Source organism: Coffea arabica, chromosome 8e, assembly GCF_036785885.1.
Source record: "Coffea arabica cultivar ET-39 chromosome 8e, Coffea Arabica ET-39 HiFi, whole genome shotgun sequence".
In the NCBI taxonomy this organism is placed as follows: Eukaryota; Viridiplantae; Streptophyta; class Magnoliopsida; order Gentianales; family Rubiaceae; genus Coffea; species Coffea arabica.
In genome coordinates this window covers 46,972,458-47,029,666 of record NC_092324.1, presented here as the reverse complement: position 1 = coordinate 47,029,666, position 57,209 = coordinate 46,972,458, and the positions used below count along the sequence as shown (strand labels likewise).

General features: G+C 37.2%; 8 protein-coding genes across 9 annotated transcripts; 4 read left to right on the top strand and 4 right to left on the bottom strand.

Annotated features, from left to right (window-relative positions):
• The first annotated feature begins 1,741 nt into the window (after positions 1–1,741).
• Positions 1,742–7,154, top strand: LOC113704937 (vacuolar-processing enzyme-like). Its single transcript, XM_072061961.1, has 9 exons — positions 1,742–2,021; positions 3,333–3,497; positions 3,592–3,748; positions 4,541–4,626; positions 4,741–4,940; positions 5,277–5,325; positions 5,438–5,647; positions 6,132–6,338; positions 6,594–7,154. The coding sequence occupies exons 1-9, from the start codon at positions 1,812–1,814 to the stop codon at positions 6,774–6,776; spliced, it is 1,467 nt and encodes a 488-aa protein (XP_071918062.1). The 5' UTR covers positions 1,742–1,811; the 3' UTR covers positions 6,777–7,154.
• Positions 7,155–9,631: 2,477 nt separating this feature from the next.
• On the top strand, positions 9,632–16,207 carry LOC113703028 (uncharacterized). The gene is made up of 8 exons (XM_072060658.1): positions 9,632–9,791; positions 9,947–10,055; positions 10,153–10,357; positions 10,468–10,591; positions 11,320–11,716; positions 13,773–14,169; positions 15,748–15,825; positions 15,937–16,207. Exons 5-8 carry the CDS (start codon positions 11,364–11,366, stop codon positions 15,985–15,987), a joined length of 879 nt encoding a protein of 292 aa, XP_071916759.1. The 5' UTR covers positions 9,632–9,791; positions 9,947–10,055; positions 10,153–10,357; positions 10,468–10,591; positions 11,320–11,363; the 3' UTR covers positions 15,988–16,207.
• Positions 16,208–18,979: 2,772 nt separating this feature from the next.
• LOC140012827 (probable serine/threonine-protein kinase At1g01540) lies at positions 18,980–19,568 on the bottom strand. The gene is made up of 2 exons (XM_072061148.1): positions 19,364–19,568; positions 18,980–19,176 (listed from the first exon to the last, which is right to left on the bottom strand). The coding sequence occupies exons 1-2, from the start codon at positions 19,566–19,568 to the stop codon at positions 18,980–18,982; spliced, it is 402 nt and encodes a 133-aa protein (XP_071917249.1).
• Positions 19,569–19,591: 23 nt separating this feature from the next.
• LOC113704953 (uncharacterized) lies at positions 19,592–21,135 on the bottom strand. Its single transcript, XM_072061147.1, has 3 exons — positions 21,125–21,135; positions 20,289–21,024; positions 19,592–20,173 (listed from the first exon to the last, which is right to left on the bottom strand). The coding sequence occupies exons 1-3, from the start codon at positions 21,133–21,135 to the stop codon at positions 19,592–19,594; spliced, it is 1,329 nt and encodes a 442-aa protein (XP_071917248.1).
• A 388-nt stretch (positions 21,136–21,523) lies between these two features.
• Positions 21,524–25,993, bottom strand: LOC113704276 (uncharacterized). Of its 2 annotated transcripts, XM_027226068.2 has the most exons (4): positions 24,720–25,992; positions 24,351–24,494; positions 22,233–24,230; positions 21,524–22,141 (listed from the first exon to the last, which is right to left on the bottom strand). In XM_027226068.2, the coding sequence occupies exons 1-4, from the start codon at positions 25,651–25,653 to the stop codon at positions 21,777–21,779; spliced, it is 3,441 nt and encodes a 1,146-aa protein (XP_027081869.2). In that variant the 5' UTR covers positions 25,654–25,992; the 3' UTR covers positions 21,524–21,776. The 2 variants fall into 2 exon arrangements, with proteins under 2 accessions (XP_027081869.2, XP_071918301.1); XM_072062200.1 differs by having other exon boundaries at positions 22,233–24,494; positions 24,720–25,993.
• Positions 25,994–29,073: 3,080 nt separating this feature from the next.
• LOC140012825 (uncharacterized) lies at positions 29,074–29,700 on the top strand. The gene has a single exon (XM_072061146.1). The coding sequence runs from the start codon at positions 29,074–29,076 to the stop codon at positions 29,698–29,700; it is 627 nt and encodes a 208-aa protein (XP_071917247.1).
• Positions 29,701–30,518: 818 nt separating this feature from the next.
• On the top strand, positions 30,519–34,685 carry LOC140012824 (uncharacterized). The gene is made up of 5 exons (XM_072061145.1): positions 30,519–30,673; positions 30,800–31,829; positions 31,970–32,797; positions 32,970–34,137; positions 34,213–34,685. Exons 1-5 carry the CDS (start codon positions 30,519–30,521, stop codon positions 34,683–34,685), a joined length of 3,654 nt encoding a protein of 1,217 aa, XP_071917246.1.
• Positions 34,686–34,843: 158 nt separating this feature from the next.
• Positions 34,844–35,739, bottom strand: LOC113704935 (probable LRR receptor-like serine/threonine-protein kinase At3g47570). The gene is made up of 2 exons (XM_027226801.2): positions 35,544–35,739; positions 34,844–35,456 (listed from the first exon to the last, which is right to left on the bottom strand). Exons 1-2 carry the CDS (start codon positions 35,737–35,739, stop codon positions 35,098–35,100), a joined length of 555 nt encoding a protein of 184 aa, XP_027082602.1. The 3' UTR covers positions 34,844–35,097.
• Positions 35,740–57,209: the final 21,470 nt, after the last annotated feature.

Below are 57,209 nucleotides of genomic sequence, written 5' to 3'. Positions count from 1 at the left end.
TTTTGAAATATTTAATATATTGCATGAATGAGATGTTTTTTGAATTATTTTTATTTGTATATTACTGTAACATTGTATTTGAAAAACTTGTTTTTCAAAAAAATGGTCAATCCAAACGGACTTATAATATATTGTATTTGAAATATTGTATGGATTATGTATTTTTAAATTTATTTTGTTTATGTGCAAATGTAACATAGGAGTTGAAAAACTTATTTTTAAAAAATAGTCAAATCCAAACAGAGATATAAAGATGAGGAGATAAAATAACGAGAAATTTGAAGAAAAAAAATTAATAGCCAAGACTAGTCTAATAAGTTTGCGGCCTTTATTACATCCATTCTGATTTAGAAAAAAGATTCGGGTAGTTAAACGAGGTTGGCGATTTAGAAAAAAGATTCCGGTAGTTGAACGAGGTTATCAAATGAGTAGATCGCCCAGCAGCCAGTATACAGTAGGGACAGTGTACTTTCCCAGAAGCAGCAGCCCCTCTATCATTTTCTCAAATCAGAAGATTAGCTGCATCCTAATTCCATCCATTTTTCTTGGTACACTTTTCTTTGACTTTTGACTGATTGGTATATGTGTAAATTCCCCATTTGCCCATTCTTCAGGAATGATTCGTACTTCTGCAGGAAGGAAGGAAAGGGTCACGCCGCAATTGTCCCTCCCCAGACCCCAGGGGACAACGACGGCTTAGAAAAGTGCCCACAACCTGTCATGTTGGTTTGGTTTTTCAGCTCAGCAAGTAACCAATCTATCACCGCCCTGCAGGGTCCACTGAGGCTGCCCCGAATTTTAAGCAACTACTCCAGTATTTAGAATTTACCGACCGACGGACTAGAAGCTTCCACGTAAGTATCTATCAAGAATCCGGAGAATCTCCGATCAGATTGCAGGTCAGACCTGGACTCCGAGCAGTAGGGAAAATATGTTCCCATTCATGGGCAAATCCCAATTTAGCTCCTCAAACTCAGAGCTATTCTAATTGTGGCTCCGCATCTTCTTTCATGATAATTGGACCATGATCTTATATTATCGTAACTAATTGTAATTAAATGGGATTTTTTAACTAGTGTTTAATAAACACTTATTCATATATCTAAGGTCCCGTTTAGCAAGTGAGTTTTTAGGTGTTTGTCTAAAATTTTATTGTAACTTACTTACTGTAGAAGTTTTTAAAATGTATTTTTTTTTAAAAATATTTTAAAATATATAGTTTAAAAATTTTGAAAAGTTTTTTGAGATTACTGTAACTAAAGTTTTTAAAAAACTTGTAATAGACAAATTTAGCAAAAAATTTGTCTGCCAAACAAGGCCTAAATCATACACTGATCTAATCACGTGTTAATGCACACGTTAACAAATATTACTCCACTTTGCGTTTATAAGTTTTTTGTCTTTAACTTTACATTTCTAAAGTGTTCAACACATGAATTGAAAAATGTATAAGATTCACAATTAGAACATAAAAAGCATGTGCAAGTAAATATCTTTGTCGTTTCTAAAGTAATAAGGGCCATTAAAATTCCTATTTCTAAAGTAGTCTAAGAAACACTTACCTTTAAAAAGGAAAAATCATTTTTAATTGTTCTCTTGAGCAAAAAATTATTATAAAAATGTTGAAGGGTATGGATAAAGACAACTAATTTTTGGTAAAAGCAGAGTGATAATTGACATCTTTGGAAGGGGCAAATTGAAATTAAGATTATGTCTATAAATATGGAGGGTATGCCATATGGCAATCCCAACTTCGAATTTTCTATACCTAACTTCACCTCTCTTTCCATAACCAGAGACAGCAATCCAAAATGATGCGGTACGCTACCGCTGCCTTGCTCCTCCTTGCACTTTCGATCATCGCCGTTGCTGAGGCTCGTGATAACTTCCTAAAGTTACCGTCGGAAATTGCCGATTTTTTCCATCCCAAGGAGAGGAGCGACGCCGGTGGCGACTCAGTGGGGACCAGATGGGCTGTTCTGATTGCCGGATCCAACGGTTACTGGAATTACCGCCACCAGGTGATCAAATCTGTACTTTTGACGAATTGTTTTATTTTGCTGAATTTTTCTCCATTAAGTTTATTTGTCGTAAGATTGTTTTTTTTTTTGAAGTATACTCCTGATGATCGAGCTGCAGAGCAACGTTTTTTTCCCCTTAACAAAAAAACAAGAACGGATTTTTTTAAAGGATTATTTGGATTAAGAATTTGGGTTCCAGATAAATTGGAAGGCTTCATAGTTTCATGATTTTAGCTACAGCTGAGAATGGTTAAGGATAATTAAATCCTTGTGACATTGTCAGCTGAGACAAAAAGTTTTCATCTTTCATCTGATTAGGAACTGAATTACGTGGTATATAATATTAACTTGATTACTGTTAAAGGCTTTTAAGGAGTGAAGCTGCCTTTCTTAAGTGTGGGAATTTTTTTCTTTTTGGTTGCTCAGCTCAGTCTTGATGTCCTGTATCTAAGCCTTATTGAGTTATGTTCCATAGAAGGGGGACAAATGATTTTGGGCTATATAACCGAGGTTTTCAGCACAGGGTAATACTGGCAGTGTAGGATATAGTATCCACGTTTTAGAATCTAAGACAAGGAAAGCTCCAGTTTTGGCTGTTGAAGAGTAATTATTGTTTGGATATCTGAAAAAGTAAAGGCTTCTGTTAAACTTTCTGTCTAAATCTTTACCACTGTTAGTTCGTTTTTTGGGCCAACAGACAATATTGGGGCTGCATACCTGTTTTCTACAACGTTAAGAATCTCTAATTGCTTATGCGCGCTACATGTTTGTTTTTGGCTGGAAGAACTAATTGATTTGAGATGCTGTGATTTTGTCTTATTGTGTTAGTGAATCTGGAAGAGGAAATTCCTATTTCTACTCTAAACATGCATGGCTAAGGTGGCTAGGTTTCTTTTTCAAACATGGGATTCCACTCTTGGAGACTCGAGGCTTTTGTGATTTTTACCGCCATGGAATTGTTTAATTACTTCTTTCAGCTAATAAATTAGAATTTTTTGTTCTGGATCTGTGAAGAACTTTGGTACTATAGTTGTTATGGTTGACAATTTGTTGAAAAAGGAAGATTGTTAATTTCTGTTTAGGACACTCGCATACCATGACACTGAAATATGTACAATTGTGTTTATTGATACTATGGTCTTTAATGTAGTCTATCTGTTCATGAAGTGCAATGTTGGTGTTCATAAGTACAACTCTTGCTTAATAATTCCTGCTGTAATGTTGTCTTGACCACATCTTTATAGAGGATACGAGTTATTTTCTTGTTTTTCTTAGTTAGCATTTTAACGATTTGATGGTTCTTTGATCTAGGCTGATGTTTGTCATGCCTATCAAATCCTGAAGAGGGGAGGTCTTAAGGATGAAAATATTGTTGTCTTCATGTACGATGATATTGCTTACAATGAAGAGAACCCTAGGCCTGGAGTTATCATTAACAGCCCTCATGGTGATGATGTCTATCAAGGAGTACCAAAGGTTTCTTCTTCTTCTTCTTCTTCTTCCTGAAGAATGAATTTCTTGTAGAATTCTAATATTTTCTATTGAGACTTGATGCACCCATGTGTGGCAGGACTATACTGGAGATGATGTTCATGCCAAAAACTTTTTAGCTGCTATCCTGGGGGACAAAACTGCAATTACTGGGGGTAGTGGCAAGGTTGTGGACAGTGGTCCAAATGATCATATATTTATCTACTATACAGATCATGGTGGTCCTGGGGTTCTTGGTAATTACCTTTAAGATCTCTTCTTATTGGCAGTTAACTCATCCCTTAAATCATTTTGTGATGATGTTCTTTTCGACTGTCTAAATTCCCAAAAATGGGTCACATTCTAGTTTTGCTAATCAGAAAGCTGCATCTGCCACTTATGCTCTCCTTACTAGAGATTGGTCCTTAAGCACCATTCTATGATGGTACTTGACCTATTATAGGAAGGGGAAAAAAAAAAGAAAAAGAAACCCCGGCAGATAGGAAGCCTCTCCATTTCAAAATAAGAGACGTACCTATGATTTTTGGTTGTAGCTTGGGAAAATTGTATTCCTTTAATACATCGTTCCTTTTGCATAAACCTTTTCTTCTATCCCAAATTTTGCGTACCTGGGGAAATTTGTGGGATGGTCAAAAACTAATTTTTATATTTCATGTCCTATAATACAGTTCTAATTTATAATTTTAGGCTTTGAAATGATAGATTTGCAATACTTTTCCTTTGTGTTGGCTGGTCTACTTGTTTGTTTCCTTTATTATGTTGGAATTTGAATCCTATGTACGGTCAAAGCATATGTCCATCATCTGAAAGAAAAATAGTGAAATCTACATTATCTACATAAAGTTGAAGTTTAAACTCCAAAAAAATTTTGGTTGATTATATTTTTGTCACTTAATGCTGTGTCGTTGATCAATAACTTGGACTGTAGGATTTTTTTTTAATTGATAACATTGTGGTCATTTAAAATCATGCCATGGATCAATAACTTGGACTTTAGGATATTTACTTTTATTTTGGCATGCAATCAGGGACGCCGTCGGGTCCTTATCTCTATGCAGACGATCTGAATGAAGTCTTGAAAAAGAAGCATGCTTCTGGCACATATAAAAGTCTGGTATATATTCTTTCCTTTTTACATTTCCTTGTGAATTATCCCATGCTCAGAGAGAGTGCATAGATGGTTACTGAAGTCTAAAAAAATGTGTTGGATACTGTTATCAATATCTAGGTTTTCTACCTAGAAGCTTGCGAGTCAGGAAGTATATTTGAGGGACTTCTTCCTGAAGATCTAAATATATATGCTACCACAGCATCAAATGCTGAGGAAAGTAGCTGGGGGACCTATTGCCCTGGAGAGTATCCTAGCCCTCCCCCAGAATATGAGACCTGCTTGGGTGACTTGTATAGCGTTGCTTGGATGGAAGACAGGTATGTTTGACTGGTATTGAAATATCCTAGCCACTTGTGCATATTATTAACTGTGATGTCAGATATTAATCTGGAGATATACTTGTTTTAAATGCTAATCTTTTAAAGGTTTCATGTTGGTGTGATCATGATACTGTCTTTTACATATCACTAGTATGATGAAGAAAAGTGCCAATGAGCCGCAATTGAATACAATATATGGACTTGAATTGGAGGTGTAACATTTGAATATAGTTATTGGGTATTTTTTACTCTCTAACAAACAAAGTGGTCTACATGATTTCTGTTTTCTTTGTTTGTTTTTGGTGCTCATCATAATAGTTTTTCCTTCTACAGCGAGATACACAATTTGCACACTGAAACTCTGAAGCAGCAATATCACCTGGTAAGGGCTTGTTCCTCATTTTAAATTACATTGAAAGGAACATTTTATGTTTCATTACTCAAAACAATTAGCAAGTACCATCTTGTGATTTCAAAATGCTTGAAATTGGCAGGTTAAAAAGAGAACCTCAAGCAGTAATTCAGCTTATGGCTCCCATGTTATGCAATATGGTGACCTAAAGCTGAGTTTCGAGGATCTTTTCCTCTACATGGGTACCAACCCTGCAAATGATAATTACACTTTTGTGGATGAAAATTCCCTACGGCCATCTTCAAAAGCTGTTAATCAACGTGACGCTGATCTGTTGCATTTCTGGGACAAGGTATTACAGCTTCCTTGTAGTGCATTGAGTTATTTTGATGCTTTTCTTGTGATGTCCAAGTTTTAGTTTATGAGTTATAACAGTGATGTGGAGCAGGACAAGGGTAAATCTGCCACTCAGCCCATGGTAGATTGAAAAGAAGTTAAGACATTTGGCTCCACTGCTATGCAGGAACGAAAAGTGTTTCTTGGAGATTTATTTGCTCCCTAGTTTGATAGAACTAAGTGCTGACTAGTATAAACATTGTTGGTTAGAACAGTGTATTAATTAAGAATGTGCTCATGTTGTATTATTGTAGGGTAAACAAGAGAACTAGCCAAAATTATACTAGTAATTTTTTGTTTCATGAGAACAGGCCAGAAATCCTCAACTGGGTGAATTAGAATGATCCCCTTTCGTAACGAGGGGGAGATAATAGTGCAAAAGCTTAAATTCCTTCCCAAGATGTGGCTGACTTTGCTGTCTACTTTTTTCATGCTTGTAGTTCCGCAAGGCTCCTGAAGGCTCTGCGAGGAAAGTTGAAGCTCAGAAGCAGGTTGTTGAAGCTATGTCACACAGAATGCATATTGACAATAGCGTGAAACTAATTGGAAAGCTTTTGTTTGGAATTGAGAAAGGTTCTGAGATACTGAACTCTGTCCGGCCAGCCGGCCATCCTCTTGCTGATGACTGGGACTGCCTAAAATCTTTGGTAAACTTTTATATCCATTTCTATCAAATAGATTCTGAAATCCCCAAGCAACACACATACTGAATAACACCAATTACAGTTATTGACATAATTTGCAGGGATCGTTGTTTTAGGTTTTTCTTTTCTGTATTTCCTTTAGCTAAGGGAACTGTATTGCTAAGTGTTTACAACTCCAGTTTTTGGCAAGGTTTTGCAACATATTTCACCCTGTAATAACCTTATCTTATACATTCAAGTGCTCTTGTTATCTTGCAGGTCAGAACATTTGAGACATATTGTGGTTCACTATCCCAATATGGAATGAAACACATGCGATCCATTGCGAATATCTGCAACGCTGGGATTAAAAAAGATCAGATGGCTGAGGCGGCAGCCCAAGCCTGTGTCAGCCTTCCATCCAATTCATGGAGCTCCCTCCACCGGGGATTCAGTGCATGATGATTGTTTCAGAAATTGATAACAAAATTACCTAGAATGTGACAGCATATTTTTGCTTGCACATATGATCAATTATGATTGTAAAATAGCCTACTTGCTTTTCATTGGATTTGCTTCCTTGTAAATAATCCTCAGAGAAGCATATCATATCTCTACCGAAAAGCCTAGGTGCTCTATATTTAGATAATGACAATTGTCATATGGCTGTATTTTTCTAGTCTTGCTGCATCATTGCGTTTGTGTGTGTGTGTTAGTTTATACTGCAGCAAAATGCTTATGTGACAGCATGAGAGGGGAATATGGGTAACCAATGTGCTCTGTCTCATGGAATTGGAAGCATAGCATAAATATATATATATATGATTATGTTTGTAATCATCTGTATAACTTTTTTCCCTTGAGTTTGGCTTTGCTCCTATATCTATTTTGTTCTGCGTAATGAAGTCCCTATTTTTTAAGCAGAAAGCAATCTGAAAATGTTTAATAATTCATTCACCATAAAACTTATTAATGTTTGTGACCAAAAAAAAAAAAAAAAAAAATAAAACGATACCTTACACTCTAAATTTGGCTCGAGCCTCACTAATAAATATTTTATATATGTTTGTGACAAAATTGCCCCTACTCACTCAAAAATCCACCGCTACTCTTCACTCTCCATCCTCCCCTGACCAATTCTGCACATCACCATCATTGCTCAAAATTATCCCCCACACAAAACTCTGGAATCTTCACCTTCCTCAAGTAGCACCCAAAAGAAAAAGATTTTCCATCTCATCTCTTCATCCGAACGAATAAAACACTCCAGAGACTTTTTTTTTTTTTTTTAAAATAAAAAAAACAGAAAGAGAGAGACAGAGACAGATAATAATATTTGCCAACTCCTAGATTTTTTCTTTTTTTTCTGGGGGGCAGATTTTTGGTCAAATTTCGATGCATGAGAATTTGTGATGATATGCTTCTTTCTTGTCTTTACTTTTGGTTTGAACGGTCGTAAAGGAGTGCGTGATGTAGCATAGTGATTGTGGGGAGATAGAAAACATTTTTCTTTTCAATGGATAAAAGGACACAATTGGAGCGAGCTTAGGTTCAAACTTAGAGCACAAGCAACAAATAACAATGGCCAAAATAACAAAGAATTAACGGTTTTTTCATGCGCTTTTGAGATCCATGCCCATCATTTCATACAGTAATGAGACAGACAGAGCATAATGAGGCTTCTTCATCAGCACTCCGTTGTCCAAAATACAGGGCATCTATTAACGCAACATCTCTATTGACTAACAATAATAATCAAAAAAGAATCAATCTTGTATGGATTGATAGTGTATATATATATATATTATTACAGTTGGATGTATAAAATTTAAAATTTAAATCTAAATTCAGATAATCAGTTATTATCCATTCAATGAAGACAGTGCATACATTATTGTTGTTACTGTGAATAAGATTAATCGAAAAAATTGATGCAACACGGAATAGTAAGTTTTGCTTTTATGCTTTGATGAATGTTTAATTTTGTTTACCTGATAAACATACTAAAAATAGATAGGCCGACGAAAAAATGTGTGTAAAGGATAAAAAAAAAAAAAAAACAACCTCCACCCTTCAACGCTACATGCTATATACTTATATTTATGAAGTACTTGCATCCACTGACTAATAGAATTTCTTCCGAGCATGTTTTACAAACACAAAATTCTGAACACATTTTGTTTTGTTTTGTTTTTAACTTATCTTTTTCCTCCAAATCTCGGTGCATTGACACAATGAGCTCAAACATCACACGTAAGAAATTCATGAGTAGATTCAAGAACATATGATGAGGCGAATTAGAATTAGTACATAAAGAGTATGACTAAAATAGCATCAGACATTTTGAAATTTTAGAAGTTTCTAACAAATTTCTAAAAAGTATGACTAAAACAAGTTTTTTGACATGCTTGTTCCGAACGTGGAAGAAAAACAAATGATTCACTAGTTAGAGAAAGTGCAAAATTGTTGTTTTAGAGTATGTAAAAATCCAATCAAAGGTATGATATATGGCTTTTTGTTTATATCATTAGATTTTCTTTAGATGCAGTTGAATATTGTAAATAACCTGCAGTTTTTTTTTTTTTTTTGAAATTTAGTGTCCTCATCCCATATAATTGATGCTTATAATATGATAAAGGTCCAATATTTGCATAATAATTGTTTTCTTTCCCTAAATTGATATATTGGCAAATATATATTTATGTAGGGGTTGATAAATTTTATATCTCTCTTCAAATGATTTTTCATTCTATATGCTCAAATCATATAATTTTATGTAATTACACTCAAATTACATAGCACGATGACAGAACAATAAATTGTCAGTGAAACCTTGCTCCCTCGCTAAAAAACCAACTATGGCGTAAATGTGGAAAAAAAAAAAGGAAAAATAGTTTTGTTAGATTTGGTTTGAAAATGAATTATGATTTTTTTGGGGTATTACCTGACTTTTTCGAGCATGATGATTCTCTTACAAAATTGGTAAAACCAAAAATTCATTTAGCGAAATAGATTGGGTCAAATAAATTGTGCAGAGTAATTGAGTGATGCAATTGAAATATCGAGGTAAAATAGGCTTAAAATTTGAGGGGGTAGAGTGAAAATGTTAAAAGTGTTAAGATTCCATCCGACGAATTAACGACGAAAACGGGGGAATTAACAAAGATGATGACGTGTGGAACGAGGAGACATTTGGGCCGTCCGATAATATCTACTACACAGGGGATTGAAGATGGGCGGGCCTGATGTAAAGAGCATGGAAATTGAAAAAAAAAAAAAAGGAGGGTATAAAACCAGGGGTTTGAAAGAAAGGGAGAGAGACTATTTCGTTCTGTTTTGTAGTTTTTATCTGAAGAAGAAGAAGGAAACAGCACTCTCTTCTCTCTTTCTCTGAATTTTCTGTTTTTCCTTTCTGCCATATTCTTTTAAAGAGAAATAGAAGCAGCGGAGCGTCTTGATTTTGCTGGAAACATCTGGGTAGGTGAAAATGTTGGATGGATTTTCTTGAACTGAGAAAGATCTGCCTGCCTGCTGCTCTGTTACAATTGTACTGAGAAATTGTGGTGAAAGGCCCAGCTTATCTGTAGTAATTGAGAAAATTGATCTTATGTTGCTTGTTTTTTGTTAAACAGATACATTATTCAAAGAGGAATTGGAGTTGTTTTCAGAAGAATTTGTTTGGACTGGGATTTGAGTTTCCTTAGAAATCTCATTTTTCTGTCTGATCCTGAAGCTTTGGAGGTTAGTGATGGTATTGGAAATTTGATTTTCGTGGATTTTCTTGTATGAATCTTTGGCGATTTAAGCTTGTCTTTTTTTGCTGAATTCTGTTCGACAGGGGAGATTGCAGGAATTTTCAAGTCGGAGGATCAGTTTCTGGGTTGGTGAAGATCGGATTTGGAATTCAGACAGAGGATTAAAGCTCTGATTTACTTGAAACAGTTCCTAATTCTGAGGACTAAAGACGATCAGAACCATTGTTGATTCTCGGTTGTTGATATGAGTTTTCAAAATGAAATCCAAGTGTATAAATACAAATTCAGGTACTAAAATTTGTTTCTTTCATTTGCCAAAAATCAGAGAATTCATCTACTACTGATGTTTGATTTTCAATAAACTGATGGAATTTTTTTATGGGGCTTTGTTTTTACAGATTTTGAGGCCGATTCGTGTGATGTGTCAAAACTAAGGTCTCTCTGACAGAGATTCCAAAGTGGTTGCCAAGATTTCATCCAGGAGCAACTTCTTTGATTACAGAATTTCAGCATAATTTTGAGGTAATGTGATTATTTGGATTCCCAAGCAATAGTTTCAGAAAATTTGCTGGTCTAAATTTCAGCAAGCAAAAGCCTGTCAGATGATTGGAATTGGTGATCAGAATATTTTCTTCTTCAACTTTTGCTCTTTCTCTATTCCAGTTTTTCAGATGGAAACCTTTTTTTTTTTTCTTTTGGGATTTTCCCCTGCCTTTTATCTCTACAATCCAATTGAATTACTCAGAGATTTGCTTCAATGAACGAACCCTGTTATGAAAGGTAAAAAAATCATCTTCATATGCTGTTTCTCTCAGAAAATTTTCAGTTTCTGTTTTTTCAAGAGAAGCATTTTATTTTCTAATTGCTCCCTTGACTGTATACGCAATTTTGGGCTCAGGAGGATGACCCTTTCTTTATCCTTTCCCCTTCTTTCTTCCTCCCTTGAATGGTGTTTGTTTTGAACATAAATGGCTAAACTTTTCCATTTCCTCCATTTTTGATTCTTGAATAATGTAATTTTCCTCCATATGAATTGATAAGATCTTCTCCTGGAAACCAACTCGTCTTCCAAATCCAGTGTTAGTACCACTTTAGAAACCCAGAATTTCCTAATTTTAGCAAACAAATCCTGAATGGTCAATAATTGATCACCAACTCTGATTTGGTGTTAATTTTGTGACTTTTTTTTTTTAACTCCAGTTAAATGCTGCAGTAAAGAATTTTAATTACAGTGGTGATTTGTCCGACAGGTGGAAGTAAAAAAAAAAAAGGGCCAGAAAAGGTAGAGATAAGGATGGAGAGGAATTCGAATCCTAACCACCACTATAATAGTAGCAATGAGACCAGGTCCCCTGCTACGACGTCGTCTGACTTCGGTTTACAGTGGGGGAGCCGTAAAAGGCTGCGTTGTATGAAATTCCAGGCCAAAGTCCGGGACAACGGCAATAACCGCGACTCCTCCGGGTTGCAGCCGGGCGGTCTGAGAGCTGTGGTCGGGGTTGATCGGCGGCTAGTAAGATCGGACCATAATAAGGATTTATCTCAGCCCAGTGATGCTAATAACAACAATGGGAATTCCAATAACGGCGGAAATGTCTATTTGAACCTCCGTCAGCGGCCGGCTTCTCCATCTCACCGAATTCTTAGGTACATTTTTTTTATTGTTTTGTTTTCTGTTTTGATAAAATTGGTTGTTATTTTTTTCTTCTGGTTTTTTTTGTGGGGTTTAAAAATCCAACTCAGTGTGGTTGAGTCACGTGAGCGGCGCATGGGATTGGAGAGTTTGTGGGATTTGGGTTGATGGAAGTGGTGGGGCTCCTTAATTTTTTGATTGATGATGGTTTAGTGGGTGGGGTATGGATTGATTGATGGGCAAAATAGAATTATTAAAAGATTTAAGACGGTTTCCCCAATTTTATAATCTAACCTATTATCAATCTTTTTTTTTCTTTTAATTTTTTTTCATATTTGAATATCCTACTTACGGCTTGCAAGAGGAGTTGTCCTACTTACATCACATAGATGCGTCATTTTTAATCATCGTTTTATCTCACATGTATTATATCACAAAAAATATTATAATATTATTTTAAATATAATTATTTTTTATTTTTTATATATAAACATTGTATTACAAAAAGTGATACAGTGTGTTTGTTTGGATTGGGCTTTATTTCCCCAAATTTATTTGCTTACATCATCATTACAATTTCCAATACACCTTTTTACCTTCCCAATTACCTTTTTATCTCACATACATCACATCAAAAAAAGTGTTACAGTAAAAATATCTCTAGTATTATTTTAGTTAATTTTTTTTTTCAAATAATCTCTAATTCAAATGGACCCAAAGTAAATTAATAGACTATTATTTTAGTTAATTTTTAGTTTTATATATATATATATATATCACATCTCAAAAAGTGATACAATAATATTATTTTAATTAATATTTTTTTTTTCAAATAATCTCCGATCCAGACGGACCCAAATGAAATAGTAATAGAATATTATCACATGGGTGGACGTCCAGCCCAAAATAGATCGTGTGGCTGATCATGGCATGGAAATTTCCATTTTTAAGATAATAGTTTTGGGACTTGGATCCTTTGTCACTTTTAAGTTGGATGGATAGGCATAATATGGCGTGCTAGCTATTTTGTCTGTCTCACGCTCAATGAATTCTTTGATCTCTAAAAAAATTTTGAAGTGATCTATTGTCACGCGCGTCTTGATCCTTGGTCGCTTTAAAGGTAACCATCAGATAGTTGCAGAATTGAACCCCTCCACGTATGGCAATTTTGTCATGATTAAATGGAATTATAATGTTTTGATTGAGAAGACGTGGATGGGGCGGGGCCTCCGCTGGGTGGGTGTAAACGTTATTAACCACAGATAATGAGGATTGCTGGTGTCATTATGGAAGGTCAAAACGGATCAACTGATAAAAAAACAAAACATATTAATTATTTTGATTTTCTTGATGGGCTGGGGAAGACGAAACTGAGAATCCATTTTTATGATCGGGTCAATTAACCCATTTCTTTCTTTCTATTTTGTGTGTTGTTGCAATCACAGGCAATTAAGGCAGTGGGCCCTACTCGCTGCCCTTTTCAACACGTCCATGTATGTGTATGTATAACAATAAGGGATATCATGTAAACTCCAATTCCCTATCAATTTCCAGCATCATTAGAAGATCCATCCAATAGAGAGGTGTTGGGACACGTAACCCTTCCCTTACATGTAATGGGAATATCGATCCTACGGCCAGAAACCAAAAACCCGTAAAAAGCTTCCCCTTCTCCCCCTAAAATATTCCCAGCGTATAACACGCACCCAACCCACATAATCTTTCTTTTTTGATCACTTTTTTTAAAGCTTTTATCCGGGCTCAAGAAATCAGCGCCCGTATACCCTTCGCCCATTTTCTACGCAATTCCCCAGCGTGATTCTTGTTTTCAATTTTCATAGCGTACAATTCAACGTAACCCCGAGATCTATCGTTTCGTGACTACCCCACAAAGGCTATTTTGGTAGTTTACTTTTCCCTTGTAGTAAAAGGGCCTAAATGTTATTGGTAGTGCATATTTTACAGCCCATGCTAGTCCTAGGAGGAATGATGTTAGAAATTTATGTTCAGTGTTTTCTGATTACAAATTGTTGTTTGTGTTTTTTTTTTTTGGTTCTTTTCTTTTCTTAGGAATTCCGATAGTTCACTGGCTATGAGGGGACAAAGCAACGGGGTGAGGGGTTTGGCTTCCCCGGACAGGGTAGGGGCTGGTGGCCATGATAGGAAAGGGGGCAACAACAGCCTTCATCACCACAGCAATGGTACCAAGAACAACAGCAACAACAATAATGATAACAGCAACAACAATAATGATAACAGCAATAATATCAATGGGTCGGCATCATCGGATAGCAAGAAAGGAGGAGGGACTTCATCCGGGAGTGATGCGATCCCTGCTGTTTGGCCGCCTAAGTTCGTGATCGCCTTGACGAATAAGGAGAAAGAAGAAGATTTTATGGCCATCAAGGGTTCCAAACTCCCTCAAAGACCCAAGAAAAGAGCTAAGTTCATCCAACGCACCCTCAATGTAAGTTCTCTACTCTCTGATTATCTTTTGTTTTATATCAAGTTGCTATAATTTGTGATCAACTGCTCTGTTTTGAACTTTCAAGTAATCTCTGCTTCTTGTTGTTCCCTTCATTACCCTTTTTAGAATTATCCATAGAGAGTATAAAATTTGTTGCCACAGCAATAGAGTTGCTGCTTCAGTGTTTTTCTAGCAAAATCAAGTATACTAGTACTTTTTTTTTTATTATTGAGTCAACTGGGTTGTTTAATTTTTCTTGTTGATTACGCATTTACTGAATTTTTGCCTCTGAACAAAAGGTAGCTTGTTTGCGAAGAAGAAGGTCTTTAGAGAATCAGTACGTTAGTTTCACTTTAGATAATAGTTGCTGGTTTAGGTACAAAAAGCATTGCAAAAGCAATGGTGGAAACAACACCATGCTTTTTGGTGAGGTCTTCTCCTCCTCCGTGACTTAGGACCTTGGTGGGCTTTTGGCTTTTTTCACAAAGGGCTACAAACCATAAAGAACTAAGTGCTTATGTATGCGTGCAAGAGGATGACATCTGGTTGATGCAGGACACGTGCAGATGTAGCATGGATGCAGATTAATTTAGCAATTGCTGACCATAGAAAACGTAGCTGGTTGAACTAAGAGTATACAGGGTGCCACGAGGCCTTTGGACAGTGACGAGAACCCAATTAATTATTTGGTTAGACAAGTTGATTAGCTAAGTGATCAAAGATATTGTATCACTTGCACTAAATCACATATTACACGTTATTTGTTGTGTGTGTGTGTGTGTATATATATATATTTATATCTGTATGTATGTGTATGTATATTAGTAGTTGGACAGTGTCTAATTGTGCTCTGCAAGGAAGAAAAGTAAAGCACTGTGTATAATGATGCCTACTCCATTCAATAATTGCTTTGGAATTTGGATCATAGCTCCGGCAAACAAATTTCTTTGGAACATGGAGACCAAGCTCGATATGATTCTAATTCCTAGCCAAATGGTTTGATCAGCTTGTGGATGATAATGGAAGAACATTATACCCATGAGTGTCATATTCCTTTTTTTTTGGTAGAAGTGTCATATTCTTTACTATTACATTTGGTGGAATCCATCTCTTTGGACCACCTGACCAACTGACAAAGGCACAAGGGACAAAGCACAATGGCATAAAAAACACAGGGCGTGATTATGTTTAAGAAGTGCTTTTTGCAGTCCAAAACTGGTTTATGTGCTTGAGTAATTTAATTATTCACTATTCAAAGGCTGTTATGCAGCAGCAGTTAGCAATTAATCTAATCTGCTGTATTACTTACTTCCTACCTAACTTAAAAGTAGTGTGGTTGGTGATTGCTCTTGTCTGCCCTTCTAATATTTCATGTGGTACTTAATATCTTGCCTAACCTCTGAGATTTTTTTTCCATGTCTTGATTTTTTTTTTTAATACAAAACCCTGTGGTTGTGTATGCCATGTTCTTGTTTCTTCCGAAATTGGTTTTTAGCATTTTATGACTTGTTTGTTTTTATCACTTTTGGGAAAATTTTTTTTAAAAAAATGTAAGTTGCGATTTTGTTTGTGGTGCAGTTGGTAAGTCCAGGGGCATGGCTCTGTGATCTTACACTAGAACGGTACGAGGTTAGGGAGAAAAAGGTGTCAAAAAAGGTATGCTTCTTATATATTTGTATCGCTTCTGATTAGATTAAACATTTGTTGGTTCTGTAATCGAACATTTAGGGAGATTTCAACTGTGACCTCTTAATTTCACATTTGTAGAGACCACGAGGACTAAGGGCTATGGGAAACATGGATTCCGATTCCGAGTAGAACCCCCCCTTTGGATTTGATTGACTTGTAGGTTTCGTGCTAAAAGGTGATCATCTGCTGCTGATAATCAATGGGTAAAGAAGGTTAAGCTTTTGTCAAGTGGAGTACGCCAGCGTACTTTTGGCAAGATTAATGTGCCCTGTATTTGATAAAGTACACTTGGAGAAGAATCCAAAGCAAATTCAGTTGGTCTTGAGTATCTATCACCTTTCTTTTCCAACTCGGGGATTTTCTTTTTCTGATGAGTCATTAATCAAGGTTTAAGAGGAAGGTTCGGTTTTTTTTCGTGAATTTCATAATTTTATAAGAAATAATTAAAAATTATATTATAAATATCTTACTTGATAAGATTGACGACGAATACTCTCAAAGTAGACTAGATTTTCTTATCAAGTAGGTCGAATTCGATTCCAACTAGATGAACACTGTATTGAAGTTGGAGTTACTCGTGAGTCCGAATTGAGTACACCCCTAGCTCAGTTGCCATAATTTGGTTTAGCTTGCTCGATGGAGGATAGGACCATTGTGATGGTTGAGAAGCGAAATAGAACAACGCTGGATTTAGTGGCTTATATATAAATTCCGCTCCTGACACAAATTGGAAATTATGTATTAGCCCCATTTATTGATCAAGCATCTTGATTGAATACTTTTTCTCATTCGAATTTCTAGTTTAATCAAGCATTTTTCTTCGCTAAAATAGGAGTCTTAATCTGTGTGTTGTTAGACTCGAGTTTCAACTAAATGCTAGACTCAATTAAGTCACATAATGCTTCACTCCTGTCTGCTATTGTTTTTAGGCCTACTTGTAATTATTGGTACACATAAAATTGTCTAATAGTACTAGTATTCATTAGTTACCAAGGGTAAAAACAAAAAAAAATTGTAGAATAATAGGGGATTTTTTTCCCCGTGTTTTTAATTACCCCACAAAAATTAAAAAATAATAACGGTGCAATGAGACAATTAAGATTGTAAATCAATAAAAGATATTTTAACGAAATATTAGTGAAGAGAAATTTAAAATAAACTGCAACTCTGCAATAACATGCTAGAAACAAACCCCTCGAAGAAACTCACAAAATAATAAAAAAAAAATGAAAAAGGAAAAACAAACTGCAGCAGCGGTTACTACACTAACATCATAGCTAAGTAGTAATAAACACATGTACAAAACCTCCCCAAAATCAAATATCTCCTGCAAATAATATAAATAACTGTACTACTTCAAACTCTGAATCCAGATCCGAAGATGAAAGAAGCGAAGGCAACGGCGAATCCGGCCACCAATGACGGCGAAACTGACACGGCGGAAGAAGCGGGAGCCGGTGCAGGAGCCTCGGCGGCGAACGAGGCTCCGACTAGCGAGAAGACCATGGCCACCACGACCAACAATGGTACAACCGAAGCTGCGGAGCGTGAGACTGCCATTGCTCTCAAGGTACTGAATAAGAGGAGAGAGAGGGAGAGAGCCTAGAAAGAATGGTGGCAGCAGAGTTTGAGAGCGATGGGAGCTGGAATTTATAGAGAGATTAGGGCGGGCAAGAGTTTCGGGCAGCGAGTTAGGTTGTTCGGGCAGCAATCTCTACAGGCTGGCTATTGGTTGATGGACAGCTGGTTAAATTGGGCCCACAACAGCTCAAATTTAGGGCTGTTGCGAATCTAATAATTCAACAAGGAAATGGGATTGGGCGTAATTGATGGGCTTGGGAGATGATTACTCATTCAACAAGAATGATGGGACGGGGAAATTGATGAGCTGTATCGAATCTATGTTTTTTCTTAGCGCGACACCTGCCCTATATATTGTTGGCACCTGGCGTAAACACAATTTTGAGCTTATCTATATATCCCTGTATGGCGGCTCCTATCAAGCCAAGTCGCCAAATGTCACCTTTAAGTGCGCCCATTCCCAAGATCAGGACTTCAAAATTTGACCTTAATAGGTAGCTTAGTTCAGTCAACTTTCCCTTCACTTTTGCAGAGATTAATTCTTCATACACTGTTAGGATGTATAATATTAGCGACTTTCGATGTATGTTACTGTATTATCAATATATACATTAATAATATATAAAAAAATTAATACTAAGTTATAATAAATGTGTTTAGATAAGAATATTATTTGAAATATTATTTAGAAATAGTTATCGTAACAATTTTTATAACGTAATGGATGTGCAATAAAACGACGAGTGAAAAACATGTTTTTGATGGAAATAAAATGATATTTTAAGTATTCATTTTAAAAAATTATAATTTGTTTATATTTATCTCCTAATGTAACGGAATCTGTTTATCTTGATCTTGCTAATGTACTTTGAGGGAGAAAAATATTAGTATGAGAAGATAAAGGGTTTTTATTGAGATATGCCATCTTTTTTTTTTACAGATTTTGCTAGATTATGTTTGGTATCAAAATAATTTAGTTATTGAAAGAATAAGGATATTTGTTAATCAAATATCATGTTGGTTTGTTAACGTGTTCGAAAGGATCGGGTCTCTTCTCTCGAGCCGTAGGGTGATTAGTTAGGCCGAAGGTTCGGATACCCCCTGCGTCTGAAAAAAAAAGATTATATTTTATTGAGATTTTTAGGATAATTGTTAGTTAGATATTTTGCTAGTTTGTTTCATGTAGTCATTATATATAGTGAGTTGATAAATGAATGACGTAAGCTTATTTTCAATTTCAATACAAGTCTCTTATAAGCTTTTTTTATAATACTAAACTGTTATTTCTTAGTTTATGTCCCAAAAAATCTAACAGTTTTGCTGCTGTTGTTGCTAAGGTCAAACTTCCTTCAGTTTTTGAAAAGTTTATCATAGAATTAGTCACCGGTCCTTTAATGAAGTAAGCAGATACATGGGCATAAAATTCTAAATTTCTCTGTTCTTATCTTCGCTTGGCCAATTTTCTACACGATATGCATGAGGTACAATTTATCAACCTCTACTACACTCAAGAAACTTGAGTTTGATCTTCTTCTGGGATTCAAGAACCTCTTCCATACTTAAGTCTCTCATTAGGAGAATCAAGAGCACAATTTGAGGCTAATTTCATCAATGATCCTATACATTCCAACTTTTGCTCCAAATGTTCATCTTTCGTATTCAACAAATTGGGGTCTATAACTTCAAGAATTGCGTCAGGCATGGAATCGTTTACCCGACTTTTCAAGTTTAACTGTCCTGCAAATACTCATCACTCGGCCTTCTTCTTGTAAAAACTTCAATTAACATAATTCATTAGCTATAAACATCGCATGCTGTGGATACTAATCCTTCAAATCCACACTCTACCCAAAAAAAGAAATAGAACAAATTAAAAAAGGAAAAAAAAAGGAAGCAAAAGAATACTAGAACTAGGAATTTTTACCTGGTGCAATATAACCAATGGTAGCAAAAGTCTTGGTTAATGCAAAGCTTTCTTCCTTTCCCAACAATTTTGCAATTCCAAAATCGCTTACACAGGCTACCATGTCTTCATCAAGTAGAACATTACTAGGCTTCAAATCACAGTGAACGGCCGGTGTCAAATACTCTTGGTGGAGATATTGCAATGCACTAGCCACGTCTATCATCACGTTTAATCTTTGCAAGATGTCTAGGAAGTAGTTTTCAGAGTATAACCATTTCTCATCTTAAGGCTTCCATTGCTCATATACTCGAGCACTAAGTCCTTAAAATCTTGGTTAGAACAGCTACTGATGACCTTCACAAGATTTCGATGGCGAAGGTTCCGCAATACTTCACATTCTACATCGAAGCTTTTCAGTGCTCCTTCCAATTGCAAATTGAATACTTTTACAGCAACTGTCCTTCCATCGTTTAGCGTCCCTTTGTAAACAGATCCAGAACTCCCAATGCCAAGCAAATTGCTTTTGTTGTATCCGTCAGTTGCTTGAAGAAGTTCATAGTGTGAAACTCTTTCTTGTGTTGATACTACGACCCTGGTTGTTCCCCCTGAAGCCACTTCTTTCTTACGATATCTTCTGAATAGACATGCTGAAACCATGGCATTCACAATAGCAATTCCAAGTGAAATAAACACAATTACAAGTATCTTCTCTGCTCTTGACCGAGGGTTTGAAGTATCATGTTGGCATTTTGCGACGTGAAACTTTGAATCTCCACACAATGCACCATTGGAAATGAAGGATTTACTCGTCAAGGTCTTGAAAGGACCCTCAAAAGGAATTTCATCACTTAAATGGTTATAAGAAACATTAAAGTGCCTCCAGTGACTTTGGGATCGTAGCCGAAAGATTGTTATGTGACAGGTCGATGGATTCCAAGCTGACCATCTTGCCAATTGATTCTGGAATAGATCCTACTAAATTGCTGTGTGCTAAAGAAAGGTTAAGCGAGTTTTTCAAGTCACTGACTGTGCTAGGAATTTCCCCTGAGAATTGATTCATTGACAGGTCAATGGATATAGCAGCCTTTAGATCTCCAATTTCTTGAGGCAAGGGACCGATCAAAATATCCGAGGATGCATTTAGGTGCAAAAGGTCTTTGAGGTTATAAAAGCTTCTTGGTATAGCAGAGGCTAATAGGTTGTTTGTTAGATCAAGGATCCTAAGAGAAGTCAGAGTGGCAAAACATTCTGGTAGCGACCCTGAAATTTGGTTTTGGTATATATATAATTCAGTCAAGCTTTGCAAACAAAAATGGTCTAGACTGCCAATGATGTTGTTTCTTGAAAGAGATAATCCTCGCAGGTTCTGCAGATTCTTGGCTGTTGTTGGAAGCCCTCCAGTCAATTTATTGTTTCCTAGAGCAAGTAGTATTAAATTGGTCAAGTTGCCAATTTCACTAGGGATAGTACCCTTGATTCCACAACTTCCGGCATAAAATTTCTGAAGGAAAGCAGAGAGGCTTCCAATAGAAGCCGGAAGTACCCCATTGAATGGATTCTCATCCAATGCTAAATATGTCAAGTATTTGCATTTTGTCAGGGAGGAGATGAAGCCCAGCTCAGAAGATGAAGGTTCAATAGTCAAATTGTTCCGGAATAGAACCAAGTATTGTAGGAGTCTAAGATCCCCAAAGGAGTTAGGAATGAAGCCACTGAATTGGTTGACTGCAAGAGACAGTAATAGCAATTTGCAATAGACGCCGGTATTAGTCCACCAACATAGTTTCCATCGACCTGTATTTGCTCTAAATTGGGCAACTTGGATCCCAAATTCGATGGAAGATTGCCTGTGAATAAATTGAATCCTAGTGGAAGATTGCCTGTATTATTATTATTACTTTCTTTTTTGCTGAATTGACAAAAAAACACTTAGCATACTAGTGTTAATAGAAGATATATATAGTTAATGACTACTATGAATTATGAAATTTTCAAGCCTGGCTCTGTGCAGTATACACACACAAAATTAGCTACGTTTAATTTTTCTTTTCATAAATAACAATGAACACCTAATCTGTATCTTAATTTGTGCTTCCGCCGGGCACCTGTTAGACAAATTAATTAACTTAAAGATAAATTAAGGGTTTTTATTTTGAGATGTCCCTGGAAACTCATGAAGAGGAGACATTATGTATTAGCTTTTTTAATAAATTAAGCTAAACATACATAAAAATGCCTAAATATAGGACCAATAAATGGGTGTGCCTAAATATGAAGTAAATTGCAAGTAAAATTACAGATTCAAACAAACAGGGTTTTGGGGATCAGAGAAAACGATCCAAGTTGGCTTTTTCCCCCAAAGATTTGAGAAACTTATTTACTATATAGTTTCTTAATCCGTACAGAAAGATGCTTTGGAATATTGCATTCTTTATTTATTTACGTCCGTGACATGACACTCAAGATATCTTAGCTTGATCTTATGCAATGTATCCACAACAGCTTTCATACTGAGCCTTTCCTTGGGAGATTCAGGAACACAATTTAAGGCCAATCTCATGATTAACGACAAACATTCCAACTTTTCTGCATATCGTTCTTCATTAGGCTTCAACAATTTTGCATCTATAACTTGAACAGTTGCATTAGGCATAGAATCTTTTACCCAACTCTTCAAGTTTATATTTCCATCAAACATTTCATCACTAGGCCTTCTTCCCGTAAAGACTTCCATTAGCAGGATTCCATAGCTGTAGACATCACATGCTGTTGACACTAATCCTTCCAATCCATATTCTACAAGAAATGGTGCAATCAATCCAACAAATCATTATAAAAGAAAAAGAAAAAGAAAAAAAATTCAATAGAAACACATTGTTAAGATTACCCGGTGCCATATAACCAATTGTTGCTAAGGTCTTGGTTAATGCAGTGCTCTCCTCCTTTCCCAAGAACTTTGCAATACCAAAATCACTTACATGGGCGACCATATCTTCATCAATGAGGACATTACTTGGTTTCAAGTCGCAGTGAATCACAGGTGTCGAGTATTCATGGTGCAGATATTGCAAAGCACTTGCCACATCTATCATAATGTCCAATCTTTGGAAGACATTCAAGAAATAGTTAGGAGAGTGCAGCCATTTCTCAAGGTTCCCATTACACATGTATTCAAGGACCAAGGCTTTGAAATCATGTTTAGAGCAACTGCTGATGACTTTCACGAGATTTCGATGGCGAAGGTTGCAGAGTGCATCACATTCCACATCAAAACTCTTCTCTGCACCTTCTAGTTGCAAATTAAATACTTTTACAGCCACTGACCTACCATCACCTAGAGTCGCTTTATAAACTGATCCAAAACTCCCAGAGCCAATTAAATTGCTCTCACCATACCCATTAGTTGCTTGTAACAGCTCATAATAAGAAACTCTTTCTTTCCTGGTTACACCAGGAAAGAAATCTGTTGCACTTGGAACCTTTTTCTTCCTCTGGAATCTTATGAATACAACGGCCAAGGCTAAGACGACCACAATAGCAATCCCCAGTAAGCAAAGTGTAATTAAAAGCACCCTTTTCAATTTTGATCCATGTTGTGGATTGGTTTGGCATGGTGGAACATCAAATTTTGGATCGCCACACAGAGCGTCATTGGAAATGAAGGATTCACTTGTGAAGCTTCTGAAAGGACCAGCCGAGGGAATTTCACCCCTCAAATGATTAGAAGAAAGGTTAAGGACTTTCAAGGATTGAAGTTTATCCAATGATTTTGGGATCAAACCAGAAAGGCTGTTATTTGACAAGTCTAGGGATGTTAAGCTGAACAGGTTTCCAAAAGATTCAGGAATTGATCCTAGCAACTGGTTGTCTGCCAAAGAAAGGTTTTGGAGGTTCTGTAAATCTCCCATTGTCAAAGGAATCTCCCCAGAGATTTGATTCATTGACATGTCAATATTTATGGCAGCCTTCAAATTTCCAACCTCGAGAGGCAATGAGCCAATTAAGGAGTTTGAGGCCAGGACAAGCACTAAGAGATCTCTTAATTTCCACAAGCTTCTAGGAATAGTAGAGGTTAATAAGTTGGAGCGAAGGTAAATATCCCTGAGAGATGTCATATTGCCAAAACAATCTGGAATAATGCCTGGAATTTGGTTTTGGCTAAGATATAACTCAGATAAGCTGTGCATCTTACAGAAACTATCTAGACTGCCCCCTAGTTTGTTTCTCATGAGAGACAGCACCTGAAGGTTTTGTAAGTCTTGGACTGTTCTTGGAATATCTCCAGTTAACTGATTGTCTTCTAGAGAAATCAAGAGTAGACTGCTCAAGTTGCCAATTTCTCTTGGGATGGGGCCTTTGATATTAGAAGCTCTTGCATTGAAATATTGTAGGGATGTAGAAAGATTTCCAATGGAAGCTGGAAGAACCCCGTTAAGTGGATTTTCAGCTAGCTCTAAAGTCTTTAAATGCTTGCAATTTGTCAACGAAGTAAGAAACTCCAGCTCCAAAGATGTAGGATCACTGGTCAAATTGTTGTCAGAAAGAAATAGAGATTCCAGGAGTTCAAGATTCCCAATGGAGTTTGGAATGGAGCCAGTAAATCGGTTTCCTGGAAGGGATAGAATGGTTAATTTAGAGCAATTTACAATAGAAGCTGGCATAATTCCACCGATGTTATTTCCGTCAAGATGAAACTTTTCTAAATTTGGCCATTGGTAACCAATATTTGAAGGAAGATTGCCTGTGAGGTGATTGAATCCCAATGAAACCACACTCAACGTTGAGAGGTTGAAGATCCCAACCGGTATTGAGCCATTTAACTCATTGAATATTAAATAAAGTGCCTCCAGTTTGTGAAGGTTGGACATCTCTTCTGGTATTACACCTATCAAATAATGCAAATGGAAGTGGCAAGTGTAAATTCTTAAAGAACCAGGAAATAAGAGATTTAAGATGTTATGGAACATGATTTTGGAAATATCACTAATTAAATGTAATCTGGTACCTGTTAAGAAGTTGTGCGCAAATACAATCAATGTAAGCTCGGTCAAATTCCCAATTTCTCTGGGTATAGAGCCTGTGATTTGGTTTCTTTCTATGCCAAATTCCTTGAGGTTCCTAAGATTGCCGATCTCTCGTGGAATGAGCCCTGCCAATTTCAAAGATTTATTTGTAATATGAAAGCGTACCCACAAATAAGTGATGAAAAAAAGACACTGACTACCGAAATGTAAAAGAAATATTCTACTAACAGTTTGTGAAAAATGATAAATTGGAAGTATGTATACACCGTCATGCGTTTGCCTTGGAGTTTTGACATTGTTTGTACAAGATAAAACTAATAGAAGAGCTCAAGTTCAGCACCAGTATGTACCTTGTAAATTGTTGGTTCCGAGGTATAAGCCCTCAAGCATCTCTAAGTTTCCAATTTCTTTTGGTATGGATCCACTGAAATTGTTGTCCGAGAGTGACAGCATCTCAAGTTGTGAACATTGAGATAAACTTGATGGGATTTGACCATGTATCTGGTTGAAAGATAGAGCAATCCTACTGAGATTTGGAAGATGGCGGCAAAGATAAACAGGAAGAGTTCCAGATAAGTTGTTAAAAGTGAATCCAACTTTTTCCATGGTTGAGATGTTGAAGATGGACAAGGGTATGGAACCAGTGAGCTGATTGCTTTCAAGATTCAGAAACTTCAAGCTCTGGAGGTTCCCAATCTGTTCAGGAATCTGCCCTCTCAGGGAATTTCCCCTAAAATCCAGATGTTCGAGTTTTGACAGGTTAGAGATAGAAGAAGGAATTAGGCCAGTAAAATCGTTGTTGTACAAAGCCAAGACTTGAAGTTCTGGAAAGTGACCAACCCACATTGGAATGGCCCCAGTGAAGTTGTTGGAGCTTAAACTGATGAACTTGAGGCGGCGTAAGCGTGACAACTCCTGGGGCAGATTTCCATGGAAGTAGTTACTTCCCATGTCAAGAGAAACAAGAAAAGAGAGGTTCCCCACTTCTGGAGGAACGGTGCCTGCAAGTCCCATGCTTGAAATATTCAAAGCAGTAACTCTCAGGTGCCGAGAGCCGCACTCGACTCCTATCCAGTCACAAACAGAAGAAGCTGCAGCAGCATTTGAAGACCAGTTCTTTGACAAGAATTGGTGAGGATCTGAAGTGATGTGGGCTTTGAGGGCTAAAAGAGCAGATCGATCGGTTGCAACATCTGTTCTTATCATGGCTGTGGAAGTGACAATAATGAAACAGCATTGCATCAGAACAAGTGCAAGAGGGTAGCAGTAGAAAAGGCTCTCCATAACGAATTTGGAACAGCTAATAAATTGGGTCTTAACTCCCAAGACCTCTGCCTTAACTAGTAAACTACTAAATTGAGGCTTCTTCAACCTTGCCAACTTTTGCTTCTAAGGTTAGGAATGATGATAGTTTGTGGAAGGATTGCTGGTTGATTTTGAGCAAATGAACACTTGATTGCAGGGCACTTAGACCTTTATCATGTAAATTTCGGTCATTAGTATGTGGTTTCTACTTCAATTCTCTGTTACTAATTTCCTGAAAATAGATTGTCATCGTCAAGTCAATGCGAAGTTTTTTTTTTTTTTTTGTCAATGCGAAGTTAGTTGATGCAAAGATTGGCCATTTTATTCAAAAGCTGTAGATTGGTTAGCACATAGACGCCAGTTTGGAGTATAAAATGGACTTCTATCTATGCTTTTTTTTTTTTTTTTTTTTTCCAAATTCAAACTAACAAGGAGTATAGACGCCAGTTTGGAATACATTTAGCATTTACTTCTGAAAGTTATTCCAAATTTGCATTAAACAACCATTTCAATTGAATTCTGATCAAATTCCACATCGCTTTATTTCCTTGAGGGTTGACTCAAGTTGGCTGCTTTATTTCCGGAGTCCGTCCTAAATCCAACTCCACTATGAAGTATGAATTGACACTGGAATGCACCAAAGGGAACTCAAAAAAATCTCAGCCACTCGTCCGCCGCAGTACACCTCGGTTTGGCAGCGTGCATAAGATGGCTCGTAAGTGGTAACCCGTTTGGATTGTAATTTTTTTATAGTTTTTGTAAACTAATATATTATAGCGATTTGATATATATATATGTGATGAAAAATGTGATTGAAAAATATGTCAACAGAAAATATAAAAATTTTTTGGAGAAAAATTACTTTCCAAACAAGGTTGGTCCAATTTTATGAGGCAGCAATTTTTGGGCCAAAAAAAAAAAAGAGTTGTTAACGTCACCTGAAATTAATGGCCGGGTTTGGCAAGTGAGTTTTTTGGGTATTTGTCTAAAACTTTACTGTAACTTACAGTAGAAGTTTTTAAAAAAAATTTTGAAATGTGTTTTTTTTTTTTGAAAATTTTGAAGTGTATAGTTTAAAAACTTTAAGAAGTTTTTAAAAAACTTGTAACAGACAAACTTGGCCAAAAACTTGTCTGCCAAACAAGACCAATATTATATTTGAACTTGAAAGAAGTAATCTCATCATTTTTGCAAAAATTACTTAGAAATTAATAGCTGAACCGTGGCACTATCACTTACCATACAACATGATGCGAATCTATATTAACATTCAGACTAATGGCCATGCTTGGATTGCTTGTTTCCGTCGGAAAATATTGTCGTTTTCCGTGATCACATTTCCCTATCACCTTTTTCCCTCACATATATCAAATCAATATAGTAATTTTTCCATGAAAAATGACGGAAAATGCAATCCAAACACAATCTAAGTAAACGCGGTAGTTAACTTATTAGAGCTCCCAATGGTATCAATTACTTCTATAAATGAAATTCAATTGATTACAAGCACAATTAATCCTTTCGGATTGTTGAGGACGACTATGTGAATTGGAATCAACTCCTTTCCCCATTTGATCAAATTAGCCATCAAATTACTATCTCGAGCAGTCTATCTACTACTTGCTCGTAGAATTTGTCCAATGATTTAATTTGCAAATTTTTTTTCTGTTTACATCATAAATGCATTTTTCAGACATCTGTTTTTATATTTCTAATCACCCTTTTATCTCACATATATCACATCACAAAAAATGAAACAATTGGTTCCAAACAAACTCCTATCCAAACGCCACCTCAACGGGTTGAAGAATTATATATGCCCAACCTATTACTATAGCGGTGCTTTTTTCAAGAATTAACTTAACTTATCCTATGGCCAAAGTTTATCAGAAAAATAATCTGGAATTTACCATTCATCTCATATTTGTAATGTTATGTTCTTAAAGGACAATTGTTGCACCTGCATATGTTCGATAGAAGCAAAACTCAAGAATGCATAAAGAAAGTAATTATATACCATCATGTTTTATCACATTTAGTGGCGTTAAATATTTGCAACTTTTATGTGTTACTGTAAGCGTTAATCTAATCTAATCAATCGAGAAAATATCATTTCATCGAAGCTTCACAAAGGGTTTTAACGTGTGTAGAAAAAGTCTTGAAGAAGATCGAGTGAACCTCTGTAGTTTAGTCAACTATCCAGTCTTCAAGTGGGGAAAGTTGACTGCAAGTCAACAGACTAAGGGCCACACTTTTTTTGTAAACAGTAGTCACTAGTCAGGCTCCAGGAAATTCCCATTATGTTTGTGCCGTACCAGGCTGGGGGTTTGGAATAGTCTCAGCTGACTCGGTCGACCAAATTAAATTAACTTCAAAAATTGTTAGTTTATAACTTTTCTTTGTATTTCATTTGGGGGTGAAAAGGGCGTGAGAAACGTAGGAGGTATAAAAATTAACTTAAAATATTATGAGGTGGAATCTAAATCTTTTAATTCTGGTTCGCAATTGGCTCAGTTGATTCAGTCAAGTGAATCGTTAAGCAATAAACTGCATATAATTTTTCCAGTATTGGGCTAGAAAAGCAGATTGATCAATGGTGAATTATGAAACCATTCCTCATTATACAATAGCGCGCACACAGAATTTCAAGAATGGTGGGAGCAGAATTTCCTTCTCTCGCCTGACCATACGTTTATTTGACCGGAAAGGCACTTTAGTCAGTCAATTGTGAACCAGAATTGATTAAAATCTATGGAGTAAGTATGCTGTGATTAGTCCCTCTTGTAGGTGGGTTATTTTTCTCTCTCAAAGTGGGGAGCCTTTTTCACCTTTAGTAGGTGTTACTAGGTTTTTTCAAAATTTCAAATTTCCCGTACTTTCTTTCAAAAAAAAAAAAAAAAAAAACCAAAAGCAGAAAACAAAACAATTTCAGATCCTTTGCCTGATTCTTCGATGGTGAATTCAATGGAGTAATAATGCGGTATCATGATGATGTTATCTTCCTGGTTTGGAGTCCCGATCGTTGGCGGTAGAAGTTTTGAGCTAAGCTTCGATCGTTTTTTCGTTCTAATTTTGTTTCTTCTTTTTCAGTTGTCGTCGTCTCTCTGTTTTGTGCTTATTGTTTTCTTTTCAGTCGCAGTGGTTTTTTGTGCTTTCTCTGAGTTTTTTTTTACAATCTTAGCCCAGGCTCTTTCATCTGTTACAGATCTGTGTGTGTTTCCATTTTCCGTTCATATATTCTAGTTTATTGGCTTCGCTTTGTCTTTTTCATTTGGTTTAGCTTGGATCCTGAATTTTTTCTGTCATAGTTTTTCTGGTTTCTGTTTTTTTGGACAGGCTACTGGTGTTTGAATTTCTTTGTGTCTGTGGTGACTGGGGAATAGCTTTGGTTTGATCAAAATGACTGAGGAACTGGAAGAAGTGTTGAGGAAATTTGTTCTGACTGAAGCTGAGGTTGACGGTGTTGAATTGGATGGATCGGATGTGGTTCATGGAGTGGCTGAATGTAAGTTGAGTATTATTGGTAAAGTGATAGGGGAGAAATTTGCAAATATTTCAGGTATTAAGAGTTTTGCGAATAACATGTGGCCTTTTGCGAGGAAGTTAAAAGTAGTAGAGATTGGGGTAAATCTGTTTCAGTTTATCTTCATTAATAGTCAGGACATGGAGCGAGTGATGCGGGGAAGACCGTGGATATATGATAATTTGCCTTTAGTTGTTCTACCATGGGAAGAGGGATTAGAACGTAGGGATGAAGCCTTTAATACGACTTGGATTTGGATCCAGTTATGGAATTTACCTATCCACTGGATTACTAAGGAAATTGGGAGGAAGATTGGAGGGGTCTTTAGCTCTGTTAAGGAAGTTATAATTCCAAATGGAGGTGGTAAGGAGGGGAAACATTTAAAAATCCTGGTGGAGATGGATTTGTCAAGACCTCTTCTGAGGGGTACTACAGTGAAGTGGGAGGGAAGTGCGAGATGGATTGAATTTAGATATGAGAAATGTCCTGAGTTTTGTTATTGATGTGGGATAATGGGGCATAGTGAGAGAAATTGCAGTTTGAAGGTTGTTAATAGTGGTAAGGAAGCTCAGTATGGTGCTTGGTTGAAGGCCAGTACTGCAAGAAATCCAAACAAAAGACAGGATGTTCCATGTACTCAGGAAGGGGACGGGGGTGAGGATGTATCTCTAAACAGGGGGTGGGGAGAAAAGGAAAAGGACCATTTCCTACTTCCTTGGAAGTTGGTAGAGGTTAGTGTAGATACAACTGTTCAGGAGATTGCGAAGGAGGAGGTTCAGGACAGGAAACAAGGGACTTTTTTGGAAGGTGCTAAGAGGGAGACTCCTCTGAATGTTGTTTGTAAAAAGAGGGGGAATGATCTGGGGGGAAGCAGCAATGTTAATCTAGAATCAAGCATAGGAATTACAGGAAAGATACAGAATGAGTGTCAGAGGGAGGTTGTGAATGACAAAGGTTTGGATGACTCTATGTGGATTGATGGATCAATTATAGACAACAAGGTGTGTGAGAGTAAGGGGAAGGGGTCAGATCCTGCAGATAAAAAACTGGATCAAACCACTTGCTTAGGGAGGAGAGCTGGTAAGAACAAGGGAAATAAAGGATGGAAGAGACTAGTTCGTGAGGTGGGCAATCGAGCAATTCTGAGAAACAAAAATGAGGTAATGGAAGTTGATAATGAGGGGGACAAAAGGAAGTTATGTGGGGCAAGGGACAAAGAGAATGAATGCAAAAAAAAATATAAGATAGATGATACTGGAGTAGGGATGGAATTATCTACTGAGGTGGTGGAGTCCTACCTTAATGGGGCTCCCAAAGCCCAATGAGAGCTCTGGTGTGGAACTGTCGAGGTGTTGGGAGCCCCTTGACAGTTCCCCAGCTTAAGGAGAGTGTCAAACTCCACTCCCCAGAGTTGATATTCTTGTCTGAAACAAAAAACAGGAAGGATGTTATGAATAAAGTACGACTACAGTTAAGGTATGACAGGTTGTTTGTGGTTGATCCAGTTGGGAGGGCTGGTGGACTGGCAGTTTTGTGAAGGAATGAGTTGCAAATCTGTAAGGTACTATATACTGATTTTACTATTGAATTGCTAATGGAAAGGACTGGGGCTAGGGCTAGATGGTGGTTGATATGTGTTTATGCTAGTAGTGAGGACCAGATTAGGGAAAAGCAGTGGAAGGTTATAGAGGGTAGGAAAAGTTTATGGGGCCAGAATTGGGTACTGGCAGGGGATATGAATGACATTTTATCTAATGATGAGAAATGGGGGGGCTGTAGAAGGCCAGAAAGGAGTTTTCATACGTTCAGGGATTTTGTAAACAAAAATCAGCTTATTGACATTGGCTTTGAAGGAATTCCATGGACTTGGTCAAACAATTGGGAAGAGGGTAAGGAAATAAAGGAAAGATTGGACAGAGTACTATGTAGTAGACAATGGAGAAAGGAATTTGAGAAGGCTAAATGCTTACATATCCAGAATGAGGCCTCTGATCATGCTATGATGCTTTTAGATACTGATTCATGTGGGAGGAAGTGGAAAAGAAGGTTCTTTTTTGATAGGAACTGGTTAAAACATAAAGAGGTAGGTGAACTCATTAGTAGAGAATGGGGAAGGCAACAAGATGGTTCTAGATGTTTCAAGTTACACCAAAAGATAAAGAGCTGTAGGTTTGCTCTTTTGAACTGGAACAGGCAGAGGAACAATAATGCTAAGAATGAAATAAGGGAGTTGAGACAGAAACTTGCAGAGGTTCAGAGTGAAGGGCATGCAAATAGGATTGGAAAGGTCAGGGAGCTCAAGAAGAGATTGGAAGAGGCTTATAAGAGAGAGGAGGTGTTTTGGGGGCAGAAAGCAAGAATTAAATGGTTGCAGGAGGGGGATAAAAATATGAAATTTTTTCATGCAAGTGTTGCAGAAAGAAGAAGAAGGAACAATATTTCATGCTTAAAAAAGGGTGATGGTACTTGGTGTGATTCAGAGCAAGAAGTTGCAAATGAGATTCAGGGGTATTTTCAGGAGTTGTTCACTTCCAGTAATCCTCAGCAGATTGAATCAACACTGAGGGATATTCCTCTAGTTATCACAGACCAAATGAATGAAATGCTGGTTAGACCTGTGTCAGAATTGGAAGTCAGAAATGCTGTTTTTTCCCTACAACCAAACAAAGCACCAGGGCCTGATGGTATGACTTCTGCTTTCTTTCACATTATTGGAATGAGATTAAAGCTGACTTGATCAATGCTATTTCTAGCTTTTTTCACTCTGGCCAGTTATTAAAGGCTATTAATGAAACTATCATCACTCTTATTCCTAAGGTCGATTCCCCAGTTTTGGTGTCTCAGTTTAGACCAATCAGTCTGTGTAATGTTGTCTATAGGATTATATCTAAAATTCTGGTCCTCAGATTAAAACCTGTTCTCAATTGTTGTATCAGCCAAAACCAATCTGCTTTTGTCCCAGGAAGACAAATCATTGATAATGTTGTTATTGCTCATGAATTTATTCATTGCTTAAATAACAGAATGTTTGGAACAAATGCTTTTATGGCTTTGAAGCTTGATATGTCCAAAGCTTATGATAGAGTTGAATGGCTTTTTGTGCTTAAAATAATGGAAAAGATGGGTTTCTGTCAAAAGTGGAGGGACTGGATTTTTAAGTGTATGTCATCTGTAGTATACTCTTTTAACTTGAATGGGGAAAAAAGGGGGATAGTAATACCTACAAGGGGGATTAGGCAGGGAGATCCTCTATCTCCATATATTTTTTTGCTTGTCTCTGAGGGATTATCCGGGTTACTCAGGAGTGCTATGGTCAGGCAGGAAATTTCTGGTCTTAAGATTGCCAAGCATAGCCCAGCACTGTCTCGTCTCTTTTTTGCAGATGATACATTGATTTTCTGTAAAGCTAACAAAGAGGAAGCTGCAAAGGTGATGAAGCTGTTGGAGCTGTATGGGAAGGCTTCTGGACAAATTATAAATGCTGAAAAGTCTTCTGTCTTTTTTAGTAAGAACACAAAGGAAGGGGAAAAGGCAGAAATTTTGGATACTTTGGGAGGCATGATGGAAGCTAAGCAGAGCAAATATCTGGGCCTACCACTGGTTATAGGAAGACCAAAAAAACAAGTGTTCAGCTACATTAAGGAAAGGGTCATTAGAAGAATGGGGGGTTGGAAGGAAAGGTTGTTGAGCAATGCAGGTAAGGAAGTTCTTTTAAAATCTGTGATTTTAGCTTTACCAGCTTATGCCATGAATTGTTGCAAATTGCCAAAAGGTTTATGTGTGGACATTTGTAAAGAAATGGCAAAATTTTGGTGGGGGGATAGGGATGATATTAGGAAAATTCATTGGATGGAGTGGGGGAAGTTATCCGAGGTTAAAGGTAGGGGGGTTGGGTTTTAGAGATTTGCAGCAATTCAATACAGCAATGCTTGCAAAGCAATTATGGAGGATTTTGACAAGGCCAAATCTGTTAGTCAGTAGGATTGTTAGGGGGAAGTATTTTAGAGGATCCTCCTTTTGGGAAATGAATATCAATGCTGGGGATTCTTGGGTTTGGAAAAGTTTTCTCAGTGCTAGGGAGTTGCTGGAAGAAGGGGTGAGGTTGAGAGTTGGGGATGGCAAGCAGATTGATATTTGGGAGGATAAGTGGCTGTTAGATCAGGAGTATGGGAAAATCAGATCATGTAAACCTCAACAGTGTCGTATACAAAGAGTGCATGAGTTGATTTCTGATGGGAATTGGAATGTGGATATGATTAGAGAAGTTTTTGAGGAGGAGGATTGTCAAAGAATACTTGATATTCCAATTAGTAAGTGTGGTGGTAAGGACAGGCTAGTATGGAGTTTTTCTAATTCAGGGGAGTACTTTGTAAAGACTGGCTATGCGGTGGCTAAAGACTTGCAGAGGAAAAAAAAGGGGGTATGCCAGCAACAGGGGAGTAGCAGTAGGAATGAATTTAAGTCAGGGGTGTGGAAATTGCTATGGGGGTTGAACGTTAAACATAAGCTGAAACACTTTGTGTGGAAATGCCTGCAGCGAATTTTGCCAGTAAATGAAACAGTTAGGAGAAGGACTGGACAAGGAGATGATAGGTGTTGTTGCTGTGGAGAAAGGACAGAAACTCTTGAGCATATGTTCTTTTTCTGTAAGCATGCGGAACTGATTTGGAAGGTTGCTCCTATTAATTGGGAGGGGTTGAATGAATACAGATATAGTTTTTGGCATTGGTGGGGCAGTCTGATGGAAGCACAGGTTAGAAAGGAGGGAAGGGAACACATTGAGCTGACCATTAATGTGCTTTGGCAGATTTGGAAGTCCAGGAATTTGATTCAATTTAATAGGGAAGGGAGATGTCCAGGCTTGACAAGTAATAAGGCTGTTCAGGAATGGTTAGAATTCCAGAATGTTTCCATAGTAAAGATGGAGGAGGACGAAAAGGGTAGGGGAATTGAAAGAGGACCTGTGAAATGAGAGCCACCTCCAGAAAATGTTATATGTTTAAATACTGATGCAGCTATCAAACAAATTGGTGCAAAGGCCAGTTGGGGAGTTGTGGCTAGATGCATGGAAGGGAAGTTAAGAGGAGCTTGGGCTGGGTGTGAAGACAGGAGGGGCATTCCAATTGTTGAGGAGGCAAGAGCTATCCGGCATGCGCTTGTGTTGGCCAAGCAGAATGGTTGGAGAAACATTATTATTCAAACTGATTGCAAGAGAATTGTGGATCAGATTAGAGACGGAAAGTTGAATGACCATTTAGCAGGTGCTGTCCTTTTTGATATTATGGCACTCAGCAAGGACTTCAGTTCTTGCCTGTTTTCGTTTGTCAAAAGAGAAGGGAATAATGTATCCCATCAATTGGCAAAGTTTGCCTTAAAATTAGTTTCTGAGATTGCTTGGAAGGAGTCTTTTCCAAGTTGGCTGAGTAGTATAGCCAAAATGGATGTAGGGGCCTTTGCTCCAAACCTTGTTTCTTCTGTTTTCAAGTAATGCAATTTTTATCGTTTGGAAAAAAAAAAAAAGTATGCTGTGATTCGAGAAATGAGAAAATTCTGGGCACTTTAGTTGCCAAAATTGTTGGATGAATCAGAAATTGTCGTTTTTGGGAATTGTTTTATAATCTAAGCCATAACTGGCAAAGAATTGAAGTAGATATCATCAGTGAAAGCAACTACAGCGTCATGACATTGAGGAGGTTATTTTTTGAACACAGAGGTTCCCTGCCCCTTTCCCTGCTTCTCTCTACATTCAGAAATTCCAAATTTTAATCATACAATTTTATTTGCAGTAATACAACGCCTTTCAAATCTCACGTGGTTCAGTTTATTTGATATAAAACAAATTGGCCTCTCTTCCCTAATATTTCGGATGATTATAAAAGATGCCACATATTCGATCCGAACTATTCATCAGCCTGCCTGACCTGCATGAATTTGAGTTTGATCTTCTTCAGTGTTTCAAGAACAACTTTCATACTGAGTCTGTCAGTTGGAGATTCACGAACACATTTCAAGGCCAATTCCATGATGGATGAAAAACCCTCCAACTTCTCAGTGAAATTTTCATCCTCACGCTTCAACAACTTAGCATCAATGACTCGAAGAATCGAATTAGGCAGAGAATCATTTATCCAACTCTTCAAGTTCAAATTTCCAGCAAACATCTCATCATTAGGCTTTCTTCTTGAAAAAACTTCCATCAGCATGATTCCATAGCTATAAACATCGCATTTTGCTGATATCAACCCCTCAGATCCATACTCTAATGGACAAGTATCACATAAAAGAAGTTCAAAAAGAAACTAAATGCTATACACAAACTTTAGGATTAAGATTGAAGAATCATTACCTGGAGCAATGTAGCCAACTGTAGCTAAGGTCTTGGTCCATGCAAAGCTTTCCTCCTTTTCCAGCATTTTTGAAACACCAAAGTCGCTGACGTGGGCAACCATATCCTCATCAAGTAAGACATTACTGGGCTTCAAATCACAGTGAATCACAGGCGTTGAATATTCTTCGTAAAGATATTGCACTGCACTGCACATTACTGGTTTTCTTGAGTGAGACGAAGAATAGGAAGCATGTGATAGACAGACTGACTAGCGTTTTAAGATGTAATGGTAATGTGACTGTTGAAGCTATGAACAAAGCAGGTGGTATGGCTCTGCTGTGGAGTCAGGATACAAACATCTTGGAGGTGTATAAATCTGCTTTCACGATAGAAGCTAAGTTAGAAGACCCTGATACTCAGGTTAGCTGGTGGTTTATTGGGATTTATGCTAGCTGTGACCCTATGATCAGAAAAGAACAATGGAGGGTCCTAAGTAATAGGAGAAATCTGTGGTGAACTAGATACATAATTGCTGGGGACTTTAATGACATTCTGTCCAATGATGAGAAGTGGGGAGGAGTTCTAAGGCAGGAGAGAAGTTTCGAGGACTTTAGAGACTTCATAGATCAGAACAGCTTAGTAGATATTGGGTTTGAGGGACAACCTTGGACGTGGAGCAACCATTGGGATAATGAAGGAGAGGTTAGACAAAGGTTGGACAGATGTTTGTGTAATATGGATTGGTTCCAAGTTTTTGGAAAGGCTAGATGTCAGCATATAGACACCTTTGCGTCTGACCATTCTATGCTTTTACTAGATACTGACCCGGGGAAAGAGAGGAGAAAGAAGAGATTTTATTTTGATAAAAGATGGCTCCAAAGGGAGGGGATCCAACAGGTGATAGAAAAAGTTTGGAGTAAGGAAGAACAAGGATCTAGAATGTTCAAAGTCACTAGGAAGGTTAAAAATTGCAGAATTGAGCTTTTGAAGTGGAGGAATACTTTCCAAGCAAACTCTAGGCAAAGAATTACTGATCTGAAAAAGGATTTTGATAGAGTTAAGGAATCGAGTTTTACCAATAGGAAAGATATCCTAGCTCACATAAAAGACCAATTGAAAGCAGCTTATAGGGAGGAAGAAAATTTCTGGTGTCAAAAAGCTAGGATCAGTTGGCTTAGGGAAGGTGATAAGAATACTAAGTTCTTCCACTCCTATATAAAAGGCAGAAGAGTGAGTAACAGAATCAGAACCTTGCAGAAAGAGAATGGTTCATGGACGACAAATGAGGAGGAGGTTGTGGCTGAAATCTCAGAATTTTTTAAGGAGTTGTTTAACAGTGGGAGGAGGGGTGATATGTCAGAAGTTCTAGATGGTATTCCTCAATCCATAACCCAGGAAATGAATGAAAGACTGACTAAAGATGTGGAGGAGGAGGAAATTCATGAAGCACTTTTTTCTATGAACTCTGAAAAAGCCCCAGGACAAGATGGGATGACCCCTTTGTTCTTCCAAAGGTTCTGGAGTACCATCAAATGTGATGTTATCCCTGCAATCAAAGCCTTCTTTTCATCCGGATACATGCTTAAATCAGTAAATCATACTGTCATATCCCTGATCCCTAAAATCTTGCACCCAACCAGTTTGAAGAACTATAGGCCTATCAGTCTTTGTAGTGTACTCTACAAAATCATTTCTAAAATCCTTGCTAATCGACTGAAATCTGTCCTGGATAAATGCATAAGCAAAACTCAATCTGCCTTCATCCCAGATAGACAGATCCTTGACAATGTGATGATTGCACATGAATATATGCATTACCTCAAAAACAAAAGACAAGGAAACTATGGATACATGGCAATCAAATTAGACATGGCAAAAGCATATGATAGGGTAAAGTGGCATTTTTTGCAGGCTATGATGGAAAAGATGGGTTTCTGTCCGGTATGGATCAACTGGATCAATAGCTGTTTGAAGACTGTAACTTACTCCTTCAATTGCAATGGAGAAGCCAAAGGTTTTGTGACTCCAGGGAGAGGTATACGACAGGGAGACCCTCTGTCCCCTTATTTATTCTTAATCTGCTCTGAAGGACTATCAAGTTTGCTGAGGAAGGCTGAAGAGAGTAATAGAATTCAGGGACTGAAAATCAGCAGGCAAGGACCTGAACTTACCCATTTTTTCTTTGCTGATGACTCCCTCATCTTTTGCAAAGCTGATAAGCAGCAAGCTACTGAGATCACGAATGTTCTTAAAATCTATGAAGCTGCCTCAGGTCAAATGATCAATCTAGACAAATCTGCTGTATTTTTCAGCAGAAACATGATCAGTGATCAAAGGGAGGAAGTACGCCAAGCATTAGGAGGGATGAATGAGGCAAAGCAAGGAAAATATTTAGGCCTCCCGATGGTGATTTCAAGAACCAAAGACCAGATATTTGGCTTTGTTCGAGAAAACATCAAAAGAAGACTTCAAAACTGGAAAAGCAAGTTCCTCAGCTCAGCAGGGAAAGAGGTAATGCTAAAGTCAGTAGCTATGGCCATGCCAACGTATGTCATGTCATGTTTCAAGCTATCAAGGAAACTTTGCAAAGATATCAGTGCTCTGATGGCCAACTTCTGGTGGGGAGAAACAAGTGGTAGGAATAAAATGCACTGGACTTCTTGGGAAAGAATGGCACGAAAGAGGAATGAGGGAGGACTTGGTTTCAAGGACCTTGAGGCTTTCAATAAAGCAATGTTAGGGAAGCAGATATGGAGAATTCTCACCAAGCCAAACCTTCTTGTGAGCAAGGTGCTAAAAGCTAAATATTTCCCTAAGGAATCCATACTTCATTGCAATCCCCCCAAAAATGCCTCCTGGATTTGGCAAGGCTTAATGGGAGCAAGAAGTTTGCTGGATAAGGGACTGATTAGGCGAATTGGCAATGGAAGGAATACACGAATCTGGGAGCATAAATGGATACCAGAGACAATCTCAGGAATGCCAAGTACAGTTAAACCAAACAATTGTGATTTGGAAAGAGTGGATGAGCTCATTTGCCACAACAGATGGAACAAGAACCCCATATTTAGAGTCTTCAACAGAAATGACGCTGAGAGGATCCTAAGTATCCCCCTAAGTCTGTCAGGGAGGGAAGACAGCTATTACTGGCAACCGCAGGCAGGTGGGGAGTACACGGTCAATTCAGGTTACAAAATCCAAATGAAGAACAACAGGAAAGCAAGGAAGAGTGTTTCAGAGGTAGCTGGTTCGAGTTATATAGAGGGGAGCCAGCAAGTGTCACAGATGTGGAACACACTCTGGCAGCTCAACATCAAGCACAAAATCAAACTCTTCATTTGGAAATGTATACAAGGAGCTTTACCAGTGAGAGAAGCCGTGAGTAGAAGAACAAGAATAGGAGATCCAATATGCAGAACCTGTGGAGAGGCACAGGAAACAATTGAACATCTATTGCTAACATGCCCCCACACGGTGGACATTTGGAAGGCATCACCTATTCACTGGAAGGGGGCTCAGGATCAGCAGGGTGAATTCAGAAGATGGTGGCTTAGAATCTCAGAAGCAAGGGCAAGACCAGAAGGGAAGGAACATATTGGCTTGACGGCGAATATCTTGTGGCAAATATGGAAAGATAGGAATAAGAAAGAGTTTGAGAGCTCAACTAGATCAGCACCACTGAGAACAGTAGAAAAAGCACATAGAGAATGGCTGGAGCAAGTCGACGTAGAGAAATCAAAAGATAGAACGAGTACAGAAGAAACAGCCCACATGCATGATCAACAAAGCCAAGGCAATGAAGCTCAGGGAGCTATGATCATGGACCTGTCAACAGTGATAGGGTATAATTTGTTAGTATTTTTATTATTAATTTTCCCTTCTATCCCTGACAAATATTGTGTTAATTGCTGATATTTACTCATATTTGGTATTTGGAATCAATTTCAGGAATGAAGCAGAAAACTACCAAAACTGAGGGACTTTGTGAAAAATATGAAAATTTCTAAGGGCTTCAATCCTTGGGCCCTTGAATTGGTGGGGGACCACAAGTTAGTGAAAGGCATTTGGTCATTTGGGCTTCAAAGAAAGCAACGTAGAGAGACTTGGAACAAGAAGTACTTGGGAGGCTTTGTCCACATGTGTGGGGACCACCTAGATAGTTTTTAGTCATCTTTCTTTTGTTGCTTTAAAAGGGGACAACGGACAGAAGCAAGGGATATCTAGGGCTTTAGTTTTAGTTTTTTAGTTTAGTTCTAGTTTTCTTTCTTTGGACTGGCCTCTGACACACGCCAGGTATTCGACAATATTCCCCAACGGGGAGATTTTCTCATGAGGCGTGGTTAAGCTTTTCTAGTCAAGGGGACAACTGACGATTTGGTTCGACAATTACTGTGAGATCGAATCTGTTTTAATTATTTTCTTCATTTATTGGTATTTATATGTTTCTTGATTTTAATTGCTATGGCCTTGTGTATGATTGATTAGTGCGCAATAATTAATTATTCATATAGGCTATTTTTGCTAAATAGGGGTAATTGAATCCGTAATTGTTCGTTATCTCTATCTCAGTAGCAACTGGCGTAATTGGGTTTATGTCAGGGGAGCATATGATCTAATTTAAACAAACCCTCGTAGCGTGTTTGTTGGTTAGGATTGGGCCTTTCTAATTATTAATGCAATCTAGAAATTAAATCCTACGGTCGTACCTAGGGTTATTTTTGGGTTAGAGAAATAGCTAACGGTCGTACCTTAGCTATCGAGAAATTAAGGAAGGGTTGGTTGTTTATCGCGTGCATGACAACTATAACTAATCTATTGCTAAATGTTGGAATTATTTCTGCATCAATGATCAGTGCATGAACCATTTCTGATGTGTACCCTTGGCTAGAGTTTCCCCAATCATTTCTTTTAATTAATTATTTTCTGCAGTTAATTTATTTAGTTAGCATTTAATCCAAAACCCCCCATACTTTGGACTCTAGAAGAAACAAATTATCCCCAGTCCCTGTGGATTCGACCCTACTCACCGCTATATACAAAATCTGTATTTTTCTCGAGTAGGTATTTATTATTGCACAGGTTCGGCACCTGTCAATTTTTGGCGCCGTTGCCGGGGACTGGTGTCAGATTAATTTGTTTCTTTTTTTCATTTTGTTTTTGTTTTTATTTTTATTTTTATATTATTTTTCTCATATTTTTTTTATATAGTTTATGGCTTCTAACACTCCATATTTTGGTAATAGTCTGGATCTTGTTTGCGGGGAAGGCGATGAGACTAGTTTTTTTGCTAAGTTTGCATATTCAGAGGCACTAAACTCTATTAGAGAAAGAATGGCTGCTGCAACCCGTAAAATTTGTTATGCCAGGGATCATTCAACCGGTATGTGCCCCGAATATCAAGATAATCTGAGTGTCCCCCTCAATAATTATGGAGATTTTTCACCCTGGTCTCAAACGTGGTATAACCCTAATCCAAACGGGTATGATCAAGAATGGTGGGATAACTCCGATTATAATTATACAACGGGGCCAATGAATTTTCAGCAGTACGAGTCTCAAGAATCGTCATCTATGTCAGGTATGTCTCTTGAAGAAATAGTTGAATCAATAGCTATTAATACATATCAATTCCAACAGGAGACACAAAGGAGAAATGAGATGATGAAGGAGGCAATGAGTAATCTGGAAGATCAAATGTGTCTATTGACATCCAGAATAAATCGACTGGCTTCTCAATTTGAAGAATTGCTCTCGAAAACCATTATTGAAAATGAGAGTGCAATTTGCCTGACTAGTGATGAGGAGATGCAAGAGTGTCAAAATGAGAAATCTACAGATGCAGTTGAAAAAGAAGCCGAAAATGAAGAAATGGAACCCCAACCGCAACCCATTCAAGTGAATGAATCCAGTGAACAATCTCCAAATGCGGTGACATCTTCTCCACTCCTTAATCAATATTTTCCTGACTCCTATTCTTCAATTCCTGTTACTGAAATTGATTTTATTATACCAGAAAATTTGAAATTTCATGACAGGAATAAGTTAAGAGTGGCAATGGAAAAATATCTTGAACCGAAGAATGCATGTGATGGAGGAGTGAATGGAGAATGCAAATTATCGTTGACTTGTTTAGCACCATTTACTAGTCCATGGAAGCCCGTAGCTCGTGTGCTCAAAGATTACTCCATCTATGAGGGTTACCAGGATCATATTGAAGATGAAGCATTGAAGCGAGCCACAAGATTTTATCCTCCATGAACAAGACATAACAATGTCTAGCCAAAGACATTAAAGAAAGGCGCTTTTTGGGAGGCAACCCAAATATTGATTTTATTATTTTTAGTTGTTCAATTCTTTCGTTCTATTGTTTCTCATTTGGATAGTAGTTGGTCTTGATATTTTTCTCCACTGTGATCAGGAAGTGAAATCTTGGCGTGCCCACGCGGTGTTTAGGTCTCCTGAGATCAGAGGACGAACACCAATTTTGGCGTGCCCACGCGGTGTTTGGGTCTCCTGAGGTCAGTGAATGTTTTGTAATCTTGGCATGCCCACGCGGTGTTTGACGACCCAAAACATGAAAAAAAAAAAAGTTTCAAAATTTCACATTGAGAAAATTCAAATATTCAAAAGGCATTTTTCTTTTTCTTCAAAAATTCAAATTTTGGAATTTCAAATTCAGGAAAAAAATTTGAAAAAAAAAACATTGAGAAAAAAAAAACCCAAAAAGAAAAAATTAAGATTCAAAAAAAAAAAAAACTATTTTTTTTTCTCTCTTTTTTTTTTCTCTTTTCTTTTTCTTTTTTCTTTTCTTCTTTTTTCTTTCTTTCTTCCTTCACCACCGCAGCAGCTACCCCACGCGACTCTCCTCCGCCTACCCCAGCGCGCAGCCCAGGCCACGCGCTCCCTCCTCCCTGCAGCCCGTCGACGAAGCCCACCAGCCACCACCAGCAGGCCGCGGCTCCTTCCCCCTTGCGCGGCCACAGCTCGCGAACCACCTCTCCCACAGCGCGCGGCCTTCTCCCTTATCTCTTGGCCGCGCGTCATTGGCTCGCCCAAGGGCAGCCGCCGCCGCCGTTCCTCACAGTCAAGCAATCGCAGGCCAAAGCCCACAACCCCAGCCGGCGCCGCCCGCAGCTCCTCGTGCGCGACAGCCGTGCGACGCCGCGCCTCCCTCAGCAACAGCTCCAAGCTCCAGCTCACTCGCAGACAGCCGCGCGATTCTCAGCCATTCACTTCGCGCGACCCCGAGCGCACAATTCCGCGTGCCGCCATCGAAGACCGCCGCGCCTCTCCCTCAGCCCGCCATTGCGCCCCACCACTGTCCCGCTGTCTACGGTTGGGCACAAGGGAGGTACTTTTAAAAGAAATTTTTAATTTAAATACGAGAATGTCAATTTCTAAATTCTGGGGCTGTTTAGTGATTGTTTGGATTTCTTGGTGGATTTGGTTGGCCGTCTGATTAAATTCTTCCTTGTGTGATAACCAGTGGTACTGGTTGGGGTCTTTCGACCATAGTTGTTGCTTATATTTGGTCAGATGCCTGCTTGTTTGAAAGTTCACGTTCTTGTGATTGAGTTGTTGCTCAAATTCTGATCTGCTGTTGCTAGAACTTTTGGTTGGTTGAGTTGTGCAATTGACTGTCCAATTGGAGATAGTTATTGAGATCTTAGGTGGGATGGTGTCCAATTGCTAAAATTTGTTGCTTTGTTTCGTCACTCGCACTGCTCCTAGTTTGTTCGAGTGAAATTGGTTGGATGTCCTTTGCCCGTGGAGTGTAACTGTTACATTGTTTGGGGCAGCTTTTTGGTATTGATTGAATTGTTGGGCGTAAATTGCTCAGGACTTTACATTGCTAATTTGGTGGGCCATTTATTGTGCATTACCCTTTTGAATTGGGAGATACCTGTGCTTATTGGGTTTTGACTACTTGAGATTTCTGTTGCATCTGGGGGATAAAATTTGACGACTTTTGTGCCAGTTTATTTGTTTGGAAATTGTTGGGGGTAATTTGGGAGTTACTTGTCAATTGGGTCCCGTGTTACCCTCTGCCATTCAGTGGTACTGATTGGTGTGTTTGGCTTTATCACATGTCTTGGGTTGGCCATTTGATTTCAATTTTCCTTGTGCATGCACCAGTGGTACTGGTGAGGGTAGTTTACATAATATTTGTTACTCCTGTGTTATTGGTTGCCTAATCGACTACTGGGCATTTGTGGTTGAATTGTTTCTGTCCAACTTCTGAACTGTTGTTGCTGGAGTGCCATTTTCTTGGGTCAATTGCTGATTTTAGCAAGTTGAAGTGGGTAATTGACTGTCCAATTGGAGACAGTGGTTACGATATTGGGTCCGATTGTGTCTAATTGCTGGAAGTTGTTGATTTATTAAGACACTAGCACAGTTCCTAGTTTGTTCGAGTTGCTGTTCTGTTGCATTATTGGGAGCTGTGCTCTAATATTGTGGCTACTTTCCTGCGTTTATTTGTTGAATTGGGATATGAATGTGCCTATTGCTCATTTTGTTGCATCTAATTGACTTGCTTGGGGTAATCTGCCCATCAATTTTAATTACTCAAGTCTTTGGAGCAGTTGTTGCACATTTGGACTACTTTGTTTCTATATCTGACTGAATTGGGACCACAAGTGCTTATCAATTGCATTTGCTATAAGTATTGGGGTATTCGTATAGATTTTAGGAGCCTGCATTGTGCATTTTATTGTTTGGGTTGCCTACTAGTTACCATGGTGAAGCCACGATCCTCCCCCAGGGGCCGACGACTGGCTCCAACTTTCGATGACAGTTGAGAGACTGGAGACTCGAGTGACCCACATTGACATCGACTTGCATAACATGGCGCAGAATTTGGCAGCACTCCGCCCGGCCCGCCCCTGTTTTGACAATTTCAGGGAAGTACCGTTGCCCTTCTCTTTACTTTTGTTGTTGGTTTATCACATTGAGGGCAATGTGTGATTTAGGTGTGGGGGGATCAATTTGGGTGCTAGTATTTCCAATTTTCGATTTTTAGGTATTTTTCCTTTGTTTTAAGTTTGATATGCATATCTTTTTCGTTTATTTTCTTTTCTTTTTTCTAGTGGTCAGCTCTTCTAGAACTACCAAGTTTTGATGTTGGATTGTTGCCTCTAATTCTGCTATTGCCAAGTTTTAGTAATAAAAGGATATCAAGTTGATGTGGTTGGGTTCAGGAACATCTCTTTGGTGAATATCAATAATTGCTTAACTTTTTCAATTTTTGGTTAACTTTTCTAGGCATAGGGAATGATTGTTGGCATTTTTCATGTGAATTGGTCCAATTATTAATTTTAGTTCTCCATGTTTGGAAATTTGAGGCTGGCTGCTGTTATTTTTGTGATATTTTCTAGTTATTGTGGTATGTTATCATAAATAAGAGGTGACTGTACTCCACTAGTTGTTACTACTGAGTAACCGAGGATCTTCACCTAAAGTGTTGATTTCCGCGTCAAAAGGTAGTAGTTGCTATGAGTGCGTGGTCCCGTAGCAATTAGAGTTGAGTAACCGGGCTCCTCCATCTATCAAATGTTGGAGTTCGCGTCAAAAGGCTCTAAGGGCTATAGACTAAGTCTTTTGTTACTCAAAAAAAAAAAAAAAAAAGAAAAAGAAACAAAAACAAAACAAAAAGAAAAAAATAATAAAATAAAGATTGTGTTAGTATGTGAATAAGTCAGCTTGCCAGTTTGTGATCTCAATGTCGAGATTTTGGTTAATAGTTGGACCATTTGCTGATAAATGTGAGCAACCATTCCTTTTTCTTAGATTAGTTTGCTTTAAATTGGAGGAGTTGGTGGTTGAGAAGCTAACCAGAGTGATTTTTCTTGGATCTTAACTGTGATGCTTGATATATGTTTTTTTGGGTATCTTGGCAATATGATAGTTAGAGCAATAGCCATTGTCAAAATTTTGGTGTTCAATTGCTGTTCTTATGCTTGAGGGCAAGCATGATTCAGGTGTGGGGGGAATTGATAGGGTATAATTTGTTAGTATTTTTATTATTAATTTTCCCTTCTATCCCTGACAAATATTGTGTTAATTGCTGATATTTACTCATATTTGGTATTTGGAATCAATTTCAGGAATGAAGCAGAAAACTACCAAAAATGAGGGACTTTGTAAAAAATATGAAAATTTCTAAGGGCTTCAATCCTTGGGCCCTTGAATTGGTGGGGGACCACAAGTTAGTGAAAGGCATTTGGTCATTTGGGCTTCAAAGAAAGCAACGTAGAGAGACTTGGAACAAGAAGTACTTGGGAGGCTTTGTCCACATGTGTGGGGACCACCTAGATAGTTTTTAGTCATCTTTCTTTTGTTGCTTTAAAAGGGGACAACGGACAGAAGCAAGGGATATCTAGGGCTTTAGTTTTAGTTTTTTAGTTTAGTTCTAGTTTTCTTTCTTTGGACTGGCCTCTGACACACGCCAGGTATTCGACAATATTCCCCAACGGGGAGATTTTCTCATGAGGCGTGGTTAAGCTTTTCTAGTCAAGGGGACAACTGACGATTTGGTTCGACAATTACTGTGAGATCGAATCTGTTTTAATTATTTTCTTCATTTATTGGTATTTATATGTTTCTTGATTTTAATTGCTATGGCCTTGTGTATGATTGATTAGTGCGCAATAATTAATTATTCATATAGGCTATTTTTGCTAAATAGGGGTAATTGAATCCGTAATTGTTCGTTATCTCTATCTCAGTAGCAACCGGCGTAATTGGGTTTATGTCAGGGGAGCATATGATCTAATTTAAACAAACCCTCGTAGCGTGTTTGTTGGTTAGGATTGGGCCTTTCTAATTATTAATGCAATCTAGAAATTAAATCCTACGGTCGTACCTAGGGTTATTTTTGGGTTAGAGAAATAGCTAACGGTCGTACCTTAGCTATCGAGAAATTAAGGAAGGGTTGGTTGTTTATCGCGTGCATGACAACTATAACTAATCTATTGCTAAATGTTGGAATTATTTCTGCATCAATGATCAGTGCATGAACCATTTCTGATGTGTACCCTTGGCTAGAGTTTCCCCAATCATTTCTTTTAATTAATTATTTTCTGCAGTTAATTTATTTAGTTAGCATTTAATCCAAAACCCCCCATACTTTGGACTCTAGAAGAAACAAATTATCCCCAGTCCCTGTGGATTCGACCCTACTCACCGCTATATACAAAATCTGTATTTTTCTCGAGTAGGTATTTATTATTGCACAGGTTCGGCACCTGTCAAACAGCTACAAGGAAAGGTCAAAACAATCTAGGCATTGGAGTCACAGTTAGAACAACTGCAGGCACCAAGATTGCAGAATGGAAGCTGAAAGAAAGAAGCCTGGGGAACCAAAGCCTGGATGATGCACTAGCTTTAAAGCTAGTCTTGTGTAAAGCTGCGCAATATCAGTGGAGCAGAATCAGGCTCAATTTTGCCAACAAGGAGATGCTGAAACAACTAACAAAAACACAGCCTTTGGGGAGCAGAATGGCTACATTGCTGGAGGATATTGTGAATGTGAAAAGACTGTTTTGCATGTGCTCCTTTTGCTTGAGTAGGGAAGAAAATATGATAGATAGTAGAAAATTAAGTGTTGATGCTTTAGGCATTATTGTGGATGAGGAAAGGAATGTTCCTCAGTGTCTTTGAACACTTTTGTAAAGTTCTCTCGAGCCGTTGCTCGCACTTGTAAATTTTTCCCTTACTATAATGAAATTATCCTATCGTTTCGACAAAAAAAAAAAGTAGAGTATCTAAGAAATAGTTGTCAGAATACAGCCATTTCTCAAGGCTTCCATTGCACATGTATTCAAGCACCAAGGCCCTAAAATCCTGGTTCCAACAACCGCTGATGACCTTCACAAGATTTCGATGGCGAAGGTTCTTCAGGACTTTGCACTCTACATCAAAGCTCTTGAGTACTCCTTCCAATTCCAAATTGAAAGCCTTTACAGCAATAGACCTTCCGTCATTGAGAATCCCCTTGTAAACAGATCCAAAACTCCCAATGCCAAGCAAATTGCTTTCACCGTACCTATCAGTTGCTCGAAGAAGTTCATAGTACGAAACTCTTTCTTGCGTTGGCACCAATACCATGTTTGTTCCTTTAGAATCCTGATATTTCTTCCAATATCTTCTGAAGTGACAGGGTGTTGAAGCCTGTACAATAATAAAATTAAACCTAATTGCTAGTTAAAATGACCAAAACCCAATTCCAAGTACTGGAGCAGGGACTCTAGGTGTGCAATGGGTTACTTGATTCACCCTGTTCCCGAAGAGTTTGCTTGGTCCGATATACCCGAATGGGATGATTTTTTTTCCACAAATAATTATGAATCTGTAAACAGGGCAAGTAGGGTCGTATCCTCAGGGATTGGGTATATTTGTCTCTTAAGAAATCCAAAGTAACACAGGGAGTGATTTTGTAGGAACGACGACAATCAAATAAATGTAAATAAGAAAATAAAAAATAAATAACTAACTAGAAATTAAACAACAATTCACTAAACTCAGAGTAACAATAATTAAAGGCCTAAATTAATTAAAACAAGAAAATAATTAAAAATAAAATAAAGTAGGCAACTAAAAGTCAAATGGCAATTCACTAAAATCAAGGTAATATTAATTAAAGATCTAGCCAAGAAATAACTTCAGCAATGGTTCACCTAATTGATCATCGATGCAAAGGCTATTCCAATTATTTATCAATAAATAGGTTATAACTACCAAGCAAGCGTTGGCAGTCAACCCCTCCTTACTGTGTCGGTGATTAAGGTATACCCGTTAATCACTGCTCTAATTAGGAAATAATCCTAGGTACGCCCGTAAGATTTAATTCCCCAATCGTCTTACGTATTAGAGGAGCCCTATTCTAATCAAATAACACACTACCAGGGTTATTTCAGATTAGTCCGCGTATCCCCCTGACACAAAGCTAATCGTGCCAGTTGTCACTAATTCAAGGCGATTAAATAATTACGGATTTAATGTCCTAATTAATAATAGATTACCCAATCAATTAATTATCCGGATCCACGACAATCAATTAATTAAATAACCACGAGCATAGCAATCAAGGAATATGCGAATACCAATAAATAAAAGAAAAAATTTAAGTTAAATCGATCTCACAATTTTCAGGCAAACCAAAGCCTTCGTTGTCCCTTGGCTAGAGTGGAGAGATTAGTTCATGTTTGATGCGAAAAACCCACACGAAATTGTAAAGGAAGCAGCGGCCATCAATTGGAAAATGAACGAATTCGTTTCGTTCTATTCGACAGGGAAAGCAAGCTACAAGCTGTAATTGATTGTTTTTGCTTTTCCTGCCATACGAATGGAAAGGAACTACGGCTAGAGCTAAAAGGGAAGAAAAGTCCAAAGCTAAGCTGCAGGGAAAGTCATTCAATTGCTTCCAATTGCTCCTCACATCCGAGGAGACAAAAGCTACCCAAAAACTAGAAAGAAAAGTCAAAGGTGAAGCTAAAGGAAAAAGATGCAGCCGTCCTCCTCGTCCTCTGCCTTTTCTTTTGTTTCTATACTAATAGCTATCTCCTAATCCCTGCTCTGATGCCTCCCTCTTCCTTGTGCGGCGGCCAAAAGAAAAGCGGAAGCTCCCTCCGCTGTCTTCGCGGCAATTACCAAAATGGGCATGAGTTTGTTTCTTTTCCAGAAATGCCCCCTAGGACCATCTCTATTACTTGGGCTTAGGGGTGAGCAAATTCGGTTCTTACCGAATTCATAACCGATTTCAAATTCAATTTGATAATTTGAAATCGGGTATTTGGTAATTTGGTACAAATTCGGTAAGTACCAAATTCACCGAATTCTAATATGGTATGAAATAGGTAATGAGATTATGAATTAGGTAATAACCGATTTCGCATTCAAATTCGGTAATTGAAATCGGGTACCGCATTACCGCATTCGAATTACCAAATTGGTATATAAAATTATATAATATATAGATAAATGCTATTTAGTATTAGTATATACTACTAATACTTTATTATATTATATAGGTAAATGCTATTAATAATAATTAGTATATGGTATTATCAATTTATCATCATATCATGTACTTATAATAATAATAATATATAATAATGTACAATATATTATTTTAGTATTTGTTAATTGTTATATGACTATAATAATACCAATATATAGTAATACATAACAATATAAGATAACTATAATACTTATTATTTTATACATGAGTAATATGACTAGAATTAGATAATAATTAACACATATATGTATAATACTAAATATTAAACAATAAACATAATTAGTAATTAAATTTAGATATTGGTAATTTGATACATCATTCATGTTTGAATTATTGAATATTTGAATGCGTAATCTCTAACTTGCAAGTATTAGTGTACTCTACATATTTAACATAAAAATTCATATTATCTATTCACTAATCTTAATTCTTAAGACTTTACGTATAGATAAGACAACTAAGTAGTTAGCAGTGTAAGTGAATGCATATGAATTGCAAATCAATGTACTAGTGTATTGACTTTCACAATAATATATGTAAGTAAATAAGTTTTATTTTGATTTGAAATAAATTATAAGTTTGTAAGTAATATAACTTATCACTACTCATTGTAATTTGTAAGTTTGTAACTAATATTACTTATTATTAATCATTGTAAATTATAAATTCATAAATTATCACTAATCATTGTACAGTCTAAGGTTTATTCTAGTTTAAATTAATCACTTTTTATGTGTTCCTTAAATCATAGACTAATGATTTTAGGCATAAGTTATCAAATAAGTTAAAATTCATATTATCTATTTACTAATCTTAAGGCTTTAAGTATAGACAAGACAACTAAGCAGTGTAAGACTGTAAGTGAATGTATGTGAATTGCAAATCAATGTATTAGTGTATTGACTTTCACAATAACATGTGTAAGTAAATAAGTTTTTATTTTGATTTGAAATAAATTATAAGTTTGTAACTAATATAACTTATCACTAATCATTGTAGTTTGTAAGTTTGTAACTAATATTACTTATTATAAATCAGTGTAAATTATAAATTCATTGTAACTACTAACTAATATTGCTTATAATTAATCATTGTAAATTATAAATTCATAAATTATCACCAATCATTGTATAGTCTAAGGTTTATTTTAGTTTAAATTAATCACTTTTTATGTGTTTCTTAAATCATAGACTAAGGATTCTAGGTATAAGTGATCAAATAAATGCCAATTAAACCACAAAATGATTAGAACATAAGTAATGTGTTCAATTATGAATAAATTTAGGGATCAAATCAGTAATAATTTATAAATCATAGATGAATTCGGTTTAACCGAATTCATTACCGTTTTCGAATTTGAAATCGGTTGCGGAATGAATTTGGTTATGCCCAATTCGGAATTGAAAACGGTTTAAATTTTTACAGGTAGAATAACCGAATTCAGTGCACCGAATTACCGAATTTGCACCGAATGCACACCTCTACTTGGGCTCCTTTTCTGCTAAATTGATACTTGTTATCATATTTCCATTCTACTCCCTGAAATAAATGCAAAACAATAAAAGTGAGTAGAATCCAACAATTAATCCACATCAACTCGGGTAATAAGGAAAATTAATAATAAAATTGCAACCTATCATGAAGACAATTGCTAAGGCTGCGACAACCACAGAAGTGATTCCCAGAGGAGCAAATACAAATAGAAGCACCTTTTTTGTTCTGGACCTGTGAATTGAATTAGTTCCTGGGCAAGGCGGCACATGAAACCTGGAATCTCAGCACAATGCCTCATTGAACAGAAAAGATTCTGCAGTAAAGTTCCTAAAGTGACCACCAGAAGGAATTTCACCACTTAAATGGTTATAAGAAACGTCAAGCTCTTTGAGGTCCCGAAGTGCCTCCAATGACTTCGGTATGAAGCCAGAAAGATTGTTGTGCGATAAGTAAAGTCCTTGCAAGCTGAGCATATTGCCAAATGACTCTAGGATAGATCCATGAAATTGGTTTTGGGATAAATTTAAAATCAACAGGTTTTGCAAATCACCTGTGGTGCTGGGAATGTCACCAGAGAATTGATTGGCTGATACGTCTATAGATGTTATAGCTTTCAGATTTCCAACTTCAAGAGGCAAGGAACCATTAAGGGAGTTTGAGGATAAGTTCAACTGCAAGAGATCTTTGAGTTTCCAAAAACTATTAGGTATGGCAGAGACTAAAAAGTTGTTTCCTATTTTAAAATCCCGAAGAGAAGTCATATTACCAAAGCATTCTGGTAAAGACCCAGAAAACTGGTTTGTGGTCAGATATACTAAAGTCAAGCTATGCAAATTGCAAAGGTTATCTAAGGTGTCGTTAAGATTATTATCTTCCACAGCCAAACCTTGCAGGTTTTGTAGATTTTTGAATGCTGTTGGAATACCTCCGGTCAAGTGATTCGATCGTAGATCAAGCAATAGCAAATTGGTCAAGTTGCCAGTTTGACTTGGTATGGTGCCCTTGATTTCACTACTTCCTAAATGCAATATCTGTAGAGAAGCAGAGAGATTCCCAACGGAAGCTGGAAGAAGCCCCTTGAAGGGGTCTCGGCCCAGGTATAAATAATACAAGTTTTTGCATTTTGTCAATGAAGTGATGAAGCTCAGCTCCATAGATGTAGGATCACTTGTTAAATTGTTGCCATACAGAGCTAGAAATTGCAGAAGTCTAAGGTCCCCGAGGGCGTCAGGAATGGAACCAGTGAATCCGTTAACTGAAAGTTCTAGCATTCTTAATTGGGAACAATTTGTAATGGACACTGGTATAACTCCACCAAGGTTATTCCCATCAAGATCTATGGCTAATAACTTGGGCAGTCTGTATCCTAGATCCGGCGGAAGATTTCCTGATAGAAGATTAGATGCAAGGTCAATATTCCGCAATGCTGAGAGGTTGAAGAGCCCAGGGGGAATGGAGCCATTCAAGCCATTAGAAAACAACTCAAGATTCTCGAGTTGGTAAAGGTTACCCATCTCTCGTGGTATTGTACCTGCATACCAGATTCATTTTCAAAGGAAGCATATCTATCATTAGGCTGTAAAATTCTCTGAAGAAACCAGTTATAAATTAAAAAAGAAAAGATGTAAGCGTTTAGTTAACCGATTTCGATTTACTTCAACAAAAAAGATGTATTTACCTGTCACGGAGTTGTTGGCGAAATAGAGTTCAGTAAGCATCGTCAAATTCCCAATTTCTCTTGGAATGCTTCCCGTGATTTGATTCAATTCCAGATTGAGCCCCTGCAGGTTTTGGAGATTGCCTATCTCTCGTGGAATCGTACCTGCCAATCGTACAAGTCGGCAAGCAGCTAACATCAAAAATACCAAAAAAAATGGTAGAGCGAATAATATAAAATGTTTCTCCACATAATAATCGTTCCAATGCAGCACAGAAAGGGGTTAAAAAAAAAAAAAAAAAAAGAGATGGTCCAAGGATCTAAAGTATGTAAATGTAAAAAAGTGGTTAATAATCATTGGATTTATGCTTGTCTAAAGTATGTAAATGTTGTGACAACTTTCTAAGTAGTTACGTCCAGGGAATATAGACCTCTTCAGGAACTTCTTAGTTTGCTTTAGTGGATGTTTTCCGTAGTAAGTAGGAGTATCTGATGAAGTTTATGGACATTCAAATAGATATGACATGAATTCATTTCACCCGAAACTTACTCCAAATATTGCTTGTCGCATGATTGTAAATAGACCATATATAAGTAGTGGTGAGGCTATACATTTACCTGCCAAGTTGTTACTCCCCAATACGAGAAGCTCTAAACCGTACAGATTGCCAATCTCTCGGGGAATTACACCTAACAATTTAACGTAAAGACAAAATTAATCATATTCATTTTAGAGATATATTGAAAACAGTCTTACTTGAAACCGTACATTTTGTGTTTTAAACTTTTGGACGTTGCAGCAGCAGGCTGTCCAAAGAAATTGAAATTTCCCTTACTAATTATTATTCCCTTTGTAGCTTCTCAAACTTTCACTTATACACATTTTTTTAATTTTATATTATAGCAAGAGAAGGATAATTAGGATTTAAAAAAGTAGCGAGGAAAAAAGCAAATTTGAACCTAGACCTTCCAATTTTTGAAAATTTCAACTTTAGCCACTTATAATATTACAACTCTCCTCCGTAAAAGTTTGGAAATAATCTAATTTTCACCATATTCACCTCCATATATGTCTTGCCCTTTCAAGTTTACAATCCTTAGCTTCTTACATCCACATCCGACAGAATGCAAACATGGATTTACTTAAAACAAAGGAACCGTTTCACAAACCTTCCCTAAGGTTTATGACAATTGCAAGCAATACCCTCTAAGTTTGAAAAAGTAAAAACCTTTTTTAGAAATTTGTTTGGGGCTCACTTTGCTGATGTAAACAAAATATTGCTATTGATAATCCTAAATCACCCTTACTTGATTTTCCTCCACAAATACAAAGTTCCTTAATAATTTTGAACTAAAAATACTACTCACATACTTTAAGAAAATTATCTACCAAACCCATTCCTTTTCCCTCAAAATAAAAAATTATTCATGCTGACAGAATTATATAAAAAAAAACTTGGATGCTAGTTCAGTAACACTTTATTGTTTATAGGAATCTAAATTCTTCTCCCTCCCAAATTAATTATGACCATATTGAGAAAGATCTAGGTGATTTTGGTGGCTAAGACGAGATAGAATCTATTGCCGTCGTTCTTCTTCTTTTTTTCTCTATTAAATGATTTTTTAAATTTAACTTCAAATGCATTATTCCCCCCATGGAGCCATTGCATTTCGTTGATCATGTGTATGAATAGTTTTTTTAAAAAATTCATGTATATATTTATTTGATTTCATCTGAACAGTATGAATAGTATATATATATCTTTTGATTTCACTTGAACACGCTTTTCTAATCCTTGTGTCAAACAGGGGAAAAAAACTATTAACCGCGGTTTGACCATGTGAGTGTACAAAGGCAAAGCAAAATTATTACCTGTTAAGTTATTGGTGCTGAGGTATAACTCCTTGAGCTTCTCCAGATTTCCAATTTCTTTAGGTATGTGCCCGCTAAACCTGTTGTTAGACAAGTCTAGCACCTGAAGATGAGAAAACTTGCATAAACTCAATGGTATCTGACCAACTAAGTCATCCCCAGATAGATACAGCTCTCTGAGGACCGAAAGATTTCCCATCTTTTCTGGAATAGTACCTCCCAGGAAATTGTCTCTTAGATTTAAGGTTTCCAGTTTTGACAAGTTAGAGATAGGAGGAGGAATAAAACCACTAAAACCATTGCTGTCCAGAAACAAGAACCGGAGTTCAGGAAAGTGACCAAACCACATTGGAATCTCTCCAGTGAAGTTGTTAGAGGTTAACCTGACGAACCTCAGGCGGCGCAGGTGTGACAACTCTTCGGGCAGACATCCGTGGAAGTAGTTATTTCTCAAATCAAGAGAAACAAGAAAGGAGAGGTTTCCCAAATCCGGAGGTATTGTGCCGGTGAGTCCCATGTTTGAAATATTTAAAGCAGTTACTCTTTGGTGTCGAGAGCTGCACTGGACTCCTATCCAGTCACAGACAGAGGATGCGGCAGCTGTAGAAGACCAGTTTTTTGACAAGAATTCATGCCGTTCTGAAGTGATATGGGCTTTCAGGGCTAAAAGAGCGGATTGATCAGTGCCTAAACTTAATCTTTTCATGGCTGTGCAGCCGGGCATCATTAGATGGTGCAGCAAAACAAGTACTGCAAGAGGGTAGTAGCAGTAAAGTTGTTTCTTCATATCGACCTATATGATCAATGGTCCAAATTGGTGATGGATCTAGGAAATTAGACGCCAATGCATGCAGCATATATATGTCTTAAATGTGGGGATTTTATAGACAGCATAATTGTGTGGACAAATCCCAAAAGTTGGTTAAGATTAAATTAGTTGGGATTAGAGATGTAAACGAATTTAATCAACCTCGACACTCTAGAATTTAAACTTGTTTGTTTACTTTAATGAGTTTGAAATTTTATCCAAATTTGACTTGATATTTATTATGTCAAACTCAAACAAGCTTTTGTCAAATTGAGCTTGAGCTTTGTGCATGTAGGTTGAAAAATCTATAGATAAATTTCAAATTTTATACTACTAATTAAATCAAGTTCAAGATGAGTTGAGTTTGAAAGTTTACTAAATATAACATGCTTTTCATGTTTGGCTTGTTTAGTCACCGAACTTGACTCAAGCCAATTCTTACCAATAGGACTAGATTCAAATATCTAGTAATTTGATTAATCGTTCAATCTAAATTGTGATTAATTAATGTACCAACATTTGACTCATAAGTTACGTTAAAATGAAAAAAAAATACTATATCACCTACTATTTTAGTAACAGTTTCACGTAAGGATCAACGGCTTCAAAAGTTATTGATTTTAGTTTTGTGAGATTATATAGAAATTAAAGCAATATAAGAAGACATAGAATAAACTGTCAATGCCGATATTTTATAGGACAGAAACAGTTGTATTGAAATCCATTCCTAGTAGTATACTACCGTTTCAATATGATATAATTTTTTTTGGGGTACATTGGAAGAGGTCATCATAACCCCTTAAATTGCAACAGAATGAGTAAATGGAACTCCTAACACATCAGCTATCAATAGTTCTGTGTTTCATCAATAATCTGCTGTGTTTAGCTAACCAATCAGCACACACACTAATTTCCCTCCGTCCAAATGCGGTGCAATTGGCACTCCCAATTCCTCTCGCATATGGAGAATGAGATTATGATACGGGGAGGTCTGTCTTTCCTCTTCAATATAATATAATTCTAGGTAAATGATTTGTTCAAACTTATAACATAAATTATTTGTCCAAATATAATAATTTCAACTTCATACAAATTAAATAAATTCATTTAGGATTAAGTAATTAATACCTTTGAAAAAAAAGAATAACTGAGTTTAGTCATAAACGGGTCATATCAGGTCACCACGAGTTGACCCGAAATCGACCTGTTTTCTTTTCGGGTTCATCGGGTTCAACCCGATTCTGACCCGAACTCTCGAAACCTCAACCCAAACTCATTAATTTCGTGTTAGTTTTGTGTCGTGTTTTCAGGTCGTGTCGAAAATTGCCACCCCTACGGAACTCCATTGTGTTGCAACTTCTATCAATCTTTTGGAAAGATATGTGTAAATCTTTTAGCATTTATCTATCTCTCCAAGTTATTCCAACGTTGCCTTTGAAAAAACCATGAACAAAAACCATGAACTAGTCTAAGTCATGAATTTTTTCTGCAATGAATAGCCTTGAGAATTGTGCCATTCAGAAAAAGTGGGACTATTTGTAATTTTGTACACACAATAATTAATCTTGTACGAGTCTTAAGTCATGAATTTCTGGACGTCCTAGTCACTTTTTTTTCTCACCTTCATTAATTTGATGTGGATCTATTCTGCAAGTTTCTGCTAATAATTCTACAACATCTGAGATGTCAATTAACAACCACAAGCACCAAGTCTTCAGCGTGCAAAGGGCGTTGGAAATTTTTGTTAGCCATTCTACAAAATAGGTCAGGATGTATATAAGGCATTTTCAGTTGACTTCTATAATGGCAGAACCAGCCTTTCTCTTTTCCTC

What these genes read in the sequence shown, in the direction of transcription:
- LOC113704937 (XM_072061961.1), top strand. Translation starts at nt 1,812, where the DNA reads ATGATGCGGTACGCTACCGCTGCCTTGCTCCTCCTTGCACTTTCGATC. An exon ending in TCTATCAAGGAGTACCAAAG is followed by an intron (nt 3,498 to 3,591) that starts GTTTCTTCTTCT and finishes CATGTGTGGCAG; the next exon opens with GACTATACTGGAGATGATGT. An exon ending in GGGACTGCCTAAAATCTTTG is followed by an intron (nt 6,339 to 6,593) that starts GTAAACTTTTAT and finishes GTTATCTTGCAG; the next exon opens with GTCAGAACATTTGAGACATA.
- LOC113703028 (XM_072060658.1), top strand. Translation starts at nt 11,364, where the DNA reads ATGGAGAGGAATTCGAATCCTAACCACCACTATAATAGTAGCAATGAG. An exon ending in CCATCTCACCGAATTCTTAG is followed by an intron (nt 11,717 to 13,772) that starts GTACATTTTTTT and finishes TTCTTTTCTTAG; the next exon opens with GAATTCCGATAGTTCACTGG. An exon ending in TCATCCAACGCACCCTCAAT is followed by an intron (nt 14,170 to 15,747) that starts GTAAGTTCTCTA and finishes TTTGTGGTGCAG; the next exon opens with TTGGTAAGTCCAGGGGCATG.
- LOC140012827 (XM_072061148.1), bottom strand. Translation starts at nt 19,568, where the DNA reads ATGATAGACGTGGCTAGTGCATTGCAATATCTCCACCAAGAGTATTTG. An exon ending in CATTGGTTATATTGCACCAG is followed by an intron (nt 19,177 to 19,363) that starts GTAAAAATTCCT and finishes GAGTATTTGCAG; the next exon opens with GACAGTTAAACTTGAAAAGT.
- LOC113704953 (XM_072061147.1), bottom strand. An exon ending in CAGAATCAATTGGCAAGATG is followed by an intron (nt 20,174 to 20,288) that starts GTCAGCTTGGAA and finishes ATTCCTTTTGAG; the next exon opens with GGTCCTTTCAAGACCTTGAC.
- LOC113704276 (XM_072062200.1), bottom strand. Translation starts at nt 25,653, where the DNA reads ATGGAGAGCCTTTTCTACTGCTACCCTCTTGCACTTGTTCTGATGCAA. An exon ending in CGGAACCAACAATTTACAAG is followed by an intron (nt 24,495 to 24,719) that starts GTACATACTGGT and finishes TGAAATTGGCAG; the next exon opens with GGCTCATTCCACGAGAGATC. An exon ending in AATTGGTTATATGGCACCGG is followed by an intron (nt 22,142 to 22,232) that starts GTAATCTTAACA and finishes CATTTCTTGTAG; the next exon opens with AATATGGATTGGAAGGATTA.
- LOC140012825 (XM_072061146.1), top strand. Translation starts at nt 29,074, where the DNA reads ATGACTGAGGAACTGGAAGAAGTGTTGAGGAAATTTGTTCTGACTGAA.
- LOC140012824 (XM_072061145.1), top strand. Translation starts at nt 30,519, where the DNA reads ATGAGAGCTCTGGTGTGGAACTGTCGAGGTGTTGGGAGCCCCTTGACA. An exon ending in AATATCTGGGCCTACCACTG is followed by an intron (nt 32,798 to 32,969) that starts GTTATAGGAAGA and finishes AATTGCCAAAAG; the next exon opens with GTTTATGTGTGGACATTTGT. An exon ending in GATGGAGGAGGACGAAAAGG is followed by an intron (nt 34,138 to 34,212) that starts GTAGGGGAATTG and finishes ATACTGATGCAG; the next exon opens with CTATCAAACAAATTGGTGCA.
- LOC113704935 (XM_027226801.2), bottom strand. Translation starts at nt 35,739, where the DNA reads ATGTGCAGTGCAGTGCAATATCTTTACGAAGAATATTCAACGCCTGTG. An exon ending in AGTTGGCTACATTGCTCCAG is followed by an intron (nt 35,457 to 35,543) that starts GTAATGATTCTT and finishes CTTGTCCATTAG; the next exon opens with AGTATGGATCTGAGGGGTTG.